The sequence below is a fragment of the Sminthopsis crassicaudata genome, chromosome 2 (genome assembly GCF_048593235.1).
Source record: "Sminthopsis crassicaudata isolate SCR6 chromosome 2, ASM4859323v1, whole genome shotgun sequence".
NCBI lineage: Eukaryota > Metazoa > Chordata > Mammalia > Dasyuromorphia > Dasyuridae > Sminthopsis > Sminthopsis crassicaudata.
Window position 1 is genome coordinate 358,856,735 of NC_133618.1, and position 60,889 is coordinate 358,917,623.

Here is a 60,889-nt window from a genome sequence, read left to right on the forward strand (position 1 = left end):
ATGTCGAAGAATTATCCATGCATATGTTTTGAAAAATAAAAAGCTTTAATTTAAAAAAGCAATTAAAAAAAATTTTGTGTACCTTTTTTTACAATTGGTTAACTTTCTTTTTTCTTGTTGGTTTGTTTTTCTTTGCTGAGGCAATTGGGGTTAAGTGACTTGCCCAGGATCACACAACTAGGAAGTGTTGAGTGTATGAGATCCTCAGGTCCTTCTTACTTCAAGGATGGTGCTCTATCCACTGCAGCACCTACCTGCTTCTTTCAAAATTTTCTTGATTGCTTTTTTTCCCTTTCAATTTTTCCTCAGTCTCTCTATTTGATTTTTGAATTCCTTTTAAACTTCTTCCAAGAACTCTTTTTGGGCTTCTAACCATTTAATGTTACTCTCTGAGAAAAAAAAAAAAATGGTTTTCTTTCCCTCCTCCTTCTGGCATCCCTCTGCCCCCTCCCCACAACTATCTTCCTCTAAATATGAACCCAGATCTTCATTTACACTATAGTAGCCATATATGGTAAGATTTTTTTTCCCTTTGCTTTCTCATTTTTATTTTTATTTTGTTTATTTTAGCAGCTTATTATTGATGAGGTGAAGTCTAGTTTTTGGGTCTCCCAGTATGGGAACCAAAAATATGATGAGGTTTAGGTTTGGGGGTTCCATTTCATAGGGAACCAAATGATAAGGTCTAGATTTAGGGAACCAAAATGAGATTAGGGTTTCTAGTGGTCAGATAAGGTTTAGTGGCAGGTTTGGGGTTCACAGAACCAAATGGAGAGGTTTGGCTCCCCTGCACCACCTTGGGAATTCGTCGCAAGAATAGGGAGTTTTGGGGAACCCCCTTCTGGTGGTATAGGGATTCTCTGTAAAGAAATTTACAAACCCAAAAACCTAGATTGACAAGAGGTTTATTATAGGGATTGACAGAGAGGCATAAGGTCTCGTTAGGGAAATAGGTGAAGATAGAGAGGATAACACTGGAAAAGAATATTAGTCCAGTGGGCAAAGGCTTCCTTGGCATAGCATGGCATAGCATGGCATGTTTAGAACCTCTGCAAAGATAGGATTTTAGATTGGCTCTTTTATAATAGGATCTTTGGCTACAAGCTGAAGGGGGCTAGTGGGTGGAGTCCCAAGTTGGCTCATCTACTAGCTGGGTTTTAGCTTGAGCTGGAATTTGAATAGAATTGAATGACTTTCTTTAATTGAATAGGATTGGAATTCTTTTGCTCAGGACTTAGATAATCTATCTTGTTTCCCTCCTGCAGGGTCCTTCATTGAGGGCAGAGTTGAAGGAGATTTTCTCCTTCAAGAAGTTTTAGAGTTTCAGGGTCCTTTCTTCATTATAACAATATTATCAGGCAACATTACTCACAACTCGGGATTAAAAGCTGATCATAAAAATAAGTTGTAAAGGAATCTATACTTTTATAGAACTATAAATATATAGCATACTATATAAACTTATAGACATATTTCTATAAAATGCACTTATAAATTACCAAATATTATATACTTATATACAATTATATGCTCATATATTCCTTACCAATTAAAGAGATAATTTTCACTTTCATTTCATGTTCAATGTATTCTTTATCTCCCTTTCCCTTCTTTAACAGAACCACTCCCAGACCTTCTGTCTACTTGGATGCTCTCTATGATTTTTGATGAGGCTCGGGGGAACATATCTATCATTTTTCTGTATTAGAATGTGAGCAGTTTGGGGGCAGCTAGGTGGCGCAGTGGATAGAGCACCAGCCCTGAATTCAAGAGGACCCGAGTTCAAATCTGGTCTCAGACACTTAACACTTCCTAGCTGTGTGACCCTGGGCAAGTCACTTAACCACAGCCTCAGGGGGGAAGAAAAAAAAAGAATGTGAGCAGTTTATTCTTGCTTAGTCTTTTATGATTATTCATTCATTATTTACTTTTTTATGGGCAATTAGACAGGACAGTAAATAAAGTGCCAAGCCCAAGGTCAGGAAGATATAAACAGCTGAATTCAAATCTCACCATACACATTACTAGTTGTGAGACCCTAGGCAAGTCATTTGATCTTATTTGCCTCAGTTCCTCTAGTATAAAATGAGCTGGAGAAGGAAATGGCAAACCACTTCAGTATTTTTGCCAAGAAAACTCCAAATGGGGTTATAGAGAATAAACTAAAGAAAAAATTACTTTATGTTTTTCTTAACTGTGGTGTTTGCACTTCAAAGTTTCTACACAACTCTGATCTTTTCATCAGGAACACATCTTCCATTTCATTAGAAATTTTAGAAATCTTCACTTTTCCCTCTATAGCATTTTATTTAGTTACACTAGGTATATTTTTCTTGATTGTAAGCCTATAACTCTTTCCATATAGAAAACTATGCCAAGCTCTCTATTTGTTTACAGTCACAGCTCTAAACTGTGTGATTCTGACTGTTTTTCCTTAATACTTGAATTCTTTCTTTAGTTCTAGATTTTAGCTATACTATTCTGATATTTCCATTTTGAGGCTTTTTTTTATTAAAGCTTTTTATTTTCAAAACATATGCATGGATAATTTTTCAACATTAACCCTTGCAAAACCTTGTATTTCAATTTTCCCCTCCTTTGGACCCCACCCCTCCCCCTATGTGGCAAATAATCCAGTATATGTTAAGCATGGTTAAAAAAAGGAAAAAAAAAATATATATATATATATATAAAAAATCCAATATAGGCATTGTTATTTTGCTTCACAAGAAAAATCAAATCAAAAAGGAAAAAAAATTAGAGAAAATAAAATGCAAGCAAACAACAATAAAAAGAGTGAGAATGCTATGTTGTGATCCATACTCAATTCCCACGGTGAGCTCTCTCTGGGTGTAGATGGCTCTCATCACAAGATCATTGGAATTGGCCTGAATTATCTCCTTGTTGAAAAGAGCCACTTCCATCAGAATTGATTATCATATTATCTTGTTGCCATGTACAGTGATCTACTGGTTCTGCTCATTTCACTTAGCATCAGTTCATGTAAGTTTGAGGCTTCTTTCAAAAAATGACTGGGGACACATGCATTGTTGGTGGAGTTGTGAAAGAATCCAACCATTCTGGAGAGCAATTGGAATTATGCCCAAGAAGTTATCAAAATGTGCATACCCTTTGACCCAGCCATACTACTACTGGGCTTATATCCCAAGGAAATACTAAAGAAGGGAAAGGGACCTGTATGTGCCAAAATGTTTGTGGCAGCCCTTTTCATAGTGGCTAGAAACTGGAAAACGAATGGATGTCCATCAATTGGAGAATGGTTGGGTAAATTATGGTATATGAATGTTATGGAATATTATTTTTCTGTAAGAAATGACCAACAGAAGAAATACAGAGAGGCTTGGAGAGACTTACATCAACTGATGCTGAGTGAAATGAGCAGAACCAGAAGATCATTATACACTTCAACACTGATACTGTACGAGGATGTATTCTGATGGAAGTGGAAGCTAATCCAATTCCAATTGATCAATGATGGACAGAATCAGCTACATCCAGAAAAGGAACACTGGGAAATGAGTATAAACTGTTATTTTTACCTTCTGAATCCAATTCTTCCTGTGCAACAAGAAATTAGGTTCTACACACATATATTGTATCTAGAATATACTGTAATATATTTAACATGTATAAGACTGCCTGCCATCTGGGGGAGGGGGTTGGGGGAGGAAGGGAAAAAATCTGAATAGAAGTAAGTGCAAGGGATAATGTTGTAAAAAATTACCCATGCATATGTACTGTCAAAAAAAAAAAGTTATAATTATAAAATAAAATTAAAATTAAATAAACAATTAAAAAAAAACCAGCAAAAAAAAAAAATGACTGGTAGATTCTATTTCCTCTGGTTTTAAGGTTTCTGGACAGTTTTAAGATTTCTTGAAATATAACGTCTTGTTTCAAAAGGCAAAAGCTCAAAAGTCAAGTCTTTTTAAGTAGTACAGTGACTTTTTAAAAAGTTTTTCCCCTTGATGTTTTCCTGATCAATTGTTTTTGCTATGAGACATCAGTAGTGTCAAATTTAAACTGAAATGGATCCCTACCAGATGCATATTGACTTAGAAATTCATAAATTAACATTATTTGTAAGGGTCAATGGAGAAACCTCACATAGTGTAAGAGGAAATAAAGAAGCCTTGATGTCTGAGAGACATGGATGTGATTTCTGCAACCAGCACTAACCACCTCATGAACAGAAGTTCTGGTCATATTGAGAATGTATCCTCAACAGGAGATGTCACCTTCTCTTATTGGCTGTGCATGTGACCTCATAGACCCTATATAAGCAATGGGGACCAGGAAATAGGTGGAGTTCAATGGGAGTTCAATAGGAGGTCAGTAAGAGTGCAGGAGGAGTGCAGGAGTGAACACATGGAATAAAGTCTTGTGCTCACAAGCCGCTGTGTCTGGGCGCCGTTGGACATAAGAACTACTGCCCGGCGAGGCAGTGGCCAGAAATTTCTGAGGACCTATGATTGGGTAAGCTTTCTGAAGACCTGGGACTAGGCAAGACTGGCAATCACTAACCTCAGGGTATGGCATCTATGTAATAAAGTATTTTTATTTTCTTAAACATTTCCCAATGACAATTTAATTAGTTCAAATAAGTTTGACACCTCTGCCTCAGTTCTATCATTTTTCTATCATTAAAACTTTGTTTTAATATTTCTTGTTTCATGTAGTCAGTCACTAGTTTCTATTTGGTACATCCCAGTTTTCAGGGAACTTATTGTTTGGATAAGGCTTTGTATCACTTGTGCCAAGATACTAATTTTCTTTCCAGTTCCTTCTTCTATAGCTCTCATTTCTTTTAACAATTTCTCTTTTGATACTTTGTTACCAAAATCATTTTAAATTGTCTCACTACTTCCAGAAATTCTAATTAAATTTATTCCCAAGTTGTATTTTTTTAGGCTTTCTGTGTATATATTTGGAGATCATTCTCTTATAGATTTGTATCTTAAGTATCTTTATTACCATAATTGCTTTTTTTTTTCATAATAGCTTTTTATATTGCTGTTTGTTCATTCTTCCAGCCTACTTTCTGGATTTAGACTTTACTGCTATACTTTTGGAAGAAATGTCAAAGGCCAACCTGCTGCTGCTGCTTTCTTGGAGGTATTGAATGTTGTTTTATTCCAAGTTCTCAGGGGCAACTCAGACCTGGAAGCTCTCAGAGATAAGATCTAAGGCAAAGTCTGATCACTGGCTTCTAGTCTGAGCTCTGCAAATTCTGATCTAGGTTTGGATTTGATTAACAGTAAGCTGCTGTAAGACTCAGTAGCTATCAGTCATCTGAAAGCTCTAATGGTTCAGAATTACAGATAGTCTGGTATTCCCATCCTATTTACTCCACTGCAAGCTTTATTCTGAGCTACAAACTAAAATTGAGACTGCACTTGGGGTCCAAGCCAAACACGACTTGCTTCTAAACTTTTTTTTCTTAGATTCCTCCTTCAGAAAAGCCATCCCCTCCATCAACCCTGATCTATGACTCTGCACTAGGTAGTAATAGAACTGCAATTTGGCATCTGTTTCTGAACTCGTTAGGGTTTATAGGAGGCATAGGTGACATACAGGGCCCTTCTTGACAGAATGTACAGTCTCTCTCTGCACTGAAATGCTATGTATAAAGTGTTCCCGGTGAAGTCCTGTCCCCCATTGCTCACAACCTTTCTGCCTCCCTGTACCACCCTGGTGTGGAAAAATGACTCAATGACTTTCTTGGATTTCCCTTTAGTATACTGTATGATCTGTTTTGAAATTGGGGAGTTGGCCCTCCCCAACTCCATGCATTTTCACTGGCTACCTCTCATACTTAAGATCACTTTTCTCATCTCAACATCCTATCTTAAGTTTCAGCTAAAATCTTACCTTCTGTAAGAAACCTTTTCTAATTAATTCTCTTTAACTTTAATGCTTTCTCTCTAGCATTATCTATTTTTATCCTTTAAATATTGTTTGTACATAGCTGTTTGAATGTTGTCTCTCAAGGACTAGTTTTTGATTTTTGATTTTTTTGGTATCCCCAGCACCTAGCAGTGCCTGACACATAGTAGACATTTAAATAAGTGCTAGCTCATTTGAATCAAGCAGCACCTCTATTCACTTGCTTTTCATAAGAAATCTAACAAGCTTTAACTAAAATTCTTCAATGTATCCCACTGGAGTTATTTGTTTTATTTTCACCTTCAAATGGCAATGAGATAAGTCTTGTCAGCTAATCATTCACTGAGAAAGCATTTGATGCTGAATGCTAGGGAATGAACAGGAAAACTTGATCACCTTTCCAACACTTGTAATTATTCCTCCACAAATCTGCGACATTTTCCACTTGTTCTTATAATATCTCATGGACATTAGGGCAATATTAGCTGCTTATCTATTATAACTTGGTCTTACTGTTTAACCGGCCTATTTCCTTGTGGTTATACAATTCTACCATCTTTTTATTTTGTATTGTTTTGCTTTTTCTTTCCTGTTACATCACTTCTTGCACATGAGCCATTATTCCTATTTAACCTTACCACGTCTCTCCATTTTCGTTTACTTAACTCATTCATTTTGACAGGGATTGTGATATTTCATGATTCAAAGCCATATAACTGGAATATTGATATTTAAAAGTGAGTTATATAACCAGAATATTGATATTTAAAAGATGAGTATTTAAATTATTAAAAGCATTATATAGTTTCCCAAGTGTGATCTCGTACTTAATTCTGGGTCTCGCTCATTGTCCATTTGCAATGCTTGGCCAAGCAATATCAAGTAATAATTTATTTAAAAGTATAGAATATCTAAATGATGAATGAGGAATACCATCTAATTTGAAAGGGTTAGCTTAAAGTTAATTGTAATTCTTATGTATATTTGAAATAAGGATGTTTCTTTCAAGGCATGGTATAATTAGATTTTTCACTAGAGTGACATACCCTAGAATTATTCCAAATCATTGAGGTTTTACCATGCACTCAAAAAACCATAAAAAATGACTTTATCTAGGCTATGGTCAATGTTGCTGACCTCGGGTATTTATTATACCTCAAAGAATTAAATAGCTTTCATATTACCAATTATACCAGATGGTTGTGGCAAGAAAACCAAAGGAATTGCCAATTACCATCATGCTTTCCTTTCTGAGGTCACCTCCCATCTAACTTGTATACAAATTTGTATCCATATAAGTATACAAATTTGTATCCATATAGTTACATACATACAGTTTTCTCTACCTTTTTTTCCCCTAACCTTCATAAATATTTCTATAATTCTTTTACAAACTTTGGTTATTTGTAAGTGACATAGATATGTGGGAATGAGTTAAAAAAGACATCATGTATGTTGAATCTGGTCAAAGGTCCTGGATTCAAATCTTAGCCCTATCAATACTTTTTAAATTTAGATTTAACTTTTCTAGTCCTCAGTTTACAGGACTCAATGGTCTCTAAAATTCCATCCAATTCTAAATCTATGACACTTAAGTTATTGGCTCATCTTTAGCAAATATATTATTCATTTTCAACCAAATTCATTAGGTTGCTAAATCATGTATGTCAAAAAATAAAGTTGGCTTTGTCACCTCAAGAGTGAAAGGCTACAAATAAATGACCTGAATATTTGATACTTAAAAGATATTTAAAAAAATAAAGCAAGACCTCAGAAAATTATGGCATTTCTCCTCTGAAGGATTTTTATGAGAAAGCAAAGACAAGTCATACATACAATAAGAAACACAATAAAAAAAAAAAAATTCAAATTGTTGGACAAAGTATCCACTCCTCTGAAATCATGGATCCCTTGTGCTAAATCATAAAACTAAAAACCACTATCATTAGTATTAGCACATAGGGATTCCTGTTGATTTAATTAACATTGTCATGTTTGGAAACCACTAATAAATATGATCTGGCTGTGATTTATTTAATCCTTTTGCTTTACCCAAAGACAATCTCATGACTTGAGTTTTGTTTTTTTTTTCAACAGATAAATGCTAGGAATTGATCTTGAATAGTAATCATGCACACATTAAAACAAACAAAAAAAATCTACAATTAAGACCTGATTATTTTAACTCTTTATTGTTCCAGAAGAAAAGATATGAAACAACACACTGCTACTTTTAAAATCTGACCATAAAAGGATAGCTGTTAAGTTGTGAACGTTGAAATTATTTTGAAAAACAAATTCAACAAGTTGTAAAACTTTAATTTTTACATTATAAATTTCCTAAAATTATGCCTTAGAATTTTTGCTTCTGAAAGATATCTGGAAATCTTTTCATTAGCTCATCATTTCAATAGCTTTTTAAATTCAATTTCATTTTCAGTTCAGAATTTTCTTCTTTCTTCTTTCCCTTCCATTACTCTTTGAGAAGGCAAGAAAAATAGAACCATTATAAGAATGTATAGTCATGCAAAAACAACTGTTCACATTAGTCATATCCAAAAAAAAAAAAAAAAAAAAAAAAAAAGGAAAAAAATTTGTTTCAATCATCTGTATTCTGAGTTGATCACTTCTTTATCTATCTATCTGAAGGCAGACAGCTTATTTTATCATGAGAACTCTGTAATTATGGTTGGTCATTATGTTGCTCGCAAGTTTTTCAAAGTTGATCATTTTTATATTATCTGTTATTATAAATTATTCTCCTGGCTCTTCTCACTTCACTTTGTAGCAGTTTAAACAAATATTATCAGAGTTTTTTGAAACCATCCTTTTGTTCCCCTTATTTTTCTGAAGCACAATAGTACACTCTCACATTCATACACTATATGAATTTTAGCTATTTTCCAATTGATGGGCATCCACTGAGTTTCCTATTTTTTGTCACCACAACAGAAACTGCTATAAATATATTTGTATATATGGGGCCCTTTTACTCTTTCTTTGATCTATTTGGAGTTTAAAAAACTTTTGGGATATAGCTCCAAATTGCTTTTCAGAATGATTGGACTAGTTCACAGCTCCAGCAACACTGTATTAGTGTACCTGTTTTCCCAACACTTGCCATTTTCCTTTTATGTCATCTTAGTCAATCTGGCTATGAGGTCGTAATCTCAAAATTATTTTAATCTGTATTTCTCTATTATTAATATTATATATAGAGATATTAATAATATATGTTCTATAAAGCATTTTTTCATGTAGCTATTGATATATAAGATTTTTTTTCACTCTGAAAATTGACTATTCATATCCTCTGATAATTTATCAACTGATGAATGACTCAGTTCAATTATATGTATTCTAGAAATGGGACCTTTACCAGAGAAACATGATACAAAGATTTTTTGCCAGTTTCCTGCTTTTCTTCTAATTTTAGCTGCACTGGTTTTGTTTGTGCAAAATCTTTTTAATTTTATGTAATCAAAATTATCCATTTTACCTTCTATGAATTTCTTGAACCTCTCTTTTGGTCATAAATGCTGCCCCATCCACAGATTCAACAGGTAATTTCTTCCACCCTACATTATTTTGCTTATGATAACCTATATAAATCATACACTATTCTGAGCTTATTTTGGTATACAGTGTGAAAGGTTAATCTATACCTAGTTTCTGCTAGACTGTTTTCCAATTTTCCTAACTTTTTTTGGGAGGGGTCAAATAATGAGTTCTTGCCCCAAAAGTTGGGATCTTTGGATTTATCAAACACTAGTAACTGTGCTCATTTGCTTCTGTATACACAATAGTTTTTCACATTTGAAACTGAATTCCTTGAAATTTGAAGTCCAAGCACTAAAAAATAAAAACAATTGATTTTTCTGAATCTTTTCATGTTTATTGAAACACTAGTATATAGCATTAGTGTGTGATTTTTTTTTTGCACATTCAGTAGCTCAAATGCACAATTATTTTAATCTAAGTTAAAATACTATATTGTATTTTGAAAACTGAAAAACAATGGAATTTCAGCATACATTCCTGAAAGCAAAGACTAAATTAATCTTTCCAATTTCATCTTTCAGTCCGTTATTACTCTGGATGTTCATGTTCTTGTCCTGGAATTAGCCATCGAATACTTTCAGTCCGAACAGTAGCATACATAATAAAACTAACTAAAAAAAATAAGGAAAATACAAGCAACCAATCCACACTTTTCACCAAAGTGCTGGGAAGAGGGCCTATTTGGTCATCTTCAGTCACTACCACATCATTCTTGGCTTCTATCCCTGAAAACAAAATCAATGAGTCAGTATGTTGATAGATGGAAAAAAAATGGACAACTGAATACTCAGAATACATAAAAGGAAAGGCCAGGTTTAAAAAAAAAAAAGAAAAGAAAAGAAAAAGAAAAAAGACAAAACTGACACCAAATTCCCTTTTCTGTTTTTGTGGTTCTTAAAACTTCTATTACCTTTCTTATCATATAATTAGTGAATGAATCTACGCACAAACTTATTCAACTTTTCAAAGCTAGAATATCACTTTTTCACTTTCTGAGCAAATATAAAATATTTAAAAAAAAAAAAAAAAGCAATTTGCCAAGAGAATTTATTTATATTATACTTCTGTAGTAGAAAGTCTGCAGACTTTCCATCTATACTTCTAAGCATGCATAAGAACATCAAGGATATTGTAGAGGGAAATTTTCTGCATTGGGAGACAGTCAAATTAGTTGACCTTTAAGGTACCCATAAGTGAATCAATGAAAAAGCATTTATTAAGCACTTATTATGTGAAAACAATATGCTGGGGATATAAAGAGAAAAGCAAGAGTACCTACTCATTAGGAACTTATATTCTATTTTGATTATTTTTTGGTTTTGTTGAGAGGGAATCTAGGATTAAGTGACTTATCACACAATTAGTGTTAAGAATATGAGATCACATTTGAACTCAGGTCCTCCTGAATTCAGGTCTGATTCTCTCTCCACTGCTGCCTCAAATCAAATTAAGGCAATTCTAAGGTTCTATCTCACCCATCAGATTGACAAAGATAACAAATGTGCAAGGAAAACAAGAGATATTAATCAGCCTTGTTGGCAGAGATGTCCACCATGCTAGAAAGAAATTTACAACTATGCCTCAAAAGTCACTAACCTGCAATACAACAAGCTATACTGCTATTTAGGCTTATACCTCAAAAAGATCAAAGAAGAAGAAAAAGGACCTTTAAGTACAAAAATATTTAAAGTCATTCTTTTTCAAGTGGCAAGAAACTAGAAACCAAGAGGGTGCACATCAACTCAAGAATAATTGAACATACCATAATTTTATTGTACCATTTATAGTACCTTAATAAATTACTAAGAGTTTCAGAGAAATCTGGGAATACCTGTATGAACTAATACAATTATAATGCGCAGAACCAGAAAAATGATTTATTTATTTATTTAACTACTACAAATACAAACATCTTTGAAATTAGTTAAGAACTGTGATCAGGGGGCAGCTAGGTGGCACAGTGGATAGAGCACCAGCCTTGAATTCAGGAGGACCCGAGTTAAAAATCTGGTCTCAGACACTTAGCATGTCCTAGCTGTGTGACCCTGGGCAAGTCACTTAACCCCAGCCTTTAAAAAAAAAAAAAAAAAAGAAAGAACTGTGATCAGTGCAATGACCAACATGATTCCAGAAGACTAATGATTAGTTTGCTATCCATTGTAAAGGACTGAAACTATGAAAAGGTGTACTTGAATCAGACAACTGACAATGACTCTATTAGCATATGTTTGGAAAATGGCCTCTCTCACTGTCTGGCATTAAGATAATCTTAGGCAAGGATTAGAGGGTAGGATGAGAGAGGCCAGACTTCATTTGGTCAAGTGGAAGAAGAAAAAGTGGAGATTCTGGACTCCAGAATGGAGAAGAGATCTTTGGCAAAACTCCTGGCACTTTGCCTGCTTCTTTCACTCCTCTCCCTAAAGACCAAAGACTTTTACTTATCCTGACTCTGGCTGATCTTGAGGCCTCCAGGGAGCAAGTCTGGACTTAACAATCTACATCCTCCAAGATGATAAATTTAAAAACCAGAATGAGACACATTTCTGGTTATGAACGATGTGGGAATTCCTTTTGCTCAGCTTGCACATCAGTTACAAGAGTTTTTGTTGGGAGTTTTTTTGTGGGGAGAGGGAAAAAAGTTAATGGTAATGGTGATGGGAAAGGTAGGAATAGGATCATCTTCCCTGACAAAAAATGAACAAGAAGACCAGAAGGAATCATAGACATATAGTACAACTTTAAGAGTTACATATTGAATCTATTTTATAATTCAAAAGAAAAGCTTTTCATAAGAGATATGCAATAAGTACAATCTTCCTCTTATTGCACAACATATGTGAAAATATTCATTTTATTTGGTATTTGTTAAGTTCAGAATAAAATAAAGATAAAAGGGGAGAAAAGGGGAAAGTAAAAACAAAAACAAACAAAAAAAAAAAAAACTTCCTCACTTTCCTCTCTTTATTACAGAGGGAGAGAACCTAACTATGGAATACCACATATGTACTATAGAGAAAACATACTAAACTACTTTTCTTTTTTTCCTCTTTCCTTTTTAATCTTCATTAAAAGGAGATATTTGAGGCAGGAGGGAGAGGATGTAATGGAAATTACTGTGATTTAATATTAAAAGGTATCAATAAAAATAAAAGGAAAAGATTTTTAATCAGATTTCCAACTTAAAAGATGCCATAAAGTTAACTCCTGATAAGCAATTTTTAAAATGTTTGCTAAATACCAGGAACTATGCTTGGCAACAGGAATAAAAGACAAAAAGTAAAACAGTCCCTGGTATATAGTGTATTAAAAGATGGAGTAATTCAACAAATATCTCAATAAAATTCACTAAAATGAGTCAACACAATGATTTCAATAAAAAGTTAAGTATTGTAGCATTTCAAAAAAAAAAGAAAAAAATGTAGCATATGATTTTTTAAAGTGAGTAGCCAAAGAATTACAAACTATCTAGAAGCCTCAAACCTAGATACCATGAATATTTTCTTCAGGAGAAATAGTACACAATTAACGGCAATATTGTGAATGACTTAGCTATTCTCAGTAATAGTGATTCAAGACAATTCTGAAGGACTTAAGATGAAAAATGCTATCCATCTTTAGAGATAAAAACTGTAGCCTAAATCCAGAGAGAAGCATTCTTTTTTTAAACTTTTTCTTTTTCTTTTTTTTTTTTTTTGGTCTTATTTTCTTTCAAACATGACTATATAGAAAAAATTTTTAAGGATCGTACATCTATAAATCTAAATCAAATTGCCTGCCTTCTCCATGAATAGGAAGGGAATAGAGAGAAAAAATTTAAAACTAAAAATATTTTAAAAACAAATGTTAAAATTTTTTTTCAAAATACATTAAATAAATATATTTTTATATAGAAAAATGAAACATTAAAGAAAGTAGTAACTGGAGAGAACAAGTACCAAAACAGAGCAAAAAAAAAAAGAAACATTTTATCAACACAAAATAACTCTTTACCATTATACAAGATATTTCTAAGTGCTGACTATATTAGACCATTAGCTAGTTAGAACAAAGATCATTATCAATATTAAATTAGAATAAAAATGAAAAGGAGCTAGGCCTAGAGTTGAGGCAACTCAAACACAGTCTATTTTAACAAGCTGTTTGTTGACATACACACAAAAAAGGGAAATGAACAAAAGATATCAAATACAAACTATCACCTTCTTTAGGGAAGCTTAACCAATGCAAACAAGTCACCACTAAAGAAAGATCAAATTAGCAAAATACCGCTTTGCCAGAAACACCCTATCTCTTTGCCAAGGAAAGAAATAAAACAAGGATTTAGAATATAAAACTGACAGATAGATGGTGCTGTGGGAAGAATACCTGGCCGAAGTCAGGAAGACTCAAGTTCAAAAATGCCCACTCAAATGATTACTAGCCGTATGATCCTGGGCAAGTCACTTAACCTTGTTTGCCTCATCTATAAAATGAACTAGAAAAGATGTAAAAGAAAAATTTGTTCAGCAAGCTTCTGATTATTAACATCAAGGCAGGCAAAAAAATAAGGAGATACACACTCAACCAAAAATAGATTCAGCAGGCATTAGAGAATGGGAGGTAGAAGGATAAGAGGCAGCTTCTTGGATGTGTTTGAACTCCATGAGATAATGGGATCTAAAGTATAGCTATGCCAGTGAGTGGCCCAAGTGGAGTCATTAAAGTTGTAGTATCAGAGAAAATGCAAAGTCACGTATTAGAAGATTCATCTATACACACACTGAAATTGCTATGTATAAGACAGGTTAAAGAAGAAAATTGTGAATTAAAGAATAAGTTTTTCTTGTGGAAAACTGGAAAACTCCCTTAAGAGGTTAGGATAGAGAAAGTGTAATATAAAGGAACTTCTAACAGTATGATCACTGTCCTGCATATCTAAGAATTCTTACAAGCAAGGGACCATACTATGACTGGATCCCAGTGAAGAAATGAAATGAGAAACACCAAAAGTCACATAGATAAGGTCGAGGTTAAATCAAGATATGATCTGGAAGTTATAACTCAAGGTTAAGAACAGGAAGCCAACCATACCAACCAACTATCCACAAATGGGTGCTGAAAACAGCAAATTATTTCAATGTCACCAAGAAATGGTCAATTACTGATTTGTTTGGAAGAATTTAAAGAGGAGAGTTCAGCTGTACTCTTCCTACTCTTCCACCACAATGGTTCCTACCCAATCTTTAAGCTTTAATTGCTTAAAACTGTACTACAACTTTTGGCATACCCTCATGCACAGACACTGAAGTTTAGAAAAATGAATACTGCTCTGGGATCCAGTTTTATCAAACTATGTGTCGTGATCCCATATGGGATCTTGTAACTGAATGGGTCACGAAATTATAATTTATTATTAGTAATTAGTAAATTAGTGTAAAAAAAAAAAGTTAAAAAAAAAGATTTATAGATTTATTTTTTATATCTATATATCCAGGGAAATGTAAAATTCTCTGACAAAAAGGATACACAAATGGAAAAAAGTCTAAGAAGCTCTGTTCTAGGATATAGGAGCTTTATATTAGATCTATGTCCCTTGCATCTTGTCTGTAAAAGGAAGACTCAGGAAGTAACCAAAATACAAGGTATTTGAACAAAAAAAAATTTTTTTTAATTTTTTAAAGGATTCAAAAACAATGTTTTAGAGAAATAATTCAACAAAGCTACAAATTTTTTAAAAAAGGAAATGTGTTTGAACAAAGGAGGCAGAAACCATTAAAGTCATTAAAGATATTCATCTAGAGTATCTTCTTACATACCTGTTTGATTAAAAATGAAGGCTTTTAGAGTTTCCAATGTCCGATCTGTATGATTAAATCTCGCCATTGGTTTGGCTCCTTGAAATAGCAGGATGTTGGGAACAGCCACAGTGCCAAATCTGGTAGACAGACTATTTTAAAAAAGAAGTATAAAATCTCAAGTACTTAATGGCAAAAAGAAGGGGAGAGGAAAAAGTTTAGTGCAGTGGCATCAAATCCAAACAGAAATGGGAGTTACTAAAACCTACATAAGGATCTCTACAGATTCATACTGAATTAGAAAACTATATAACATAATCTATGTTTTACTATATTTCTATTTATATTGTTAAGCATTTCCCAATTACATTTTAATCTGAGGCCATACTCAAGAGTGTTGTGAGCCACATATTTGACATCTCTGAAGTGATGGATAGATAGAAAGACTTGCGTTTAAGTTGTCTCTGATACACATTAGATGTGTGACAATTAGATTATAAACTCCTTGAAGACAGAAACTGTTTTTTCCTTTCTCTGTTTACCCAGTTTTAACAAAGTCTTTGAAAAATAGTAGTTATTTAATAAATGTTTGCTCACTTGACTATGAGCAAATTAGGTCTAGACCCACCTTCACCTCACTCCAATCCCCCAATTTATAGGTTCTATAAGTATAGCCACCAGCAGTCACAACTTAAGTGTCATATAAATGCCCACATGTACTGATTATCAAACTCATCACTGTATCTTCTTGACTGCTGATGCTGTCAATTACAAGCATTAATTCTTGCAGAATTCAGTAACTATAAGCAATTAGCAATGTACTAAAGCATGGAACTCCAAACTCTTCAACAAGCAATGTCTTAGAGCTGACATGTAATTTTCCTAAGTACCATAAAGCCAGTTTGTCAGCAAAAGATATGAAAATACTGCATCTGAAGATACTGAAACAAATTAATTCATTCACAGTTTTTCAGAATTACCAATGAAATAGTGAATTACATTTCACTTCTGGTAATGCTTACTAAAAACCAGGCCAATTATTAAGAAGCTTAATGAGTTAGTGAATAATCTTATTACAGAATAGTTTCAAAAATTTTACTTTCTAGTCAGACAGTTACTTGAAATAACTACAAACAGAAGTGGTTATCTTCAACATAAAGAAGATCCAACTAAATCTTCAACATAAAGAAGAGCCAACTCACTTCCAGTTGATCAATGATGGACAGAGGTAGCTACACACAGAGAAGAAACACTGGGAAGTGAATGTAAATTGTTAGCACTAATATCTGTCTGCCCAGGTTACATGTACCTTCGGAATCTAATGCTTATTGTGCAACAAGAAAATGATATTCACACACATGTATTGTATCTAGGTTATATTGTAACACATGTAAAATGTATGGGATTGCCTGTCATCAGGGGGAGGGAATAGAGGGAGGGGGGGGGATAATTTGGAAAAATGAATACAAGGGATAACATTATATATATATATATACACATATATAAAAAATTAAAAAAAAAAAATTCTTGACCTTTTGTTCTTCCAGATGAATTTTGTTGTTATTTTTTCTGGGTCAATGAAATAGTTTCTTGGAAGTTTAATTGATGTAGCACTAAATAAATAGATTAGTTTGTCATCTTTAAAAAAAAAAAAAAAAAGAAGATCCAACTCACTTCCAGTTGACCAATGATGGACAGAAATAGCAACACCCAGAGAAGGAACACTGGAAATTGAATATAAACTGTTTGCACTACTGTCCTTCTACTCAGGTTACTATACCTTCGGAATCCAATTCTTACCATGCAACAAGAAAATTGGATTTACACACACACATATTGTATCTAGGTTATACTGTAACACATTTAATATGTATGGGATTGCCTGTCATCTAGGGGAGGAAGTAGAGGGAGGGAGGGGAAAATTTGGAAAAATGAATACAAGGGATAATGTTGTAAAAAAAAAAAAAATTATGCATATGTACTGTCAAAAAAAATTATAATTATAAAATTAATTTTAAAAATTAAATTTAAAAATATATAACTTCAAACAAAAATATTATCAAGTAATTTTTTTTTTTATATTCTTTTAGGGAACTCCCAATTAGGAACTTTATTACTGCAGATTATTTCTTTACCAATGTACCAATCAATAACCTCTCTAAAACTTTATGCAAGTATTAAGATTTGGTGGGCAAAGATTATGTGCTTCATTGCCTACCTTATGACACTGGACATATCTCTAAATTCTCTATGCTTTCATTTCCTCATCTTGTAAAACGGGGTAGATTAAACTAAATCAGTGGTATTAAACTCAATTAGAAACAGATTCCTATAGCTCATATATTCAGAAAACCACAAATTAACATTTCCCAATTATATTTTAATCCAATTCAGGCCTCACTTGGAAGTTTTGCTGGCCATATTGAGTTTGATACTTCTAAGCTAGATGATCAGTGAAATCTCCCTAACTCTTAATTCTTATCATTTATAAAAGACTCAGAATCAAATTTTATGACATATTGTCTGATCCCCATTGCTAAGAATTTGTTTCCTATTTTTTTCAAGTATTTTTCTTGTTTTGTTGTGCTTTATTTTTTATCTACCTATTAGAAAAGATCCACAAAGGCAAATAATATGTTATCTAAATTTTATATCCCCCAATCCTACCATAGGGCATTCACTATAAGCACAGACCCAGTAAACATTTAACATTTGTTAAAGATTTGTACACATAAGCTAATGCAAACTTTTCAAAAATAGTTAACCTTTCAAAATCAGATATTCAAATTGTATTTTTGTTTATTTTATTATTTAAAATGAAAGCAATTTCTTCATTCATAGGATAAGATAATCATCAGCCCAAGCTAAATAATAGCACATTCAGAATTAGTACGGTACAAATTAATAAGGTTTTACTGTAACTAAAATGTTTCATCATCATATACCTTAAAGACCTGAGGTTTCAGAATACTTTAAAAAACTTTAAAAATTATATAAATGTGAGTTATCATGCCAACCTACATTTCAGGAAGACGTTGATTTAAGGCTTTTCTCTCTATGCTATCCTTTGGGCTATGTAACCCTAAGTAGAAAATTCACTTAAGTTCTCAGGGTCTGGCTGGCGACTGTTGCTGATCGGCTTTGGAAGAAGTTTCCTCACCAGAAGTTTCCCTCTACTAATGAAATAACAATTCTATTTTTGAAAATCATTAACTTAAGGAAAAAGACATTAATACTTGAACAAGTCATGTATTTTATTAAGTAAAAAATTAACTGAATATTAAGAGCAGTTTGAATATTTTGTTATTTAAAAAAAATCAAAGCAATAAAGCCATTGGGGGGAAGGAGCAGAATATATATATATATATATATATATATATATATATATATATATATAAACTTAAATTTTTCAAATACCACATTTCTAATTATTTCTTAAATTCAGGCCTTGAAGGAACTTAAGAGGATAACATATAGATGAGAAATTACAGCTTTAAAAGGCCTCAGAAAAAAGACCAATCTCTGGGGCAGCTAGGTAGTGCAATGGATAGAGCACCAGCCCTGAATTCAGGAGGACCCGAGTTCAAATTTGATTTCAGACACTTAACACTTCCTAGCTGTGTGACCCCGGGCAAGTCACTTAACCCCAGACTAAAAAAAAAAAAAAAAAAGAAAAAAAAGAAAAGAAAAAGAAAAAAGACCAATCTCTCTTAATAAAGCATTTCAATATTTAACAACCTTCAATATTAAGATAAGAAACAGCCTAACAGAGTCAATTTGACATAGACTTAAATCCTACCTCTGACAGTACTGTGATCCTAGAAACATATTTTAGTTTTATGATGCTCCAGGCAATTCTAAGACTCTAAATTACTGATCTGCTTTTGTGGAGGGTATGCTTCAACCTGAAGTTTCCTATGCTAATTAATTCACAAATCCAAACCAAAAAATATAAACTGATTTGTCATTATACTTAAGCTGGAACTTATACCCAATTTCTTCTTTCTTTATCCTTAATTAGATAATATCCTATATGTAATCATTATAACCAAATTTTTTTTTTTTTTTGAGAGGGAGAGATGCAAAGTGAAGTGGGAGATTTCTTATTTACAATTGAACTTTTGAAGCAAATCTTGAAGTTATAGCTAAGGCAGTCTTTCACAAGCAACTTAAGTCATAAAAAAAGCACTTGATAAAAGAGTACCTGCTGTGCTGAGAAGCATCCAATGCCAAAAAATGAAGAGATGGAAATGCTCGTGGTAAAGAATTGAAATGTGGAGCCAGACTGGCAGAAAAGCGACACCAAGGGGTATAAAATAAGACTAATGTACAATCACTGCTGTTTGGGTTTAAAAATTCCATCAGGTCCTATGACAAGAGAAAACATATGTGTTTGTTAATTAAAAGCACTTGCGGTACAAAAACAAAATCACACTCCTTTCCTTCAAGGAGTTTACATTCCACTGGGGGATGCAACCAAAGATATACAAAGAGATTTCCAGAGGAAGACAGCCATGACATAACTGCATGTATCAAGAAGGGCCTCTTAGAGGAAGTGATAGCTGAGGTTTGCTTATTGTTAATGGTTAACATTTATAGATTGTTTTAAGGTTTGCTAAGCACTTTTAAAATATTCTGTTCTGTCTTTATAACAATCCTGTTATTAATATCCACATTTGGCACAGACTATGTAGCTCCACAGTCATTATACTAGTAAGCAGAGAAGCTAAAATTTAACTCAGAACTTGCTAATTCCAAGTCTTACTCTCCATTTATCATCTAGCAGCTTCATATCACCTTTGAATACAGCACACTAATTATGAATTAAAAAGTGATACAGACATAGACATAAAGGTATTCAACATGTCCAAAAGAAACATGTCATAAAATCCCATATCAAACTGAAGTACTAAGTTCCAAGGAAAAAAATGTAATATATGTCGAGCTTTCTGAGTCATGTCAGCAGCCTCACTCATTAGCCATATTGCTTACAATTTTCACTGGCCATTCTACATATCTAGAACTCCCTCTTCATCTCAGTCTCCTGGCTTCTCTGTCTTCTTACAAAGTTTAATTGATCTTTAATTTAATTTAGTTTAATTTAATCTTTAATCTTAGTTCCTTATTTTTTGTTTGTCTTGTATAAACTGTTCTCTATATATCTATATATGCTATCCCTTGTATATACCTTGTTAGAACAAAACTGTTTTAAATTTATCTCCTCCATTAAACTCTGAGCTCCTTGGAAGAATGGACATGTTTCTTTCCTTTGTTTGTAATTCCAATACTGAGCATAGTGACTAGTACATAGCAAGTACTTAATACATGCTAAGTAATTGATGAATGAGGGGAAAAAAAAAACACGTGTTTAAGGATTTAGTTAAGAAAGATTTGTTGTAGAGGGCAAATGTTATAAATATCTTCCTTTTTAAGCCTTCTTATCATTCCCTTGTAGCAAATGCAGTTATTTTGGAATTTTTCATAAATCCAACAATATCTATTTTCAGAGAACATGACTATATAAGCATTGACTTTCAGACTGCGCCATCCTAACCACCATAATTAATGTTCATCTTATCAATTCTCAATCTGAGCTATGGTGGATAGAGATGGTGATGATCTTACTAATGATTCTTTTGATGAACATTTGGTCCAGCCCAGGAGCTCTGTAATCATTCAGATAACCAACAATGAAATCCCATCAGAACCTACTTTGCACTCTTCTCTTCTAGCCACTTTACATGAGTCAGGAAATAAAATTGAATTTCTTCTTGTCATGAAGCAGGTAGAATATGATATCATTACTCATAGGGGAAAAAAGGAGCCATATATTTTCTAATACAACTCAACTTTTTTTAACAGCATCAAAATTACAAATTCTTATGTGAACTCAAACTGATATAAAGCTGATTTTTTCTGTAGCATTATAAACCTTCACATATCTAGACTCACCAATAACTTAAGGTCTTAACAATACTCTTAAATAATCTTACCCACTATTATGAACTAACTAGCAATTCTAAAAATCTATGAAAAATAAAAATTCCTTATAGCTTTATTTAGTTATATGTTAGTTATTCCTCCAGGGAATAATTGCACAGAATAATGTTTCATAAAAATGTAAAGAATCCAAGGCTTCACTAAAGACATTTTCTTAAGCCTTGAGGGTGAATCTCTCTGTGCTCAAACTCCAACAGATCCTACACCAATACTGAAATTACTTCAAATATTGAACCATTCCAATGATGAACTATATCTGTACAGCTGATATATAAAGACTCATTACTAGTTGGCTAATTAGATGACAAATACTTTTTTTTTTTTTCTGAGGCAATTGGGATTAAGTGATGTGACCCTGGGTAAATAAGTACTTTTCAAAAGAACCAAAACAAATGCTTGAATAATACTTACCTGTGATGCATTTAGAATTTGCAAAGTAAAACTTTCTAAGCCAGTAATATTTCTCTCCTCACAATTCACCTTTGGGCTTTTTACACTCTCTGTACTATTAGAGTCCTCTTTAGGCGGTGGACTTGTAGGCACAGCTTCAAGAACTAAATTATGTTCTTCTCCTTTATCAGGAATATTTGCTCCAGATCCAATAAGAGAAAAAAGGCTCTCTCGGATATTACATCTAGAGCCTTCAACTCCAGCATCACAACTGCCAGTATTGAGGTCTTTTGCCTCTCCTGGAATCACAGACATTAATTGATCACCATTCACTTCATTTCCCAGGGTTGCATAAGATACTTTCTCAGTTTTGTGCTGTTCTGTCTGCCCAAATCCATGTTCTTCATTAGTTAAATGCACAACATCTGGACTGAGAGGTAGTTCAGTTTCAGTGTGTCCCTGCTGTTCAGACAATAAGCCTTCACTTTCCTCTGCAACAACAAAAAGGTATATTTGCAATGAATATATAATTTAAAATAAATGATTTCCATATATATTCATATTTGTTATAGTGGATAAAGTGCTAGAGTTGGAGTCATGGAGACTGCATTCAAAGCCTGCTTCAGACACTAATGTAGAGCCAGGCAAATCATTTAACCTATCTCACTTTGTTTCCTCATTTATACTATGGCAATAAACAATAGCAAGTACCTCAAAGGGTTATTTTAAGCATCAAATGAAATAATGGGTAAAGCATTCTGCAAACCACAAAACACTATATAACTACTAGTTATTACTATTACTTATTATTTAACATATTTGTTATTCTTTTAATATGAAATGTATGTATTATATAAGTAAAAGAGGCATTTCCTCCATTAGTTATCCTTCAAGGTCGCAGAATAAAATTAAAATATGTATGTCATTTTGAATTTCCTGCTTCTTGTTTAAAGGACATTTCATAATTATCCATTATCCAGGTAGAAAAAACATTAATTACTTATACCTCATTTTAGCTACGTTTTTTAACAGATGAAATGAAGACCAATGAAAGAATATTTCACAAAAACATTTTCACATACAATATTGTTTGATCCTCTCAAAAACCTTGTGAATTAGGTAGGGCAGTAAATATTCCATTTGAAAGATAAAGAAATAAATCATCAGCATTTTTATACATCACTAATAAAATCCAACTTCAAGAGATACATAGAGAAATTCCATTTAAAATAACTGTCATAGTATAAAATATTTGGGAATCCATCTGCCAAGGAAAAGTCAGGAACTTGAACAAAACTACAAAACATTTTCCACACAAATAAAAGTCAGATCTAAACAATTAGAAAAACATTAAGTGCTCTTGGATAGGTCAAGCGAATGTAATAGAGATGGCAATACTACCTAAACTAATCAATTTATTTAGTGCTATACCAATCAGGGTCCCAAGAAACTATTTTAATGACCTAGGAAAAAAACAACAAAATTCATCTGGAAGAACAAAAGGTCAAGAATTTCAAGGGAACTAATGAAAAAAAAAATCAAATGAAGGTGGCCTAGCTGTACCTCATCTAAAACTATATTATAAAGCAGAGGTCACCAAAACCATTTGTATTGGCTAAGAAATAGACTAGTTGATCAGTGGAATAGGTTAGGTTCACAGGACAAAATAGTCAATAACTATAGCAATCTAGTGTTTGACAAACCCAAAAACCCCAACTTTTGAGATAAGAATTCACTATTTGACAAAAACTGGTAAAACTGGAAATTAGTATGGCAGAAACTAGATCCACACTTCTCACCATACACAAAGGTCAAATTGGGTTCATGATCTAGGCATAAAGAATGAGATTATAAATAAATTAGAAGAACATAGGGTAGTTTACCTTTCAGACCTGTGGAGGAGGAAGGAATTTGTGACCAAAGAAGAACTAGAGATCATTACTGATCACAAAATAGAAAATTTTGATTAATATCAAGTTAAAAAGCTTTTATACAAACAAAACTAATGCAGACAAGATAAGAAGGTAAGCAATAAACTGGGAAAACATTTTTACAGTTAAAGGTTCTAACTTCATTTCCAAAATAAATAATTGACTCAAATTTATAAAAAATCAAGCCATTCTCCAATTGATAAATGGTCAAAGGATATGAACAATTTTCCAATGATGAAATTGAAACTATTGCCACTTATATGAAAAGGTGCTCCAAATCATTATTGATCAGATCAGAGAAAGCAAAATAAGACAACTCTGAGATACCACCTCACACTTGTCAGATTGGTTAAGATGACAGGAAAAGATAATAACAAATGTTGAAGAGGATGTGGGAAAACTGGGACATTGAAGCATTGTTGGTGGAACTGTGAACGGATCCAACCATTCTAGAGAGCTATTTGGAACTATGCTCAAAAAGTTGTCAAACTGTGCACACCCTTTTATCCAGCAATGTTACTCCTGGGCTTATAGCTCAAAGAGATATTAAAGAAGGGAAAAATGTTTGTGGCAGCCCTTTTTGTAGTGGCTAGAAACTGGAAATTGAATGGATGCCCATCAATTGGAGAATGGCTAAGTAAACTGTGGTATATGCATGTTATGGAATATTATTATTCTGTAAGAAATGACAAGCAGGATGAATACAGAGAGGCTTGGAGAGACTTACATGAACTTATGTTAAGTGGAATGAGCAGAACCAGGAGATCATTATACACTTCAACAACAATAGGATACGAGGATCAATTCTGATGGAAGTGACTATCTTCAACATTGAGAGGATCCAAATCAATTCCAATTGATTAGTAATGAACAGAATCAGCAATACCCATCGAAAGGACATGGGGAAATGAGTATGGACCACAACATAGCATTTATATTCTTTCTGTAATTGTTTGCTTGCATTTTTGTTTTTCTTCCCAGGTTATTTTTACCTTCTTTCTAAATCCAATTTTTGTTGTGTAGCAAGACAACTGTATAAATATATTGTACTTAACATATACTTTAACATATTTAACATGTATGGGACAGACTATCTGCCATCTAGGGGAGGTGGTGAAGGGAAGGAGAGGAAAGTTGAAACAGAAGTTTTTGCAAAGGTCAGTGTTGAAAAATTACTCATGCATATGTTTTGTCAATAAAAAGCTATGATAAAATAAAATAAAATAAAAAATTAAAATGAAGAAAGTGAAAAGTTAATAGAGTGTAGAGGAAAAAACATTGAACAAATGGGAGGTGTGTGGTAGTTCTAAGACTAATTAGTCCTGTGACCTTGACAAACTAGATAAGCTTCTGGACTTCAATTTTCTCATCTATAAAAATGAAGATAGTGACCTAGATAGATCATCTTTAAGGTATCTTCAGCCCAGATGTTATACAATCTAGAGTTGAGTGATAAGTAGAAGAGTTATGCCTAAAACCCAACTCTTTAACTATTATTTCCACGTCCTTTCCATTCTAGGATCATTGATCTAGAATTTGAAGGGACTAACTGCTTATCATTTTTTTCAGATAAGGAAACAAACTATAGAATATACACATATTATAGAATATACACATATAGATTACACAGTGACCCAGATCAGAGACAGAATTTGAACCCAGATTCACTGTACCATCTGCCTTTTAAAAAGATCATTGAACATGAATTTTAACCTCTTTCCAAGATACCAATGAAGGAATTTAGATTTCTATAATCTAGAATTTCAGGCAATAAATCTTAAAAATCAGTATTTGATGATTGACAGCAAAAATGGAATAATGTCAGAAGATAACTGTTGCTAACTCAAACGCTAAGTTTTCTTTCCCATACCACAGAAACACAGGGTGGAAAACAAAATATACAGAATCGAAGATTGCTTAGAGTTGAAAAGGACCCCAATTGTCCTTTAGTTCAACCAGCAAGTGACTAAGAAATCCTTTATACCAGAGGTGTTAAATTTGAGGTGATAGGGATTAAAATGTAATTAGGAAATGTTAACAGAAATATAATACAAGACAGATAATGTAAATTTGTGGTTTTTTAAGTCCCCGTGCAGCCCACATAGATCCATTTCCATTTGAAAACATCTAGTGATAGTGAATATTGTTATTGCTATTTAGTCATTTTTACAGTCCAGTCCCACTTTTCTTGACCTCATCTGGGGTTTTTCTTGGCAAAGATACTGGAGGGATTTGCCATTTCCTTCTCTAGATCATTTTATAGATAAGAGAAGCCTGAGGAAAACAGAGTTATATAACCTGCCCAAAGTCAAACAGCTAGTAAGTATCTGAGGAAGAATTTGTAATCAAGTCTGGCTTCAGGCCCAGTGCTCTACATTGAGTTCACCACTTAACAGACTCTCCAAAACAATCTGTGTAGACAGCTTTAATGATTAAGAAATCATATTTAAATCAAAGCCAACTGATTCTTTGAAAATTCCAGTTCGGTCCTCTGGGTTCTAATCCCTCTACTAGAGGATAATCCTTCAAATACTCATAATAGATGAGTAATTAACAAATTCCTTTTAAGCCTTCCTTTCTCTACCTAAACAGCACTAGTTATTTCAGTCAATTGTCCAGTTCCATCAGTGAATTCCAGTTCTCTCTCCAACCAGAATACTCTCTTATGGGCAACCTGAAGTTTGTCACCATCTTTCCTGATAGTGAAAGGAACAAAACATTCCAGATATGATCAGACTGGATCAAAACATTAAGAAATTTTCACACTCTTTTTTTCTGTATACCATGCCTCTCTTGCTGCAGTCTAAGATAGCATTAGGTTTTTTGTTGAACATGCCAAGTAAAATCTTTCACAAAACCTCCCACTTTATATGCTTAAGTCAATTATTTAAATTCCTACTCTAATACCTGCTTTCTCCTAAATCCAATTTTGCCGCCTTCACATCTGAAGGATCTAAAATTAGTGTAGAATCTTAAATTTCATGATTTGCTGTAGGTGAACATTCTTGCTGTGTTCAACCTTCTGATAATGAGCTTCTCTGAATTTAAGAAGACATGTGAAAAATATATACAATCACCAGGCTCTGCTAAGTTCCGTTATATTAATGAAGCACAAGAAAAAAAATTCATTTGGGGAGACAGAAGGGAAACCAACAACAAATGCTGACATTTCACAGCTTCTATACATCATGTCTCCTCCCTAGTACTATTTCTCAGGACTTGGATGGTTAAAAGAAATTTTCAAATTCCATTCTGATATGGGCTTAAAATCTGCTCATCTTCCTCCTGGGGTCAAAGCAGTAGATTTTTTTTCTGAGAGCATTTACGTTTGCCTTAATTCCTACCAGATAATCATTAACCATAAACAAGTGCATTTCTGTAGTTCAGAATTATAAACTGTTTTTGCACTTGTGGAAAATAAACAACTCTAGCTACCCAAGGTCTGGCATTCAGGAGGGACTTTGCTGTGAGATTCACTTATACTAAAGCACAGGGAATATATATTTCACCCGGGTTAAAATGATTTTCATTTGATTATTAGCAGTACTGAATGTTTTAAACGCTGGAGTCCAGAACACCTGGGATCAAGTCCTGCCTCTGTCACATATTATTTGGGTGCCATGAGTAAGTCACTTAATCTTTCAGAATATCAAATATTTCTCTAACATAAGTTTCCCAGTGGCAAGGGCGAAGGAAGTTACAGAGGAATTACTCTTCTGCCACAGTGGAAAATTTCTACTGTAGGAAGAGTTTCCACTCTCTTTGGTCAAGGGGACAAATACAGAAATATCAAGTCTCCAAGTAGTAACTTAGTATCTCAGAAGATTCGTAGATCATAGAATATAGAACTCGAAGAAATCAGAGATCACCTATTCCAATCTTCATCTCCCATTTAACAGATTTTAAAGATCTCTTTGAAAAAATGATGAAAATATGTCGAGTCCCCCAAGTGATTAAAAAATCACCTTTTCAGGTGGGAGTAATCTTAAGGCTTACCCATGCAAACTCCCTAAGCTTTCATTTTAAAAATGAAGAGACTGAAGCCTTTATTAGACTTAGAGGATCAGCAGCCAGAGCTTCGCCTAAAGACCTAAAGGGGGAATTCCATCCCCACCTCCAGCACCGCCCCCTCCCCGCCCCTTCCCCTCACTCCGGTAGGCAATCAGGCCTGAGCAGGGCCCTAGAACCCTCCAGTCTAGAGCCCTCATTGGACATTCGGAGAAACTGAGGTCAGCGGAAATGCCCTAATCAGGCTCGGCCCTATGTATTCCTCCCGCCGCCCACCGGCCCCAGCCCAGGAGCGAGAGGGCGCGAGAGCACAGACCCCGGAGCCCGACCGCTGTCCTCCCTCCCTTAAATTAATTCTCAAACCTAGTCCCCGCCCAGTTCTCCCTCGAGACTCACCGGCCAGGCCAAGGATCACAGGCCCCAGAGTCCCGAGCAAAAGGGGCCACAGCTGAAGGAGCCGCATGGCGGCGGCAAAGCGTAGGCGCCGCCACTCCGACCAATGAAGGCGCAGGCGCATCTACGTCACAAGGATCAAAGCCAGAGCTCGCTCCGGCTTCCAGAAGTGAAAAACGAGGGGAGGAGCTGGGAAAGCGACCATCTTGGAATCAGCCGGCCGCGCCCGCCATCTTGGGTGTGGTGGCGGGGGTGAAATCGCCCAGCTTGTCTGAAAAGGGGAAAGAAACAAGAATTTTTGAGGATGCTCTTGGCTTTTTAAGACCGAAAAAAGCCGAGTAGCTTTAGCTTGGCGCCAATTATAACGGAAGCTCAAGGGAAGCTTAAGCGCTGAAGGCTCTTGTAGTGTTACTCAAGGCTGTGAGAAAATATGTGGTGCGCTGGAAAGAACCTTGGTGCAAAATATAAATCACTTTCTCCCCTTTAGTTTAGTAGTACGGAAAATCACCTCCACATCACGTTAATCACGTCTTCTGGGATATGGAACCTCAGTCTGGGGAGGAGACCTGAGAGGTGGCCCCAATGGGGAAGGGGCAACCATATCCCAACAGGCCCCCAAGACAGGCAATCTCTCCGTAGTGACCACCTCCATCTTGACCATCTCCCTCCTTCCCTTCATATCCCCAGCTTCACAGCCTCAATAATACTGCTTCCAGCCCATTGAACCCAATCAAAAGAATGTTCTCACCAAAGTAAATAAGTGTTTTATTCATATTCATCCATTCCTGCTCACCAAATTCCCCAACTGCTGTGAGGCCCACAGAAGGGAGGCTTTTCCAAAGGCATTCAGAGATACAGCTCTTTGACTACTTAGGGCAGAAAGCTGCCTGTTTCTAAAGTTACATAGCTGAAGCCAAGGCACTTCAGCCCTCAGTTCAGAGCATTCCTTCAGCAAGCAACAAACATTTAGTAAGCAATTGATACGTGCTAATGAAGAGAGAACCCCAAAACTCTGAAAAATCCTTAAAGGAGAAAACCCCAAAATTCTGAAAAATCCTTAAAAGAGAAAACCTTCAACTCTGCCTCAATGAGGAAACTCCACCCTATCCATGCACACTTTCATCTTTATTATCTGGGTGGGGCCACTCAGTCCTGAAAACCATTGAATTAAATTCAAATTCTAACCCTGGCTGAAACCTATTGAGGAGCCAACCAGGGACTCCACTCACGAGCCCCTTCGGCTTGTAGCCAAAACCCTCTATTATAAAAGAGTCAGACTAAAACTTTGCAGAGGTTCCAAATATGCTAGCTACCATGCTTGACACCCCAAGAGCCTCTGCACACTGGAATGCTTCTGGTGCCCTCTTCTCTTTACCTTTTACTAACTAGACTTGAACCTTACTTCCAATCCCCATAATAAACCTTTTTATCAATCTAGGTTTTCTGGTCAGTAAATTCCTTTACAGGGGAGTCTTGCGCTGCCAGAAGAGAATCCCATAACTCCCTACTCTCGCACCACCACTAGACTTCATTTAGATCTTAATTAACTCCTTGACCACCAGAAACCCTAATTTCATTTGGGTACCCCAAATCTAAACCTCATCACTTAAGGGTAGGGGACCACCCAAGTGGAGTTCCTAGACTCACATAGCTCTGAAGGAAACTAATTCCAGACATTCCAGACACAGGGAGGGGCCAGTACAAAGGGTGAATATCCTTTGAACAATCTATAAACAAACTCCACCAACCACTGGCTCAAGATGAAAAAGATTCCTAGGGATACCACCTTTACAAAGGTTTTTCATCAAAGGAAGAAAAACAAATAATAAAAATAATAGATGAGTAGTTTGGGATTCCTCACTCTGAAAGAAAATAAAAACGATAAAGTCAAAAGTCTAAAAAACCATGAACAGGAAGACCACAAAGTGGTTTGCCAAACAACAGAAGAACAAGACTTAAAATATATATCATATTCGGGCAAATAAAGATAAGTACCGTTTTATATGATATCTGACACTAGTAGAAGATAGAGAATAAAAATAGATTCAAGAAGCATTTAAATAAAATCTGTATAATGTAATTAAAAATTGGAGTAGATAAATGTCTCAGTAGATCAAGCACTGGGCCTGGAATCAGGAAGACATGGTTTAGATTTGAGGTACCCAAATGAAATTAGGGTTTCTGGTGGTCAAGGAGTTAAATGATGTCTAGTGGCAAGTTTGGGGTTCAGGGAGTCAAATGAAGCTCCCCTGCAACCTCTCAGAATTTGGTGCAAGGGTAGGGAGTTAAATGAAATTTAGTGGTGGCACAAGCAGTTCTCTGTAAATTGACAGACTTGAAAACCTAGATTGACAAAAGAGGTTTATTATGGGGATTGGAAGTAAGGTTAAAGTCTACTTAAGGAAATGGATGAAGGTAGAGAAGAGGGCACTGGAAACAGTATTCCAGTGGGTAGAAGCTTCTTGGGGTGTCTGTCAAGCATCTGGCATGTTTGGAACCTCTGCACAGAGGATTTTAGTTTGGCTCTTTTTATAATGAGAGATTTAGCCCATGAGTGGAGTTCCAAGTTGGCTCCTCGATGGGTTTCAGCTAGGGCTAAAATTTGCTTGGTGGGGGGTTGGGAAACCTGAGCAGATCATTGCAGATGGGGGCTGGGACAGCCCAAGTTGGCTCAGATCCAATGGGGGCTGGGACAAGCCCTGATATCCTATTGGAATTCAAAAGGGGTGCTTTTGACCAGAATTTGTGAATCAAAGATCCTAGCTTCTTGAATTAATAATGCCAGGTGGGGCTGGAAGTAATTTGAATCACAAATCAATTTGAAAGGATCACAAATCAGTTTCTTAAAGGGACCACAACCCACTTCAACATGAGTTCAAATCTGATTTCAGACACTAGTTGTATGACCTTGGGCAAGTCAGTTAACTTCTTTATACTTTAATCCACTGAAGAAAGGCAAACCACTCTAATATATTTGCAGAGAAAAACTCCTGAACACTATGGTCCATGAGATCAGGAAAAGTTGGACACAAAAGTTGGACAAGGAATGTAGGTTGATTCATATTCTTCTGGACATAAATTAAAAGTTCTCGATAACTTGTGTTATTCGTATTTCCAGTTTCCCCCTTTAAAGTTGTCATTACTCATACTTCCATCTTCTCTGCTGTCCCCCATGTTTTAATTTAAATAAGTAGAGAGTGGAGTTAATTAAAATAAGCATTCAATAAGTTAATTCAAATAAGCATACTTTATATTTATACATTTGGCCACCAGATAGGCAGAAGCATTTACCAGGAAAAGGTAGCCACTGGGCCATTACTCAGATTTGGGCACAAATTCTTTATTTACTTTTATCTAGTGCTATTTCTGAAAAATAAGCAGGTAAAGTCATGCTCTAACACTGACTAAAATTAAATCTATGAATTATTAAAATGTTATATGTCCTGTAAGGATTGTTACAAATGGGTCTAAAAAGTGTCGATATATATATAGTCTATAATTACACTATCTGACAAAATTATGTCAACAAGGATTGTCTTAATTGAAAGAATTAAGTAATATTAGGGGAAAAAAATAAGCTTTATGATACCTATGCACTAGGCATGTGCTAGGCAATTTTAATATGATATACACAGTGAATATCGTGAATGCACAGGTATATTCACAATTGTTCTTTCTTTGTCTCTTTTCTGGGTTTTATATAATGATTTTGAAATGGGCTCTTTTTAAAAGTTTTAATGACAAAAACAATACAATTTGAAAATGTTTTGCACAAGAGAAGTGATTCTGTAAGTCAGACTCAAGAAAAATGTATTCCTCTAATTCAACAATTCCCAATATTTTTGTTCTGAGCTTCAATAACAACAAAAAAACTGTTAACCTCCAGAGTAATTTAATATACTCATATTATTCTTCTGGAATGACTTATTAAATGCTTACAATAAAAGTGATCATTTATCTAAAAGACCTTGCCATTAAAATGTATATTATGTAATTATAAAATATAAAATTATATCTACCTATAATTATAAAAAAAATCTAAATATAAAATTATAAAATTCTAATTACAAATATTTTATGCAAGACATTCTATAAGAATTTTAAAAAGCAATCCATGCTTACTATAATATGAATATTTATATTTATTTTATAAATGTTGACTATAAATGAAATAAGTTCTAATTTGGAATACGCTTATCATAATATAAAAATTACAAACTTAAATTTTGATACTTGATGTTTTTATTTTTAATAAAGGTTTGCAATATCTATAAGTTAGATCACCAAAACAGTCTTAACTCTGTTTCTGTTTTAAGTTTATTTTTGTATTTTGAGTTAAAAAAATTTTTTTTTTTTTAAATGCTCATCCATATAAATGTGTCAGAGAAAATGGTAGAAAAATTTACAAGTTCTCTTCCTGAAGATGGAAATTCGTTTTCTATTTTTGGCCACTTAACTAATCAATGAAAATAAATTAGCAATATAAAATATTTATTTTTATACTGGCAAATAACAAAGCACTGTGTTAAATGATAAATGCACTGAATGTTAATTGTATATACTGTCTCATTTTTTTCTCTTACTCATTCAACAAATAAGTTTACTTTATTAGGCCTCTATTATATATTCACATATGAACATATTAGTGTATATATGTATTTTTTGTTACTTTTTTTGTTCCATTTTAAATTTCAAACTGTCTCATTCCCTCCCCACCCTGCACAAGAGAAGGCCATCATTTCACAGAGATAGAAATGTGTAAAATCATACAATGAATAATTATGTTATCAGCACCTTCTTTCATAGGTCCTTTGTAGTCAATTTCAGTATTTATGATATTCACAATAATTTAGTCATTTACAGTTTTTCTGTAATATTGCTGTATATATGATGTCTTCTTGCTTCTGTTTATTTCATTCTTCATTATTTCATGCAAGTCTTTCCATGTTTTTCTAAAATCAACCTGCTCATCACTTTTCTTTTTTTGGCAAGGTAATTGGGATTCAGTGACTTATCCAAGATCACACAACTAGGAAGTGTTAAGTGTTTGAGGCCATATTTGAATTCATGGGCTTCATGGGCTGGTGCACCACCTAGCTGCCCCAAAAAGTCTTTTTTTTTGCTCATCACTTCTTACAGTACAGTAGTATTCCATCATATTGCCACATTTTTTTTTTAACAAATGTTTATATATAAACTAACTTTTGAAAGGGAAAAAAGCTCTTCTGAAGTGAATTTCTTCTCTTTTACCACTGGCATACCAGCTACATTCTCACAGAAACTACTGATCAACTTGACCAAAATTGTCAACCAATTCATGTGAAAATCTGCCAGATATAAGAAAGGTAATCACATAAGAGGAGAATTAAGTTTAAATAGCCTGAAATAGGAAACTGCAATGACAAGCAATGTTCTACAGATGGTCCCTGATGGTTTCAAGATGTTCATGCCAGTGATCACTATTTTCAAACAGACTGACATTTGCACTACAAAAATGCAAATATTCATAACATCTTGAATACAGGATTGCACTGCTAATGAGATACAATTACATGCTAACAGAGGGGAATGTAGGAGCTACTCCAGTTCAATGTACAAAATGCAAATGAGGGTAGATACACATCTGACCATTTGCTGACAATCAGTTTGCGCTCAAATGGTAAATTTTGTGGCAGTTTAGAAACAATTTGATAACAGAGAAACTGCAAGATCATTATCAAAAACTCTGAATTTAATGTAATTGCTGGGTAAACATTAAGATCATTGTATATGTAATCATAAGTTTCTAATTGCTGCAAAAACAAACTTTATGATGTTTTAAAAATGCATATGCTTTTAGTCACATAAGTATATTTATAACATAATTGGTCAATTATTCATTGGTTAGAGTGCCAATAAAGAATTTTTAATATGAATCTCTTGGACTATCATAAAATCCCAAGGAGTTCATGAACCAGTTGATCTAAATGAGTTTACCCTAATTTTATCAATACTTTCATTATAATGATTAAAGCTATGATGAGAGTATACTCTCCATTTATGAAGATTACAAGCCTTATCTACACTACTCTGAATAATTTTCTTAATAACAGTTGCCAAAAAAATTACCTTTGCATCCAAAACGGATAATAGGTTTTTTTCCAAACTAAACTAGAGTAGGGACAGCTAGATGGCATAGGAGATAGGACACCAGCCCTATAGTCAAAACAAATTTAACTAGTCTAGTCCTAGAACAAAATATAGTCCATACTTGAAGCTTTTCTCACTTGTTAGCAATTGCCAGAGCTTCCTTTCTATGTTATAGCCTGAGAACCCAGAATCACCTCCATAACCACATCAAAGAAAGGCAATAAAACAGTATGTTAGAAAAGGAATTATGGAAGCTCTATATTTAAACATAAAATGCTTACCCTTATTCATATCCTTTTGTTCTCCTTTCCCTATTATTTTTTTTGGGGGGGAGAGGGAAAGAGGCACTTATGATTTCAACTCCATTCCTGCCAAATTCATATATTTATATATTCATAAATTCAATATGCCATCTCCTAATTATATACATTTTTTATTTGTTTATTCTAACACACATTGCTTTACAAATCATGTTGGGAGAGAAAAATCAGAGCAAAAGGGAAAAACCATGGGAGAGATAAAAAAAAAAAAAAAAAAAGAAAAAAGAAAAACAGAAAAAAGAAATGAACATAGAATGTGTTGATGACATTCAGTTTCCTTAGTTTTTTTTCTGGATGTGGATAGCATTTTCCGTCCAAAGTCTATTGGGATTTCTTTGAATCACTGAACCACTGTGGGGAACCAAGTCTTTCACAGTTGATCATCGCACATTCTTCTTGTTGTATACAATGTATTCTGGTTCTTGTTTCACTCAACATAAGTTCATCTAAATTTTTCCAGGCCTTTCTAAAATCGGCTTGTTCATAATTTTTAAATGAATAATATTCCATTACCTTCACAGACCACAACTTATTCAGCCATTCCCCAATTGATGGGCATCTACTCAATTTTCCAATTCTTTGCTACCATAAAAAGCTGCTACATTTTTTCATATGTGGGTCCTTTTCCCTCCTTTAGGATTTCCTTGGGATACAGACCCCGTAATAGCATTGCTGGGTCTCATATACATTTGCCTGGGCCATTCTCCACACCTGGAATATATTCTTCATGTCTGCCCTTCAGAATTATTGTATGTTTAAAGCTCAATTCAGGTACTTTATCCTCTATAAGGTTTTCCTTAATCCATCCCTCCCAAAAGTGTTCTTTTCCTCTTAAATTTTTCCTTAAGTATTCTGAGTCTTCCTTTCCTCTCATCACATTTTAGCTCCCATTATAATATTCTGTACATAGAAATCCTTCTCCAATACCCATTACCCACCTCTCAGAATATAAGCTCAACTGAGAGGCTTTTTTAATCTCTGAATTCCCAGTCTCTATCAAGTCAATCAAGAAACATTTATTGTTTATGTGTCAAGCACTCTGTTAAATGCTGAAAACAGAGAGGCAAAAACACTGCCCTTCACTTCAAAGAGGTCCCACCCTAATATGGGAGACAAAATCCAAAAAACTGTATTTTACATGTGTGTCTCTATGCATACATAATTTATTGTTCAGTTGTGTTCAAATCTTTGAGACCCCTTTTGGGATTTTCGTGGCAAAGATATTGTAATGGTTTTACATTTCCTTCTTCAGCTCAATTTACAGATGAGGAAACTAAGGCAAACAGGATTAAATGACTTGTGCAGGATCACATAGTTAATAAGTGCCTGGGGTCTACATTTCAACTCAAGTCTTCCTTAATTCAGGCTGAGCACTGTATCCAATGTGCCACCTAGCTATTATATGTGTGTGTGTGAGTGTTCGACATATCTGGATGGTAATCTCAAACAGAAGATATTGGACGGGGAAGATATTTAGAGACTAGGAAAGGCTACTTCAGAAAGTTAAGATTTGAAATTAATCTTGAAGCAAAACAGAGAAGCTAGGAAAGGAAGGGAATTCCTAAGAAAGGAAATCCCAAGTATGGGAAGCAGTAAAAAGTCAGGAACAGCTTTTATAATTTTATAATTGAAACACAGAGAAAAAGTGAGGGGAATGAAATGTAATAGCCTGGAAAGACTGGAAGGAGTCAGGTGGTGAAAAGCTGTAACTTTTATATTTTATATCTGAAGATGAAGATCACAGAGAACTAGTGAAGTTTTGAGTAGGAAGAAAAGCAAAGAAAGATTTTTATATAGTCAGATCTGGGCCTTAGGAAAGGCATCACTTTGGCAATAGATAGAGAATATCTAAATAGAGAATAAATTGGAGTTAGAAGAAATTTGAGAAATAGTGATCAATTAGATTATTGCAATGGTCTAGACAAGTGGTGATAGGGCCTATTCTAGGATGGTGGCTACATGAGTGGAAAGAAATGAACCAATGAATGTAATGTTCTTTTTGGTTTTCTGGAGGTTTCTGGGCAGCTTTCTTTTCAGCAGATTAATTAGAATAGCCAGGTGTTAAAGTCTAAATTCTTTATTAATTCCTTCAAAGTCCTATCTCCTTCACTTGGGGCTTGACTAGTTTTCTGGAGGGCCTTCAGATGGGACTTGGTCTCAGTAGAGGAACTTCAGGAGGCCAGGCCAGGCCAGCCACCACGAGGCTGATGAAGATGGAATTGAATCTGGCTCTCCATCCCTCAGGAGATCGAATGAATCTCTCCTTGGCTCTGAGAGCCTGAGCATCCGCCAATCCTTTGTCTTCTCTGCCCTGACTCTGGCTGAGGCTCCCAGCTTATATCCTCTACAATGAGTATAAACCAATCATTATATCACTAGGAAATCATTGTTGTAAAATTAATTAAATCAATCATACTGAACTTAGGGAACTATTAAGCACCATGCTAAACTAGATAACCATTGTCTCATCAATTTACTGACTTAATACCTTGTAAGAATCCTTGTTCCAGAGTTCTAGCCCCTAACAAATGAGATTTTTGTAAAGGGATGAATGCCAGTGGACAAAGATGACACTGGGATTGGATGCTTAAGTGACTAGAAAGACTGAAGTGATCTCAGTCATTGTTTGTCTTTCATTATCAAAAAGTACCATGATGCCATAGCTTGCTAGTGACTTGAAGTGAAGGACGGCTTGGCAAAATCACCAGCTTCACTTTCTCTTTCAGAGACATCTGGGTCCAGTGGCAAAATGCAAGTCAGGATGACTAGAGATGGCCCCAGATACATAGGAGACTCTGACCTTAAGTTAAAGTCTTTCCCAGGTCTTAGCAAATCCTTAGTGTGAAACTTATAAGGAAAGACTACATAACTAACCAGGGGTTCAAGAGTATGAAGGGATGGAGTATGCTAACCATTAAGGAATGGCACGTGCCACGTGGCATGTCATTAATTGAAGATAGTTGTGTCGAGGCAGGCAGGTTAGGCAAGGTCCTCCTTGAGATATAGGTGGTAATGTTGTATACTGAGAGGCCACGTCACAGCAGAAGCAGGTAAAGGCATGGCCCAGTGAGGAAATGGCAGTGCCCTGCATATAATTGGTACCTAATTGTTGAACAAAATGCTTATAAGTCTGTCACTTTGTCATATCCTTTGGGAAATTTTAGGAATATCTTTTATACCATAGATCAAAGCTTCCTTTTAAACTGTGGGATGCAACCCCACATGGGAATTAATGCTTAAGTGTATGTGGGGGTTGCAAAATTATGATTTACTATTAGTAAATATTTTATTTGTATACATCTATATCCATATCCCCAGGGTTGCATAATAGAAAAAGCCTTAAGCTTTGCTTAAGCACTGCCAAAGATAAATCATGTGCCAGAAAAATCATTAAGATTTTTTGGAATATATGTAAAATAGCAGTCGATGAAATACTTATTTTGATCAGCATAAAAGTGTCCCTGTACAAAATTGCTGTATTTCACATAAGGAATCTCAAGTTTTACAATTTTCTTTGGACAGCTAGGTGGTACTAGAGTTCAAATTGGACCTCAGCTACTATCTGCGATCTCTGACAAGTAGCTTCACCACAATTGCTCCTTTTTTTTCCCTTAAACATTTCTCCCCTCCATGCACTAAACAATCTAGTCAAATACTATCTTTGCTGTCCCTCACACAGTACATTCCATTTGCCTTACCTTTGCACTGGCTAAGCATAGAACTCCTCTCCTAGCACATAAGGAAAATTTCCTCAAATCTCAATTCCATTATCACTTTCTGCATGAAGCTCCCCCACAAGATTATTTTGTATATGTTTTACATGTATTTGAGCAGCTAAGTGGTTCAGTAAATAGAGTATTAGGCCTGGAGTCAGGAAGACCTGAATTCAAATATGGGCCTCAGAGATTTTTCATGTGACCCCAAGCAACTCACTTAACCCTGTTTGTCTCAGTTTCCTTATCTGTAAAATGAGTTGGAAAAGAAAATGGCAAAGCACTCCAATATCTTTACCAAGAAAAACCCAAATGGAGTCACAAAGAGTCAGATTTGACAAGAAAAAATGGACAACATATATATATGTCTTGAATGTAAGTTCCTTGAGGACAGGCCCTATACTCATGGCACAGTGTTTGGAACATGGTTATTCATTCTTAGATTTATGTAACAAATTATTGGAAGAATTGACTTGAGAATACAGGTACTTTGTATTTTACAAAGTGTTTTATGTTATATAACCTATCAAACTTATTAAGTACTTATTAAGATAATTCAACAATTTTATGAGTTGAACTTATTACCAATGTTTTATATCTAGTGCAATTTCCAATAACAAAGCAATACTAAATACTAACAAAATATATTGGTTTTTGTACAAATGTTCTTCCCGATTTGATTTTCAATGAAAATGTTCCTAAAATAAAGTGGTATTTAAGAGAGTACCTACTTTGATGATCTTTACATGCTTTTATTAACAATAAACGTAGTGAGGCAGCTGGGTGGCACAGTGGATAGAGCACTAGCCCTGAAGTCAGGAGGACCAGAGTTCAAATCTAGTCTCCAAAACACTTCCTAGCTATGGCAAGCTACTTAATCCCAATTGCCTCACCAAAAATCAAAACAAAAAAAACAAAAAAAAAAAAAAACCCCACCAAATATACTTTTTAAATAATGACTTTTGTATATTAAAACCAAAATAACCATTTTAGTTAACCATGTATGGTTCAGTTCTAGAAATTGGTAGACTTACTCTTCTTTCTATTAATATGATTTCCTTTTGGAGAATCACTGAGCTTCTCAAGGTACAGCCAAAAGAAGTCAGAATTCCTTCTAACATTATCATTCAATCAAGAGGGGGAAAAAAGGGCTTTCAATAATCTTTGCAGAATATCATTTTAGAGATAATGACCTGGCAATCGCATATATAATTAAATTTTAAGTACTATGCAAAATATTATTTTTAAGTGTGTGTGTGTGTGGTGTGTGTGTAAGTAAAAAAACAGGAAAAGCAAGATATTTTACTTGTGCAGTGCAAAGCCTAATAATAGTTATATAACTTTAAGAGTGGAGAAAAAAAAAGAGAAATTTATTTCATAATAGAGACTTTGAATTTTAAGAACTTTCTTACAAATCTTGTATTAAGTTATTGCTGTGCCTTTGATTAGTCCCTACTTCCTCCCCATCACCAGTAGCGCCCATGTCAAATATCACTTACCAGAAAAAAAAATATTTTGTGATTCTGGCTTGAGTTCTTTTGAATTCCCAAGTGCCTAGACAAAAGGCATATTCTACAAATTACAAAATTCCACGTACAACTTCATTATATTCTGAGGCTCATTTGCTAAAAAGAACTTTTAACTTGGGAGTTCAGAAACAACTCTTTTACCATATTCAACAAATGTTAAATCTTGCTTCTGATTTATGAAATGTAAGACAAAAAAATAATGGTCTTTGAATCTCAGTTTCTTCATCTGTAAAATGCAGTTAACACCTATATTCCACAGATTCTCATAAGCAAAGAATTTTGCAAATTTTAAAATAGTATAAAGATGGATAATTATTATTATCCAACAAATTCTAAACTATAATACTAGAATATAAGTTCTTTAAAAGGCAGGATTTATGCATATTCTACAATGCTGACACTGTGCTAAACACTAGGTACAAATGTCAAAAAGGAAATAATTCCTATTTACAAGCTTATGTTAAAAACTTTACTAGTCCATTAGTTGGTGGTAGAGAAAAGAATGCAACTTTATGCTAAGAAAAAAATTATGTACTTAATACTTGCCCAGTAAAGGCTTCAAAGATGAAAATTCTAGTTCTCAGAATTAAAAAACCTTAAAAATAACAAAGATGAGCCCAAAAGCTCAATGCTAATATAAAAATTCTACCATATCTATGATGTTGATTATTTTAAAGTGTTTCACTCAGTACAGCAAACATGGCCTTAATCTGACACTCTATTCCAATAAGATAAAAACCACTGTTCCTAATGAAGAACTTCCTCTATCAGTGCAGATTGGCATTTTTTTAGAAACTTAAAAAGAGTCTGATAGAGTTGCCAGGAGCACTTAAAACAAAAGTGACTTCAGAGATAAGAAATAAAGCCTAGTTTTCCTAACTCTGTAATCAGTTTTCTAAATATTGTACCAGGCTGTCCCTTTTTATCATTCTTATGTGTCTTATGCATAACATAAAAATCATAAGATGATACTTTTCAAAAAACAGCAAAGATCATTTTGCTCACTAAGCCTGTCCACACAATACATAAAAACAAGTGTATGCTTTCCAAAGGCATTCAATTATCAAGCATAGTATCCTAGTGGAAGAAAGATTCCCTATAGGAATCCAGTTTGTAAATGATAATGCTGATTGCATCAAACCTATATGTTACAAGGTTTCTTCTATGAAATTTATGACCACTCAAAGACAGGTCTGCCCTAACAATCTGTATATAAAAAATTAAATGGATGATGATACTGCCTGTTGCTTAGACAAAGCTCTATAGCTTGACAGTCCACTGAAATGGATATCTTGGTCATTATCTAAATATGGACAAATAATGGAATGATAAAAAGTACAAAAAAGCATTTAAGAAACCATACTTAATAAATTCCAAACTGCTTCATGACACAAAAACCCAGTTTTTAAATGATCTATATACTCCCAAGGATGCTATTTGACTGCTAATCATGGAACAAAATCTCCAAAGGGTAATGGAGAGACTATATTGCCAGTGATTACCTGTGCACAAGAAGAAGTATAAAAGATATTACCCAGAAAATGTACAATTAGCAAAGGAGATAGGCTCATCATGTAGTAAAAACAAAGGTTGATGTTCAATGTATACAACTTCAAAGCTGTACTGACCTCCAGGAAAGGCTTCACAAGACCCACTGAAAGTAAATATTTTGTTAAATGATATAAAACTTCCCTGTTCTCTTCATACTTTTGTTTTCAACAGAATAACAATTCATTTATATAGCACCTGACTTTAACCCAAATCCCTGCCATCAAGGAAAGCAACCAGTATCTTTATTTCTATTTATATAGATAAGGAAATCTCAGCACAGAGAGGTTGTGATTTCTTCAGCAAATATTAGAAATGGGTCTTCAGACTGAGCATAGTACATTTTCCAGCAATAATACGTTGTTTCTTATGGAAAGGAGAAATAATAGTCCTGGATGAGATTACTACTTTAGAAACTGAGGCAGGAAAAGGTTAAATGACTTATCCAGGATCAAACAATTAGCTTGAAACCAAATCTGAATTCGTCTTCCTGACTCTAGGTTCAATGATTTAACAATTGATCTACTTAACTACTTCAAAATATAATAAACTACACCCAAACAAATGAAAACATAACAATTACAATATTAACATACAAATGTTTCCATACCTACCAATTTACCAAATAAAAAAATAATACAATTAATTGGGCTGACATCTAATACAAACAATTTATACAGGAAGAGATGATAGTAATTAATACTGATAATAAAATATCCTAGACCTATCATTTTAAAGCTAAATTGCTTTAACACCAGGCAAGACTTTATTTTTATGTTTCAATGAACACAGAATATTAAGATTTTTCCTCTGATGCTTATTTAAAAGAGGCAAAAAATTTTGAATCTACTAAAATACCCTATTGATTAAAAACTGCACTATTAACAAAAGGAACCAGGTTGGCAACTGACAGGTTAAGTCATTTAACCCTTAAATGATTTAGTTATTATAACTAGAAAATGGGTTTTTATAAATTCCAGCTGACTTTACAAGATTATTGTGATGAATCTTTTTCCCCAGTGGCGTGTGGGCTCCTTGAGGGAACGGGTCACTTATTTTTGCCTTTATATCCTTCAATCCTGGTAAAGTGTCTATAGGATTGTGGGAACTTGGTATATGACTACTAATTGATATTTTTTTAAAAAGCTAATTTATAATCCAGAACCTCATGGATATTTTTTTAAAGGACAAAATAACTTGTAATATAAATATCAAGTAGATTAGCATTTTTAGATCTTGAAGAAAGTTTAGAGATTATCTAATACAATTAATTCACTTTGCTGATGAATAAAAAGACCAAAATGGACAATGAATACTGAATCTGGGAAATTTACCAATTCTGGCAGAGTCCAAATTAGAGAAAAACTACACCAGCAAATCTTATCTCCAGCATTTATCTCTTGTGAAAGCATTTAAATTTTTCTTTCTAGTAAATAGTATGACATGTGTCATTTATCACATTTGTGAATACTACACTGGAAAACACTCTGAGAACCATCAGAGAATATCCAACTGTGGTAAGGCACCCTTCACCTGCTATGCAAATTAACAGCAAGGCATTTTATTCCCATCTTATTAATACATTACCAAAAGAAATTGTGATTACAAACCACCATTGGTCTAAATGTGTCAATTTCCAAAGATAACAAATGTCATTTGAGTCCTAGATAGCTTAAAATTCTTAATTATTTTTTTTAACATGGCAGCTGCCGTTATAAAAGAAAAAAAAAAAAAAACTGTCAATAGGTCCCACCTATTATATTTAGTACTAAATATAACTTTCTTCATCCTAAACAGCCATGATTTTGAGGGGTAGGGGGATTTGGACAGAATTAAGATCCTTACCACTTCTAAGCATTTGTGTTCTATGTTATTTCACACACTAGACTTCTAGCAAACAACTAAAATTAATATACAAATAGTTCTTTAAAATGAAAAACAGAGAAATTTTTCTCTAAAATATGTAATACAGCATGCAATACAAATGAGTAATATTATTATGTATCAGTACGTACTCACATGCATATATATTTGTAGTATAAACAGTTGAATGTCCCTCAAAAATAGCATAGCCAATCAATCATGCCCATGGTACATATATAAATGAATTCCAACAACTTCAATAGGACTTTGAACACTATCTAACAATTTTTAAGTATATACCTCTACTTGAAGAAAGATGAATTCTTAGCGGTTTTGAAATTCACCTAAGTGATTTATTTACACACAACAGATTGCTCATAAGTTTGCTGAACAGAATCAAAATAATTCAAAGATTAAAATTAATTGCAATAATTTGAATAGATTTTTTGATGCAACTTCAAATGGCATTTCATATTTCTACTGAAATTTCTCCTTTTGAAAATTTCTCTGTATCCTTCTAGGCAAGTAAAAAAGTAATTATTCAATTATAAGGAAAAAGTTTTTGCATTTTAAATATTTTGACAACCAGCAGACCTTCAGAATGAATCTGTCATCTCCATTCATTCTATCACATATCTTCAAATTTCCTTATCCATTAGCAACTTGCTTCATTACTGCCTCCTGTCCATGTTTCCCTTTCCTCAAAAAGCTTTTAACTGATCCTTTCATTCAAATTAACTAAAGTCCTTTATCTCTTCTGCTCTCTGTGGCTAAACTCCTTGAATAGGCCCAGTAAACAGGTCCTCTTATTTCACTTTGTTAATCCCTGACAATGTGCCTTTTGATCATATCATTCCACTAAAATGGATTGATTTCTTCAAAGTAATCAATGATTTCCTAATTATCAAATCCAATGGCACTTCTTTGCACTTTTCTACAGCCTTAAACTCTGTTGTTCATCCTCTCCTACTTGATAATCTCTTCTGTCAAAATTTTCAGATGAGGAATTTTTCCTGGTTCTTCATCTATTTATCTAAATCCCCTCTTTCTTGGCTGTATCTAGAACCTATCCTCTAAATAATAGATGTCCCTCAAGGTTCTGTCCTTGGTCCTTATCTCTTCTCCCTCTATACTATTTCACTTGCTCTCATTAGGGCCCATAGATTTAATTTACCATCTGGTTAATAATTCTCAAATACATCTATCCTGTCATGTCATAATCCTCTCTCTTGACCTCCAATCTCACATCTTTCAGATATTCCAAACTGGATATCCAAAAGATATCTTATAGTCAGGTTTGTCCCAAATTCATCATCTTTCACCCTAAACTCTCCCTTTCTCCTCTCCTCTCCATTACTGTTGTGGGCAATATCATCTTTCCAGTTCCTTGGCCTTACAACCTAAGAGTTGTCTCCAACTCCTCAGTATCTCTCACATGCACACTATATCACATCTCTTGCCAAGGCCTGTCAATTTCACCTTTGAAATCTCTCAAATATGACCTCTTCTCTCCTCTGACACTTGCCCCTATCACTTCACACTACTGCAGTAGCTTGTTGGTAGGTCTAAGACTCAAATCTCTCCCCTTCTCAACCCATCCTCCAATGGGCGGTTGATTTTACTAAAGTGAAAGTTCATCCATGTTGACCTTCTATCAATAAACTTCACTGGCTATCTATCACCTCCCAGATCAAATAAGAAATTGTTTTAATATTCAAAACACTTCATAAGCTACCTTCCCCAGCTGTCCCTCAGGTCTAGAATGATCTCCCTCTATAGGGAGATATGGCATACTTATTGGTTTTTCTGACTTCCTTCAAGTCCCAATTAAAATCCAATCTTTCATAGGAAGCCTTGGGTTTCTCAATCCTCTTAATTCTTCTCTTTTTAAATCATTTTATATTTTTTCCTTTTTAATACATATTTATTTGCTTATTTGTCTTCTCCATTAGATTGTGAGCTCCCTGAACATAGTCAGAGACTGTCTTTTGCCTCTTTCGTATTCCCAACATTTAACATACTACCTGATACACAATAGGCACCAAAATATTTACTGATTCACAGTCTCACACTATTAGGCATTTAAGAGGAAAGAACTTAAAAAAATGAACAAATTTCTTGAAAAACTACATCAGTTTACTATCAGTAGTAAGAAACAGTATCTATCTATAAGTTAGATTTTTTTCCCCAAGTTGTCAATATGTGTGTGTGTGTGTATGTGTGTGTATCTGTGCTTGTAGAAAACAGATAGCAACTTCCAAAAGGTTTAGAAGAGCTCAAAAGACACTTAGAGGATAACTAATCTAACCCCAACATTTTACAGACGAGGAAACTGAGGCAGGGAGTGATTAAATGACTTGTCTAAAATCACACATGAAATATAACTATCAGAGACTTCTGTCTCTGAATAAAAATCCAAATCAAGGGCAATCATCAAAAGGGTTAACACTTTTATCTCCACTCTTAATACCATACACACCCTTTTACCACTAATCTTTCTCTCAAAATGCCCCTCTTATTAAAAGCCTAGGATAAAATATTTTAGCTCAATCCCTGCAAACTACTTAAATAATTTTGACATATAAAATCCCATTTAATGGAATAAAGTATAAATGTATTTGGTTTTAAAGTAATGACTTTATTAATAAATATACATCCATATGATGATGTAGATACAAATCATGAACACTACTCCATTCCTATACACATAATTGCACACGAGTAGCTCAAGTTCATGGACATAAAAACATACACAGTATCTATCAGACTTTTTACAGCAGAGGACAGTGTGCTGATATTAGTTAACTGGTAATTATTTCATCCATATCATCTGTGGGAAAACTAAATAATAAAAAATTAAAGAATCAAAATGGTCTGATTACAAAACAAAATTCCAATGATTTTACTTTATCATTTAATTCTCAAAAATTAAATCGATATCTGTGATCATAGCCATATATATATCTACTTGAAAAAAAAACCTGATACATACTAACATTTATAAACATACAGTTAAGCTATATTAAAAATATAGATACTATGATAATATAAGAAAAAACTTGTCCAGAAATGAAAATTCTTACGTGTTCTGAATTATTCAATTTTACTGAAAAAGCATGATAAAATTTTATTATACATCTATTAGTAATGAAGTTGAAGTTACTACTATAAGCACCTGAATCGTCCGTCTTTAAAGCTTTTTATTATGTAAAAGTAAAGTATGTTTTTAAAACATATCTTAAAAGTTATTCTTACAATGGACATATAATTCATCAACTGGGTCCAGGGCTTGTTTTTGTTTTAAAGAAACTCAAAGATCCTCAGATCCTGTTTTAGAATGATTATGCATATAATTGCTGCTATTCGTCCAAATCAATTTGGTTTGGATAGGTAAATTACTTTGATAAATATTTACCTTTAAAAGTAAGGATAACGTAAAGAAAAGTCTTTTTTATGGTCAATCTGAAACCTGATTTTAAAATAGAAACCAATATATTAAATATCAGCTTTGTCAATATCCTATTCATTTTTTCCCCGCCAAAACATGGTATTTTTAAAATATCCAGTGCAAGACTTGAGATTTCATCTGATCCCAAAGATTAGTTAAGCAAAATTCATTTTGATGGCAAAATCAGGGTAATTAACATATGTATTAGCCCCTTATTTAAGATACTAAAGCATTCATTTATTCATAAATAAGGCATAAAAATATGTTGAAAAAGAAAAACATTAAAGCAAAATTATTTGTACTTTAGATCATATTCTGACCAACAGTGTTAATACAGAACAGTGAATCCTATTTTATGAAAAGCAGAGTTACAATAATATAAAATGAGCAATTCATGTTTCAAAAAACAATCATATTATGGGGGAAAAGGCCTTTTCTCACTGACCATTTCAAAATATAGGCAGTTTTTAACATGCTATTTCAGTGTTTATCATGACAAAAGACAGTGTTACAAAAAAAAAAAAAAAAAAAAAACAACCCACAACATACTTCATAGAATATATAGAAGCAAAATTTAAGACTTCATTCTCTTAGACTTCTTTTTCTTCAGCATGACACCAATAAATTGTTCAAGAGAAACTGGAATCAGATGTTCAGCAGTGCACAAATCCAATTCTCTAGGCAGCTTTTCATATGAACTGCAAAAATAGGGTTCTATTTGGTATTATCCATAATTGTTGTCACTGCCCACTTTTTTTCCTGATATCATTAATAAACACCATAATGTATATATCTTCTTTAGCTGATTTCACTCTTTCAATATACTGGAATACAAAGTCCATTATACTAATATAACAGTAATACATCTGTATTGCCTTCTGACACACAGCACAGCATCACTGAGTAGATGCATATAAGGAAGAAACAAAATCAAGGATAAAAAGAAACTGACAGGAAAGAAGCGAATTTTACTTTAAAACATAAAAGCAACATGCAACCAAATCTTTGCCCGTAGAATGTATCATTCCCACAATTAGGTCATTCAATTAAATGTTTTCCAAACTAGTTCAAAAATTTCAAAACACTACATTATCAAGTGAAACAGCTAAATGACAATTACATTGTGAGTGTTAACAACAATAAAAGCATTTGTGTGTCAGAAGTTACACTGTTCTGAGTAAATAAAGAGTTTTATATTTAAATTTGTTAAGAAATAGAACATAGGACCAGATTGAAAAGCCTTGACCTGAAGAAAGTCTGGTTTAGTAGCCATTAGCTGCCATTAGGTTACAAATCAATATGTAGCCATCCAAAATTTGTTCTATATGGTCTGTGCAATGCTAAGATTGTTGAGGTTCAATGTCTTAGTTGCCAGTGCACAAATAGTCCCCACATATAAGTCAACACCTCTTACTGTAAAGCACAGCATAAAGTCCAGCTCATTATGTGTCAGGCATCACTGGAACACCTGAAGGCTTGCTGCTTTTTTCCTAATAAGAAAGGTATGAAATATGATATCCATTTCTTATGTCATCATAACTGCAATCAGATTCTGTATTAAATAATAGCAAGCCCGGAAACAATCTAAAGTATTTCAAAAGCTTTCTGGAACTTCAAATCTATAACCATCAAAAAGTCTCACAGGCATTTAAAATTACATGTTCATTCTAAGTGTAAACTAAATTTTTGTGGAAATTTTCTTTCAAACTCAAAGTTTGATATATTTAACTCATCCTAGAGCTATTCGGAATAAAGTAAATATATATAAAAGTCACAGATGTTATTTTCAAAATTGAAGAACAGAGATTATTTTCCTCTCCATATAAACAAATATATATATATATACACATGCATACACACACACACACACACACACACACACACACACACACACACACACACTCTTACATACAGATAGATAAAACTTTTCCATATGTAGTTTTGCTTTTAAAACAAATAACTAAAAATGAAACATTTCTTTTGGATGATGAAATGATCTCAATGGAGTCAGGAAAGATATTTCTAGTTTAAACAGCCAACATATTTTCCCACATTTCATGCATAGATGCAATTCCTATACATTTCTTAACATTTGAGTTTGTACAGTACAATTAAAAAATGCACTGTTTATTCTAGTTTCTATTATGAATCATCAAAACACAAGTCCTTTGGTAGATATAACTTAATTATAGTATAAATGCTAGTTTTAGGATAAACTATTCTCAAAAAATCTAGAAAAAATTATTCCGAAAATTTTTGAAACACTAATAGAAAACAAATTCAAAGTATAAACATACTAATTCTTTAAAATCCACTAACAATTGCCATCTATGCACACAAAAGGCAAAATGCAGAGGCTGTAGTTATATGCAGACTTTTAAGAATACTTTATACATAGCATTAAATATTCTATTCTTAGAATGAATCATATCATGTTAAAAACTTACTATTAAATTATTTAATAAAATAATTTTGTTTTAATATTAATTATTTGTAGTGTTTGGTATACATGCTCATAGGCAATTTAACAACACACAGCAGATTCCAAGATTAAGATTAAGAGTTCTGCTGAATGACCTGCCATCACTGAAAGGCAAATATTAAAAAAACATTTTGGAACATCAGTTAAATTAGCTAATGCTACAGTCCAATAAATAAGAAATGCTTGAACTAAACATCCTTTAAAAAAAAAGTTTTCCAAATTTCTCAATATCTACAAACATCTAAAGGCCTATGTAACTGCAAGAGTAGACAAATCTGTATAATTCCAACTTTCATAAAAACAAATGTTACAAAACTCAAATTTGGTATCTTAAATGGCATTAAATCATTGAAGTTAAATCATTAAATCACTTTAGCAATTAAAAATTCCTCTAGTTGGGATCTTTTATTAAATTGCAGGTTTATTTCATGAGTTAATAAGCATAAGTTTCCTGCTTATTTCAACTCCTTAGTGCATAACTATCCATTTAAAATAGTTCAACAGTAGGAGTGAAATATGAGACATAGGTATCACTCTCTAAGGAAAAAAAAAGAAATGATTCAGTTAAGAGTACTCTTAATCCTATGTACAAACACTAAAACATACTCATACCCTTTCAGCATCTATCTAGTCACATCTGTCAACATGTGGCAGTCTTCTCCCCAAAACATAAAACCAACAAATTTGGGAATACCAAGTCATAAATCACATATGTTATAACCAAACCAACATGAGACTTTGGTACCCTTTGAGTCCTCATTAAAACCATGATCTCACTTTTCTGCCTCTTTACTCATTGGGCTGTTTGACCTTGCTGCTCGTTTCCCCAACTCCATGAATTCCTCTGCTATGTACCATTGGATAAGGAAAAGCAGCACTGCCACAACTATAACCTAGATTTGCAAGTCGTGATAGAGCTTTAATGCTACCTGGAGGTCTCCCTGGGCTGACTTTGTATCCTGCAGCTTTAGTTGTACCCAAAGGTCTGCCTGGACTTGTCTTAAATCCAGCTGCTTTGGTGGTTCCAAGGGGTCGTCCGGTACTGGTTCTGTATCCTGCTGATTTGGTGGTCCCCGAAGGTCTCCCACGCTTACCAGATCGATTGAGGTTTTTCTTTTTCTTGAGTTCATCTTTTGTCTCTATGTTTCTGCCACTTGTGGCCTGCAAGTGTGTTTCATTTAGCGGGTCTTGCCTCTGGCAAGCAATTGGTTTGTGGCTGACTGTGTGGCTGTATTTGCTTTGCTGAGAGGAATATAAGTCAAATTGATCAGCAGCTCTCATATTGTCTTCATTGAGGCAGGACGCCTTACCAGGCCCACAGAAAGCAGTATTACCACTGGCAACAGGATGCATCATTTTCTACCCAAAATAAAAGGATATAAATAGGTATAAATATACATAAACATACATTTATGTGACAGTATTCAATAACAAAACAGTTTCTGTTATAACTATTATTTAGGCCACCAGAGAGAATCCAGAACACTTTAGTACACATACACACACACAAAATCAAAGAAGTAATAATAACATGATGAGTTAGGTAATACTCCATCCAAGATAATATAACAGTATATGATTTCTCATGACAATCCTTCTACTTAATTAAAACAAAAAAGATGGGTAAGAAAAACACCTAATAATCTTGTACATTGGTCCTTTGCTTTTTAATTAAGAACACAGAAATTTCAATAATGAAAGTTCTGTTAAGTTAAAAGCAGAATCATGCTGACATTTCCATATTATCTCCTTTTTCTCTTTTATTATAATTTTCACAAGTACTTTTCTTATTTGTTCCTAACAGACCACAGTTCCTGAATAATAGAAGCTTCTTCATCATTATGATTTATTATTTATACAGAGCTGTAAATGTTCATGGCACCATACAATAGATGGAATGTGCCAAACAAAGGACACATTTCCTTGACCCAAGAAACTCAGTCTCATCTAAAAGTAAACATCTATCCAATTAGGATACAATTTTAAAAAAAGAATAAGGCTTCCATTCCACAATATAAACAGCTGAGATGTGCAATATACATGGCTGAGGTAATGTTAACAATGTGCCTTCTTTAAGGGTATGGCTGAATTCCCGATGCTGAACTTGACAAAATGGTTGAATGCACAAGAGTGCTTACTCATATCCATAAATATTTCAATATCTTTCCTCATAAAGGCATTCTGACTTACTAATAAATACAGGTCTGAATTTTGTCTTAAGGGTACCATTACCATTCCTCCTCAACCCATCCCCAATGTTTTATCTTCTGAAAAACTGAAGTGTGTTTAAAAAAAAAAAAAGCAGAGCTCCAACTGGTAAGAACAGTTAGATAAATAGGAAATAAGGATTTAGGAACTAAATCAACATGTTGCATTGAGTTTTCATTAGGTCTAAATCAAAAAGTCAAAACATAAGCAAGGATAAACCCTCAAGATCTTATAAATAAATACTATTATCTATTTGATTGTATTGCTACAATATAGCAATAATAATAATAATGAATAAACATATGCCAAAACCAAAATCAACTGCAAAAGGCAAAGGCAAAAGGAACTGAGATTAGTCAAAATAGTTATTAAGAATCATTTAATTATTTAACAAAACTGGATTATTAAATGAAATCACTGATTTTTAAAATACTAAAACATTTATTAAAACCTGAAAGGATAGGAGCAGCTAGGTGGCGGAGTGGATAGAGCACTACCCCTGAAGTCAGGAAGGACCGAGTTCAAATTTAATCTCAGACACTTAACATGTCCTACCTGTGTGACCCTGGGCAAGTCACTTAACCCTAATTGCTTTCTGATTCTGAAAGGATGACTCTTTCAGACAAAACTGCACCTGTTCATATAATCTTAATTACAAGGAAAAATGTTTGTTGGTAAGAAGTACTTGTTTATGTCTACTTTCTAAAAAGGAAGGAATAAAAATGCTATAGATTTGAGAATTTTCAATAGAAGTACAACAATTTAAAAATAAATAACACTGCTAATTCCCAAAGAGAACAAAGAGAACTAGATTGTCAACTATCCCATTTCAAATTTCTGCCAAGATGAGTTACAAAAATAATACAGACCAAAAATCTCAATTTAAAAACAGCTATCCTGTTTAAAAAAATAAAAATTAAAAAAAAATTCTGTTATCACTCCCATTCCCTAACACAGACCAAAAAAAAAAAAAAAAAAAAAAAAAAAAGGAAAATCATTTCAACCATTAATAGTTCTTCCACCTCGTTTCCATTACCAACAATGCATTAAAAATTAACCTTTGCAGACCCCATCTCCATCTCCTAATTTTCTCTTAATTCAAAATGAAGGCCTCCAGCAAGCTGAATGGACTCCCAGGGGAGAGCTTGCAGCAGATACAGAGTATCTGTAGCATGTAAAGGGCAAGCAAATATGGGTTGACAACTGGTATTGTTGGAAGGAACATCCATATCAATAGAGTTCCATATTTAAGCAAAACATAATTCCATGGATTGAAAAATTCTTGTATTAGGAAATCCCATTACATACTTGTGTGAATTGCTCATATGGTGATAAAAAGACTGCAAATGATTAGCCTTAGAATGAAAAAACTTAAAAAAAAAAACCAAAAACTAAAAGCCAGCCCTCCCTCCATGTTGACTGAGTTCTTTTTTTTTTTATTTATTTTTTATTAATTTTATAATTATAACATTTTTTGACAGTACATATGTATAGGTAATTTTTTTTTAAAAAAACAACATTATCCCTTGTACTCCCTTCTGTTTCGAAATTTTTCCTCTCCTTCCCTCCACCCCTTCCCCTAGATGGCAGGCATTCGACTGGGTTCTTTATGGAAGAACATGGAAAAGAACCACATGTCATCACATGACAACACTCTGGATAGAATACAGTTGTTGAAATCATAGATCTACTGGAGACGTTTTTATGACATCATATTTATGGTCTATTACAGAATTCAGAAAATAGTCCCAACTTACTTTTATATTCAAAGTCATAGCCTAGATTTCTGAATCATTATAACAGCCAAAAAAATAACAATTAGCCCATTAAAATAAAAGAGCTATGCTTAATTCTGGTGAATATATAAATTTTTTGGTGAAGTGAGACTTATCAGAACCTGTGATCTCATCATCAATGTAAAAAAAAAAAAAATTCTACTGTAAAAGCTTCTTCCACCAAAGCAGATCAAAGTTACAAGACTAAGAAACTTGCCCAATCATACATCTAGTAGCTGAGACATTACTTGACCCAGGATTTTCCTGGGTTTTCTCAAGGTTTTTTTAAGGCCTGCCCTGTATCTAGAAATAAACATTATTTGTTTATATTAAATTAAGTAAGAAAGAAAAATATGTCCTCTACCTGGGACAAAATTTAATAGTGGGAAAAACTATTTTTCTAAGTTGTAAGGGTATTTACCTAGAATGACCTTTTGAGATCTAGTCAGCTCATTTTACAGACGAAAAACCTGAGGTTCAAAAAATAACTAATTATCTAATTGTGTATGACCCAGGCAATTGATTCAGTATTTTGGATAAACAATAAATATTGACTCACTGATAAAAATGGTCCTGGAACTACGGAATTTGCTCGGACAATTACTATTTAAAAAGTAATATGTGAGTACTTCAATCTCAAGCCTTCAACTTCATTTTGCAGCTCTTCTTTCTGAAGCTCCCTCCTGATGTGGAATTCATACATTAGAAGTTTCCTATCAGGGTTATTAAAGTATAAGCTCTGGAGCCAAACAAATTGTGTTATATGAATGATTGTTATTATATTGTTATATTAATGATTCTATTATAAGAAAAGATGTGTGATGAATATAGAGCAACATGGAAAAACTGATACAAAATGAATAAAGCAAAGTGAAAAAAATATATACACAATAATAATCACAACAACATAAAGGGAAAGAACAATGACACCAAAAAAAAAATCAAAAGTGAATATAACAAAATCTAAAAGATCAAGCAGTACTCAAATAAAGAGGTATAAGACATCCCCAGCCTACTCCTTCATGGCACTGAAAGATCCAAAGCTGTTACACAACTGCACATTTTCAGACTTTTCCCAATGTATCCATGAATTGTGCTGATTTTTTCCCCCTCCAACAAAATATTATTTGTCCAATGGGATGGCCCTCAGAGAAAGAGGAAGGAAAAGGATACTTGGGATACCATGGTGATTTTAAGAAACAAAAAATATCAAGAATGTTAACTCTGGGAGGACCAGAACTTTCTATTTATATTCTCAGAGATTAGCATATAGTTATGTGCTTCATAAATGCTAACTAACTGACTTCAACTTCTCTTAGGTGAGAAACAATCAGATTCTTTTCTGCATAGCTAGCATACAGCAAATGTTCATTTACTAATTTCCTATGTGCTGCCACTGTGATACTTTATAATTATTATCTCATTTGATCCTCACAATAATCTTGGGAGGGAAGTGCTACTATTTTAAACCCATTTTACAGTTATGGAAATGAAAACTATGAGAAAGTTTAAGTGAATTACCCCCGGTCACAAAGTTTAGTGAGTATCTAGGAAGAAATTTGAACTCAGGCCTTCCTAACTCCAGATCCAGGGCCACCTACCTGCTTCTAGGTTTTTGGGCCTATGATTTCATCTCTATACAGAATAGTCTCTACCAGAAACAGTAAAAACAGGAGTATGGAAATGATGATCAAGAATTCTTTATTAGTATTATGATGTTGCCAGAGGCATGGTTCTTGTTGTTTGTCCTTCATTCTCCAAGAGGACCTGACATCAAGGCATTAGGGCATGCAAGTGAATTGGATTTAAATGTGGGAGAGCTGTGCAAGATCACGTGCTTCATTTTCTCCTCCAGAGCCATTTGGGTCCAGTGGATACATATAGATCTGGACAACTAGACATGGTCTTGGATACAGTGAGAGACCTTGGTATTTTTAAGCTAAGATGGAGAACACATCCATTTGGTGATTAAGGCTAGGTAGCAGTTAAAGCAAAGAATGTCCTCTTTCAAGTAGCCAAAAAAACCAACCAAAAAACAAAAACAAAACCAATTATAATATAAATAAATAAATCTGGGAGGGGAAGACTCTCAAGAGTTTTGGGTCAAAACTAAAGTAATTGCTATTTGGGTTCTGGACCCAAACAAAAACTACCTGGGGCTTGGTCAGGGACCTATTATTGGCCAATGAAACAAAGTGGTTTGGATTTAAATGGAGGTCCTTAAGAAAAATCTAGCCAGGAAACCCCAAGATATCTTGGGAAAGTTCAGTTATCCAAATGAAAAAAAAAAAAAAAAAAATTTTACCCTTTGCCCCAGCACTGTTTCTACTGGGTTTATCTCCCAAAGAGATTCCAAAGGAGAGGAAAGGGACGCACATGTGCAAAAATGTTTGTGGCTGCCCTTTTTGTAGTGGCCAGAAACTGGAAACTGAGTGGATGCCCATCAATTAGAGAATGGCTGAATAAATTATGGTATATGAATGTCATAGAACATTATTGTTCTGTAAGAAACGACCAGGAGAATGATCTCAGAAAGGCCTGGAGAGACTTACATGAACTGATGCTGAGTGAAATGACCAGAACCAGAAGATGGTTATACACGGCAACAACAAGATGATCAATTCTGATGGCCATGGCTCTCTTCAACAATGAGATGCTTCAAAAGAGTTCCAATTGTTTAGTGATAAAAAGAGCCATCTACACATTGTGAGGACTGAGTTTGGTTCACAACATAGCGTTTACTTTTTGTTGTTGTTTGCTTGCATTTTATTTTGTTTCAAATCTTTTTTTTCTGGTTTGATTTGATTTTTCTTGTGCAGCAAGATAATTGTATAAATATGTATGCATATACTGGATTTAACATATATTTCTACCATGTTTAATATATATTGGACTACTTGCCATGTAGGGAAGAGGATGAAAGGGGGAAAACTAGAAAATAAGGTTTTGCAAGGGCTAATGTTGAATAACTGTACATGCATATGTTTTGAAAAATAAAAGGCTTTAATAAAGGGGGGGGAATTAAATTTAAAAAAAAAAAAAAAAGTTTTAAGAGAATACCCAGATAAGGATATGATATGGAAGGGAAGGAGAAAGAGATGAAGGAAGGACCTGGAACTGGTTCAGAGTGGGGCAGCTCTCCTCAGAGGTTGTAGTTTGTCTTTCAAGACTTGAAATAGTTAAATTATTTAAGAAGGTCACATACCTAAGTTTGTGTCAGAGGAGTGGCTTGTAATTCATTATGATGGGGCAGGTAGATGACTTTCAGTGAACAGAGTAGCAGTCCTCGAGTCAGGACAACCTGAATTCAAATCTGATCACAGTCACCTAATACTTCCTAGCTGTGTAACCCTGGACAAGTCACTTAATCCTTTCTCTTTCCTCTTCTCCCCCCTCCCCCACCATTGCCCCCCAAAAGGAAAGAAACCTACTTGAAAATTCATCTGTTAAGTCATCATATCTCTCAGTTGTTTGGATACAAAAATTTATAACATACATCACTTAAATTTGAAAGGACTATCATCACTATTAGTGCCACAGTCAATACTAGTGCCTACTTTTCTGTGTGGAGTTCCAATGGTTCCTTGGGAATCGTTCCCAAAGCCTAAATATTGGGTTAAGCTCTGGGATAACAAAAATAAGCAGATCCTAAAGAAAATTATATTCTAGTATGAGAGCATACCAAAAAAAGGGTGCAGAAAAGGGGAGAAAGAGAGAAAGGTGGAGACCAGCTCTGGGGCAATACAATCTAGTATAGATTTCCTTTAAAGTATAAAAAAATTTTGATTTTGGAAGATTGTAGTCTGAAGGCCATAATGCTGGAAACTAAAGCCAAGGTCAATATAAACTGAGAATAGGTGGGGGGGAGGGGAGAGGTGACTAAAGGGCAAAGAAGTTATAAAATGAACCATGCAGGCTAATTTGAGAGAAAGGGGAGATTTTTTTAAATGGTGCAATGAAGATGGCAGGATTCAACTAAAATACTCTTCCATATAGGTTAACTCTAAATACATTAGTCTTTGTGATGTTATTTCCTAAATTCTCATTTTGAGATATCCTCTATAAAACAAATGCTTTCTCATTTTCCTGAACAATCCTGCAGATTAAATGTCTTTATTATTGACAATATAATTCCAAAGTCTTTATGGACTTCAAAGAACACTCATGAAATCTTCCATAGAGAAATGAACTTTCACTTCATTTGAGAGGCTCAGCTCCAAGACCCCAGAAAGGATCTCAACAACTTTTAAAACAGACTTTTTCATCCCCAAACTAACCGCCATCACAGACCACTTAAAATGTCTTTTAGGTCTGTCCCATCTCTGCCAAAGGCTCCAGTCCAACACTAAACAAAAGCCACTTCTGAACCCTGGAGTAAACCACTAGAAAGTTATAGTAGGGCAGAAAATAAATTACGGCCTTCTTTGTTTTCTGAAAATTTGCCTTTTTGTGTTCCTAAGCCTTTAGATTCTAGAGGAAGAGCTCTTTCTTATCTGACATACAACTTTAAAAAATTAGCTCTTAGGCCTAGGAGCCTCCAGCAATAGCATAGATTAACATAAAGAAATTAGGGCAAGAAAGTCGTCAAAACTGAATGGAAATACACTTTTAAAAAGAAAATGTTCCACTGCCAGTCTGCCGTTCTGGAAACCTACTTATTAAGCGTATTTATCGACTTCTTTAAACAGCTTTAAAACTGTAATCAAGACCCTACCCGGAAGGCCAATACTTTCAAAGCTGTTAAGGTTTTTCAAAATCTTCTGATTTTTCAAGAAAAGGTGGGGAAAATTACGGATTTGAGTTTTTTAAAAAATAAATAAATAAAATAAAAACAAAAAACAAATAAATAAATGTACCAGCCAAGTCTGAAGGATTTCTCCAAGCTACAAAGGCTGTTAGAGGCTCCGAGGAGGCACGGAGCCCCTCACCCCAGGCCCCGGGTGAGGCTGCAGCACCTCCCGGGTCCTCCCTGGCGGCTTAATCTCCATCTTGCAAACCAGGAATCTCCGTCCCCAGACTCAGATGAGCGTCGGGCGCCCTACAGCCCCGCCAGACAGAGGACACGGCGCTCCCATCTGGCCCCCCCCATCACTTCTTTCCCGCGAGGAAATCCGCACCCGACTTTGACAGGCCCCACGTCTACAAACCTACCACGGCAACTTGTCTCCCAGCCCCTCAGACCTTCCAGGTGGCTCCCATGCGGCTGGCGGGATGGGAGAAAGACCCCTTTTCACACGGCCTCAGGCACTTTCCGCTTTTTCCCCAGGCGAAGGAAATCACCCCGCAAGTGGTGGCCGAGCCTCGACAAGCAATCCAGCCTCGAATCCTCAATAGCAGACAGAGAAGTAAGCGCTAAGGCAGCGAGCGGGAAGGAGACAGCAAGCTAGCAGACCCAGGTACCGTCTAGCAGCAGCGTACGCATACTCCACAGCGTCGCACCCGCGCACGCACAGCACGCGCACGGGACGCAGCCTTCCGCTTTCTCCGCCCACCGCTTTCTCCAGCGTGCCCCTAACCCTAGTGGCTTACTTCCATCTGCGCACGCGCCTGAAGCTGGCGCGAATAACAGTCGGCCGAGAGGGGGATGGGTATAGTCAAGAGGTAGAAGCAGAGGCGGAGCTTGTTTCTGTTCTTCCTGTTAAGGGTCGAAGTGAAATTGGGAGTGGTTTTAATGATGGGCTCTGGAAGAGAGAATTCTTTATGGAAAGTGTATAGTCAATAAGTAACTTTGACTAGTTCATTTCTACGGATTACCCTGAACCTGGAGAACTTGTACAAAATAGCACCAACACTGTAAGAGGATGAATTGTGAAAGACTTAAGATACTTTGATCAATACAAATATCCAATTTCAAAGTACTCATGATGAAAGAAGCTGTCCATCTCCAGAGAGAGAACTGATAAAACTCTTAAATGCAGATTAAAGCATTTTTTTTTTCATTTCCTTCTTGCAACATGGCTAGTATGGAAATATTTTGCATTTTCTAATTCTAATGATCAAATAAAATCAGGTAAATTAATTTGAAAATTTTATAGCATTATAACTATTAGTAACTGAGGCAACAAAGACCTCTTTTAGGGGTTTAAAATTTGTGTGCTCTTGAGCATCTCTCTAAGATATCATCTGATGAGGAAGTTGACTAGAGGACCATCAAATGCCCCTTCCTACTCTTAAATCCTGCATGAAAAAATATTTTTGTATACAATAAAAATATTTATCAAAAATAATAGTTAACATTTATTTCTAGGCTATTTTATTATTTAGTCAAGCCAGATTTCCCAGTCCACAGAAAGGGGCAAGGATTTCTGCAAAGGCCTGCAGAGACTTAAATGAACTGATGCTGAGTGGTTTGCCCAGGACCAAGAGATCATTATATACTTCAACAACAATATGATGATCAATTCTGAAGGACCTGGCCATCTTCAACAATGAGATGAACCAAATCAGCTCCAATAGAGCACAGCAATGAATTGAATCAGCTCTACCCAGCGAAAAAACTCTGGGAGATGACTATGAACCACTACATAGAATTCCCAATCCCTCTAATTTTGTCCTCCTGCATTTTGGATTTCCTTCACAAGCTAATTGTACACTATTTCAAAGTCTGATTCTTTTTGAACAACAAAATAGCTGTTTGGACATGTATACATATATTGTATAATTTATACTTTAACATGTATTGGTCAACCTGCCATCTGGGGGAGGAAGTGGGGGGGAAGGAGGGGAAAATTGGAACAAAAGGTCCAAACCTTTCCTTCTTATTTTTTATTTTCTTATTTTACAGCATTGACAAATTACCCATGCATATAACTTGTAAATAAAAAGATATAATAAATTAAAAAGAAAAGAAAAAGAAAAAAGGATAACTTTCAAGAGTCTCAGAGAACAAGTAGAGGCTTGATTACAGTTCTAATTAGCTTTGTATTTTCTGGAACAGGAAAGGATGAAATCATGGTATATGAAACTCTATATATTCACAAGTATAATTTTCTATTTAAAAATATTTTTATTCTTTTTGTGATATTATTTTTTAAAATATTTTTATTTAAAATTTTGAATTCCAAATTCTATCCCTCTCTCCTATTTTTCCTCCTCCTTGAGGTGGTAAGCAATCAGATACAGGTTAATATGTGCAATTATGTAAAATATTTCCATATTAGTCATTTTGTAGAAGAAATCTTGGATAAAAAATTAAGTGAAAAATAGCATGCTTCAATCAATTAAAACAATATCTGTTCTTTCTCTAGAGGTTGATAATTATTAGCCCTTTCGAATTATCTTGATTCGTTGTATTGCTGAGAATAGCTAAATTACAGTTCTTCATCGAACAATATTGTTGTTACTGTACACAATATTCTCCTGGTTCTGTTCAACAAGTATAATTAATTAAAAGGACAATGGCTAGCATCCTAGCTTGTGTTGTCCATTCCAAATTATATCATATTCTGGAATCTCATAACACTTAAAATTTAATATTCCTTATAAATCCTAGAACTTAATACAATGGCAATAGTTCACAGCTATAAAATAAAATCAGACTGGGTCTAATTATCTATAGTCTGTATATTCTACAACAGAGAATCCCAGACAAGATCTAGTTAGTTTCATTAAAAAGTTGAATCACAATTATGGAAAAACATAAGATGGAGTCTTGGGATTGGAACAGGAAAAGAATTTAGAGATCTAGTCTACAAGACTCTATAAGGATAAACCAGAATAGAAGCTTTCCTCTAAGTACATACTGAATTTTGTAGAATGGGAATAAACTCTAAAAGGCAAAAATTTAGAAGATTTTTTTTCTGTTGCTCACAAGCAACACATCTCCCACCTTTGTACAGGCTGCCACCCCATTTGTGCAATGTATGCCTTCTTCACCTCTGCCTTATAGAATTCTCTATTTCTAACTTCTA

General features: G+C 34.2%; 1 protein-coding gene across 4 annotated transcripts; it reads right to left on the reverse strand.

The window, feature by feature from the left end:
* Positions 1-9,780: 9,780 nt before the first annotated feature.
* LOC141556564 (UPF0461 protein C5orf24 homolog) lies at positions 9,781-58,420 on the reverse strand. 4 transcript variants are annotated; one of them, XM_074290896.1, is made up of 6 exons: positions 58,131-58,420; positions 27,968-28,235; positions 21,654-22,123; positions 19,447-19,610; positions 15,264-15,394; positions 9,781-10,193 (listed from the first exon to the last, which is right to left on the reverse strand). In XM_074290896.1, the coding sequence occupies exons 2-6, from the start codon at positions 28,086-28,088 to the stop codon at positions 9,997-9,999; spliced, it is 1,083 nt and encodes a 360-aa protein (XP_074146997.1). In that variant the 5' UTR covers positions 28,089-28,235; positions 58,131-58,420; the 3' UTR covers positions 9,781-9,996. The 4 variants fall into 4 exon arrangements, with proteins under 4 accessions (XP_074146997.1, XP_074146996.1, XP_074146998.1 ...); XM_074290895.1 differs by lacking the exon at positions 27,968-28,235 and adding an exon at positions 49,926-50,355 and having other exon boundaries at positions 58,131-58,397; XM_074290897.1 differs by lacking the exon at positions 58,131-58,420 and adding an exon at positions 28,713-28,978.
* Positions 58,421-60,889: the final 2,469 nt, after the last annotated feature.

What these genes read in the sequence shown, in the direction of transcription:
- LOC141556564 (XM_074290895.1), bottom strand. Translation starts at nt 50,352, where the DNA reads ATGATGCATCCTGTTGCCAGTGGTAATACTGCTTTCTGTGGGCCTGGT. An exon ending in AAATTCTAAATGCATCACAG is followed by an intron (nt 19,611 to 21,653) that starts GTAAGTATTATT and finishes CTCTTGTCATAG; the next exon opens with GACCTGATGGAATTTTTAAA. An exon ending in CTTCATTTTTAATCAAACAG is followed by an intron (nt 10,194 to 15,263) that starts GTATGTAAGAAG and finishes TTTTGTTTTCAG; the next exon opens with GGATAGAAGCCAAGAATGAT.